This window comes from Pseudorca crassidens, chromosome 4, assembly GCF_039906515.1.
Source record: "Pseudorca crassidens isolate mPseCra1 chromosome 4, mPseCra1.hap1, whole genome shotgun sequence".
In the NCBI taxonomy this organism is placed as follows: Eukaryota; Metazoa; Chordata; class Mammalia; order Artiodactyla; family Delphinidae; genus Pseudorca; species Pseudorca crassidens.
Genome location: NC_090299.1, coordinates 86,272,640 through 86,344,728, shown reverse-complemented (window position 1 = coordinate 86,344,728; position 72,089 = coordinate 86,272,640). Strand labels below are relative to the sequence as shown.

Sequence of the window (72,089 nt, the reverse complement as noted above, 5' to 3'; positions counted from 1 at the left end):
TTTTCCATTTTGGAGAAACATACCATGGTTAGATTTCGATTGAATAGAGGTATGCCTTTATCTTCCTTTCACTGGAAAGAATGTTACTGTGAAAGAGTAGATGAGAAAGGAAGACCAGCATGATAGGTACCTCCACTATATGTTCTGAGCACAACAGTTTAAGGAAGTGTACATTTGAAAGCCGAGTATTTCTAAACCGATTTCTTAAACGTGCCTGTGTCTCATAGCCCTCAGAACATTTTCATGAGCCCTTACCGATGTACCTATCAGTTTGAAGACTGCTGCTCCATGCAATTATAATTTCACATTAAATATAAATAACTTTCCTTTACTGTCAGCCTTTTAAATGAATGCCCTCAAATACTTTGAAAGAAATTTTGTTATCACCCGAAGGACACACGTTTCCCCTGTAACCCATCTAAGGCAGTATGACTAATTTTTTCATGCATGGTCCAGAAGTGGGTTAATATTTTCCTCACTTTCTAGTGTGCTTACAAGCTTCTAATTTTTCATTCAGTGTCAAATGTCTTATCCTTTGGAACTTAACACCATTTGATATGTGACTGTCTCCCCTTCTCACTTTTGTCATCTACTAAACTCTTAATATCTTAAACTAAGTCACTGAGGATGATGACCTCTTTCTCAAAATCCTCCTCTTGCCTCCAAGTTCTATCAGGAGGTAATTCAACATTCTTACATGACTCATCCAAAATCCCAGGCATTGATTCTCTGTGGGGTCTTATTGGCATTATGAAAGTAAATTTTTTATGCTTGAGTCTGTTTTATTTACCTCGGGATACTGGGAATTCTTGACTTGCCCTTAAATGCAAATAGCAACCCCTCCGCAGTCTTGTAAATAATCAAAACCAGTTCAATGTGTTTCTACCTGCTCCCCAACAGGGAGAGTTAGGAGCATCACCCAATTAGTCAAGAGCCACAACTTCAATTCTTCCACCTCCTCATTACTATTTCCACTTCACTTCTTAATTTTTATTTATTTATATTTATTTTTGGCTGTTTTGGATCTTCATTTCTGTGCGAGGGCTTTCTCTAGTTGTGGCGAGCAGGAGCCACTCTTCATCGTGGTGCGTGGGCCTCTCACTGTCTCGGCCTCTCTTGTTGCGGAGCACAAACTCCAGATGCGCAGGCTCAGTAGTTGTGGCTCACGGGCCTGGTTGCTCCGCGGCATGTGGGATCTTCCCAGACCAGGGTTCGAACCCATGTTCCCTGCATTGGCAGGCAGATTCTCAACCACTGTGCCACCAGGGAAGCCCCACTTCACTTCTTTTTTTTAATTTTTTAAATTAATTTTTATTGGAGTATAGTTGCTTTACAATGTTGTGTTAGCTTCTGCACAGCAAAATGAATCAGCCTTATGTATACATATATCCCTTCCCTTTTGGATTTCCTTCCCATTTAGGACACTGCAGTGTATTAAGTAGAGTTTCCTGTGCTATATAGTATGTTCCCATCTGTTGTCTATACACAGTACCAATACTGTATATGTGTTTAATTTTATTTTATTGGAGTATAGTTGGTTTACTATATTGTGTTAGTTTCAAGTGTACAGCAAAGTGATTCAGTTATACATATATCTATTCTTCTTCAGATTCTTTACCCATATAAGTTATTACAGAATATTGAGTAGAGCTCCCCCTGCTATACAGTAGGTCCTTGTTGGTTATCTATTTTATATACAGTAGTGTGTGTATGTTAATCCCAAGCTCCTAATTCATCCCTCCCCCCCAACATTTCTCTTTCCACTTCACTTCTGCAACATATTCGTAAGGTTTACCTCAGCTTTAAGATAATAAATGTTGATTATCTAGAATTGTTCCACTTCTAAAAGGCTAAATTTGAATATGTTAGTTTTTTTTTTTTTTTTAATCTTAACCTCCTCAGCTTCTATAGCTCTTTCGTTTAGCTCTTTCTACAACTGCAGTTGTACGTTAAGGGGCATCTTCTTCTGTAACACCAATATTTCTCCTTCTTTCCATTAACTACTTTCTAAGTCACCTAGAATCCATTATCCATTCAGCCATTCTATTGCCAATGTTCTGAACTTCCTAGTTCCACTGTCCTTTCAAGCTAAATTGCAAAATCCCAGTTCCCAATCTGCACTGTGTAATAAAGTAGCCCCTAGCTACCTGTGTTTATTTAAAACTTAAATTTTAAGTAATAAAAATGAAGATATTAAAAACGTAGTTTCTCTGTCACTCTGGCCACATTTCAAGTGCTAAATGCCATGTGTGGCTGGAGGCCACTGTATTGGACAGCACAGAGTAGAACATTTTCATCATTGCAAAAAGTCCCTTTAGACAACCCTGGTCTGAATTTTCTATCCCAACAACTAGACTACTGAACCCTACAGAAGAAAATCATAAAATCATGCAGTTGATGCCATTGTACCTTTCTGTGCTCCAAACTTATCTGGACTGTGAATGCTGCCCACAGAAATGAATGTATTTCCTACATTCCACTCCTCTATTTCAAATGCTCTCTACCCTCTGCTTAACAAAAACCTGACTGCACCAAATCCACTCTCACTGTTCTTGCCAGCAAACCTGCAAATTCATTCACCCGTATTTTACTTTGATCCTTCCCTGCCTTTTCAGTAGAGTTAGTAACCGTCTTCCTTCTTAAAGTTGGGTCTTCAAACTCTGTTGAGTATCACAACAGGGACTTTGCTCCATTAATGTCCTCATCTGAACATTTTCAACCTTTCCATCTCGATTGGGTCCATCTAACATGTTGAAGTCTCTCCCTTTGGAAGAAATGATAATAGCAGAGCCTTTTTAATCCCATATATACTGCTAGTTCTTCTTCCAAAATTTCTTGAAATAACATCCTATACTTACTCTCTTTGTATTCTTACCTCCCACTCACTCCCTAATATACTATAATTTGCCTTCTACCTCATTATCCCTGGAAACTGACACCTCCATGGTGACTAATGACCTCCTTCTGGCCAGTCCCCAATGGATACTCCTCAGTCTGTGCCCTATTAAACTTCTCTGCAGCATTTGATATACCAATCCTCTGTTTCCAGAACACTCTTTTCAAATATCGTCTCTAATAGCACATCATCCTGGTTTTCCTCATATCCCTCTGGTTTCCTTAGATAGTTCTGCTTCCTTAACCTTCTCTTATATGTTGATATTTTCAGGAATTCCTTCCGAGCCATTGTAGCATGTATTTGTTATATGTGTGTGTGTGGGGGCGGGTACTTATCTTCTTTGGAATGATATCTCTATATTTTTATAACTTCTTATATTATGGCTCATCTTCTCAAGGTAAAAGCCTAAAACTTTACTTTTTGAGTTCCCTTTGCTACTGCAGTGAGGCATGTGACCTAGGTTCTGCCTACCTAAAGAGACTTTAGAAAGGAATTTATATATTGAGCCTTGTAATCATTTGGATATGGAAAGTAAGGCAAATAACACACGTGTGAATGTTAGTGCCTTTCTCTGAGGTGGAGAACTCTGAGGAGAGGGTCAGGAAAGCCTTAGAGGCATCTCAGATTTAGTGTGTCTAAAAGGAGCATATTACCTTCTGCGTGAGCCTTGCTCTTATTTATGTAGATCATCTCTTGATTGCTTAGTCCAGATATTTGCATACCACACTATCTCTTTCCTCAACAGCCAATATAGCATTAAATGTTTCTGAGTCTACCTACCATATGTCCCCTTTCTAGGTAAGCCACCACCATCTTACTGGAACTGTCTAGTCTCTTCACTGCTCTCACTGCCTCTGATATTGTTCCTATCCAATCTGTGTTCCACACTTTAGCCCAAGCAATCGCTCAAAAATTCAAAGCTCATCATAATATCTGTCTGATTGACATCCTTTTTTTCCACTGGCTCCTCGTTGCTTATACACTAATAGTCAATCACCTAATCTCACCTATAAATCGTTGCATGATATGAGCATTGCTGACTCCTTTGGCCGCATCTCTCACCATCTCCCACACCCATCCTTTTCTCAAGGGTACAAATTTCTTTTGGTTTCAAGAATGCATGAGACTCTTATTCCTGCATGAGACTCATTCCTGTATCCCTACACATGTTATTTCCTTCACATGGAATATTCTCATTTTATATTATTCCAGTCCATCCCTGCTCTTGCTGGCCTTTCCCTGCTTTGGCACCACTTCTCCTCCACTGTTTGTTAGATGACCCTTCTCTGACGTCTTTTGGACAGTGTTTCATTTTCATGAGATCAGTGTTGTATTTTCTCAGCACGTATTTTAATTGCCTATTTGCATTTTTGTCTTCGCTCTCAGTTGCGAATTCTTTGAGGGCAAGGATAGACATCACTGTATAATCAGCATCTTGCAGTACTTGAAATATACTTGGCCATAAATTAATAATTTTTAATTGATTGAAATTGAATTAGCTATTCATCCCTAACCTCATAGCCTTGATATAAACTTAAAGAAATGAATAGGGACACATGTGTAGACAAGAAATTTATTTGTGAATTTTTATGTCTAGTACCTAATGATTTTAAATGTTCAGGACCTGATCCACTGATGATAGAAATGTCTAGACAAATTAAATTAGTAACGCTATTTTTCAGCAAAGATAAAGTAATTCATATGATAAAGTCATATACTTAATTGTAGAATTTAACTGAAGCATTTTGCTATAATCTTTAATGATTAACAAGTTATCATTCAGGAAATTAAAAAAAAACTATTTGATATTATTTCAATCCAGATACAGAGTGCTTACCTGCCTAACTAAAGAAAGATAATTTATTGCATGACTTTTTAAAGTTTTTTACTTTGCATTTAATCATCTGAGCATATTACATAGCTCTTTGATGTCACCTAATGGTCAAAGGTGATATTTTTTCCTGAAAAGAAAAAGATTGAAATTAAAATAGATCTATTGTCCCTTCTCAAACCTATGTGGTGTGGTGGGATGAACTGGGAGATTGGGATTGACATGTATACACTAATATGTATAAAATAGATAACTAATCAGAACCTGCTGTACAAAAAATAAATAAGTTAAATTAAATTAAAAAAAGAAAACAACCTATGGGATAGAGAGGGGATTAAGTCTGCCCTGGTGTGTGTGTGTGTGTGTGTGTTCGCACGCGCGTGTGCCAGGGCGGGGGGTGCAGGGGGCACAGGTCGGGGGAGAAGGAGGAGAAGGAAAGAGGAGGTACAGTGGTACTTTGTAGTTGCCCTCAGTCCATTCATTAACATTGCTTGGCTACCACAACTTTTCCTCAGACACAAAATTGAAATATTTTTACTTTAAAATGGTCAGAAAACACCTGACCTAGAAAGCAAATCTTTGAATTTCCTTAAGGCTTGGAGTATGTCTCACAAAGGTGTTTGGAGTTATAATAAATCTTGAAGTCTAGTTTACATTTTAGCTTCAATGTTTCTTCTCTGCTGCTTCCTTCAGAAATCCTTAGGTTTTACCTCCTCCTACTGGAGACAAAGACAATATCACTTTCAACACCATTAGAAATTTAAAAAAATCAACAAATATTTTTTCTTTGAATATTTAATAGCCCTCCCCTGTAAAATCATTGAATCTGATATTTGTTTTTTGTAAAGTCTTAAATGGCTTATTAAATTCCATTACAGGCTGTAGCATTACTTAATTGCTTATTAAATTATTAAATTTCTTAATGTTGCAGTAGTATAGTATTCAATAATCATTAAAGAAATGTAATTAAAACATAATGCTTTGATTTTTTCTTTGTACTTATGGATTAAAATTATATTTTGTCAAGATTATCTCAATTTCATCTATTTTTTAATTTATTGGCAAAAAAGGTGTTCAGAGATGTCTCATCACTTTCACTCTGTAGATCACTTGTTCTCATTTCCAATATTGTTTATATGTGTGATATTTTTATCTTAGCTCTATTTTGCTTGATTTCCTCAATTTTAATCTTTATTTCAAAGAAAAAAATTATGACTTTAGTTTTCTTCTCTAAGTATTCTTTCATTTTCTACTTTTGTTTGTAATATTGAGTTCTGCATACTGTGAGTTTATTCTATTATTCTTTTTTCTAACTTTTAACTTGAATTCTTATCTCATTGTTTATTTCAGTAGTCTTTTAATTTTAGAACAGTTTTATAGTTACAGAAAAATTATGAAAAGAGTTTCTGTATACCCCACACCCAATTTTCTCTATTACATCTTATATCACTAGAGTGCATTTGTTACAATGAAAGAACTAGTGTTGACGTATTAATATTAACTAAAGTGTATACTTGATTCAGATTTCCTTATTTTTTACTGAATATCCTCTTTCTGTTCCAGTTAGTTCTCATGTCTCCTAGGCTCCTCTCGGCTGTGACAGTTTTTCTTATTTTTGAAGATCTTGATAATTTTGAGGAATAATTGTCAGATATTTTGTAGAATATCCCTCAATTTGGATTTGTCTGATATTTTTTCTATTATTAGACTGAAGTCATGGGTTTTGGACTGAGTTGTTTTTATGGAATTGATTATGCCTGAAATTGCAAATGATTTTACTTAAGCTTGTTCTTTATAGAGCTGTGTAGTGTCATATAACTGGATTTTATATATAATACATATATTCACAAATGTCTCTAATTGTGACATTGCTGAAAAATATATTATTATAATACCTTGAATGGATTGATATTAGGTCTCAGCTCTTCTATGTAATATATCTGTTGATATGGTCTTTAGAATGAGTTATACCAGTGATTCTCAAATTTAATGTGCTTCAGAATTTTATAGAGGGCTAATTAAAACATAGATTGTGGACCCCACTTTCAGAGATTATGATTCAGGGGATTTGAGGTGAGTTCTGAGAATCTGCATTTTTAAAATCTCTAGATGACATAGATGCTACCGTTCCAGGGATACCACATTTTGAGAACCATAATATGGTTAAAACTACGTGGGAAGACTCCATTGGAAATCTACGATGACCTAAAATCCTTTACCAATTAATGCACATCCTTTAAAGTATGGAGTCTTCGAATAAGAAACCGTATCTGAGGGTCATAAAGACTCATCTTCCTATTCATCTACTCCCATACCTCTCCGGGAGGAAAACTGCAAGATAACCATCTTGACGTCATGTGACTATATGTACATGGGTATATGCGTCTTAAAGTAAAAAGCTAACCACCTCTATTTTTTCAATCTTCTAGCTTTGACCAGGGGCTTCTCTCACCATTGCTCCCATGAAAACCCTCTATTAAAGGCTAACAGTGACCTCATCTCCCATCCCCCTGAACCCATAATCATATTACAAGTCAGTAAGGGTCGGACCTTTCTGCCTCCTCCCTCAAATTTCTCTATTCTACCCTAAATTGATTCCAGAGCCATTTCAAACAGCAATCTGAACATTCAACTTTTTGTTTAAAAACATAGAACTGTCCTGAATCTCCCTACTACCTGCAAGTTATTCACACACCACTTAGTTTTTTGTCTTTTTCCACAAGACTCTCCAGTCTGGTCTTTCACTATAACAAGCCAAGTTATGTGAAGTCCTCCTTATGCCCTGGTCTGTTTTTGTCACTACTCCTTTGTTTACATTGCTTTACTGCCTGGAATACTGCTTCTCCCTCATTCTACATTTAATTGGTAAGAGCCTTGGACTCTGCTACTTGGCTCAGAGCTCATCTCCTGCATGATTCCCAATTTACCAGGTAGAAGTCACCCGACCTTGTGTATAGTTTGACCTTATATGACTTACCTGCTTACAGGTTTGGGATATCTCTTCTGAAAGGAATGTGGACACCAGGTCACATTTGCAAAGTGGACTTCTTTCAGAAAATATTCATGTTTGTCCACAATTATAATCCTGTGACGCTTTGTGTTGAATGGTTTCGTTTTTCAGAAATGCCAAAATTGAAGCTGAGCTGGGAGAATCTCTTTCCTTGAACTTCCAGCCTGAATCCTGCAGCAGATTGAATTCTAGAATCAGTTACATGTCCTGGGCTGAGTCACTGTGACTCTCTCTAGTCAATCCACCTGAGGTAGAATTCCAGCATACCTTTCACCAAGATTTTAGTTAAGTTCTTTTCCCAGAACCAAGGCTGTTGGTTACAATGTTGTGCAATGGGCTCCACCCTTTACTCTGATGACCACAAGTCTGTCTGCTCTGCATTTCCTCCTTGATTACTTATCTTCCATGTCCTAGGCATGTAGACACCTGTGTCCCTGCTTATACCATGGTTTATATGATTCTTCTACATGCATTTTTATTCTTGTTTATTTCACTGTGGAAGGAACATTTCTGTGAGATGCTAAATGTCCTCATGTAGAGAGTAATTAATTTTCTACCTCGCTAACGTTAGAGGTAGTTTAACAGACCTCTGCCTTTGTCACAGAGTTCACACCATGAATTATAATTTCCTCTTCTGATTCTTTTATATCTATGTCTTATGTGGAAAGAAAGGTTAAACTTACAGAAAATGCTTACTTATCAGCAAGGAGAAAGATGAAAGTCCTTGTGGATAACTTAGTTTTTTTCTAAATATATTCATGTCTTGCTTAGCAAGATGTGGGTAAGTTTTGTTTTGTTTTTCATTTTTACTGCTTGTCACTATAATGGCTCTTTCAAAAGGTAAATATTATGTGTTTGTTTATGTTATTATTTCTTAAGCATTGCATTCTTTCATGTCTATCATTGTGGGATACTTATGAAATGAGTCTTCAAATACCTAGATATATACTCAGTTTATCTTAACTGTTTCTTACATTTTATGTTTTCTTGACCTTTGCACTGGTTTCTCTAAAAAATCCCTCCCTCTACTTTATCTTCTAGGTAGTTGATTTGATATTTTATTTTAATCTGTAAAGAATGTTTTATTTCAATGATCATGTAATCAATATCTAAAAATAATCATTGTTTCTTATACAAAACAGTCTATTTTAGAATACCTGTAACATCCTAGTGAACAATCATGGGCATATTAATTATTCATCTTTTAAAGTTTTCTTGAGTTTTCTGCATAAATCACTTTCTTCAGGTGTTAATGCTTCTTTTTGTAATTTTGATGCCTCTCTATCATGCTTTTGGTTGTCTGTTTATATTAGACCATGATACACTCTAGTGCATACCATTAGTGTGTAAAGTATATTTAATAGTATTCTTGAGGTATATTGCACAATTACCAGCTGGAGAGTAGGACAAGCATCCAGTGTGCTTTTCTATAGGGTGTGTGGATAGCTTCTGTTTGACAAAGTCAGTCCATTTTCCCTAGTGGTTCTAAGTTACCTGGGTTGCACTTCTCCATCTATACTATTTGTTCTAGAAATTTCTGTTGTCAAAACTCCCATTTTAGATAGCTACTACCCTAGTTTTTTGCTTAGGAGAAATCTCCAATGTCAGAAGTGAAAAGTTAGAACAGCTATTCTGCCACCCATTAATTAAATGCACAGCTGCTCCCACAGGCACTTCCTTCTGCCACCTTCTGCCAGCTCTGATCTTGAAGTAATTCTATTCTGCTGAGATAACTCAGTATCTTTGAAGACTCTCTCTTTTATGGGTTCTGGACCAAGATGCTGGAGTAGGAAGATCCTGAGGTCCCCTCCTCCCATAGACACACCAAAACTACAATTAAATGTAGAACAACTATCTCTAAAAATGACCTGAAGAATAGCAAAACAGATTTTCTACAAATAAGGATACAAAGAAAAGGCCATATCAAGATGGGTAGGAGAGGCAGAGATGTGTTCTAGTCAGAACCCACACTGCCCATAATGCCGGTTGTATCCCAACCCATGAAAGGAGGAATATCACAGCTGTAGGGGTACCCCTTGAGGAGCAAGGGGTCTAAGCCCCACATCCAGGTCCCCAGCCCAGGGGATTTGCACCAGGGTGATGAATCCCCATGTTTGTCTTTGAAAAACAGCAGGGCTTACATCCACATCCAGGAAAGCCAAAGGGTTGTAGGAAACCGAGAGTTTGTTCATGAAGGGCTTGCACACAAACTCACTCACTCAGCACAGATGCAGAGGCACCTGCTTGAGAAGTGCTTCAATCATAGGAGAAGGAGATTCATTGACTAATTTTAGGGCAAGTGCCAGAGGAGCAGGGATCTGGTGGAAATTTCTCTGGGATAGAAGCACTGGTGGGCATCATTTTTAAAAATTTTACTTCCACTTAGCTGGTCTGGCATTTATGAGAGTCATTTCTGTGACTCTCTATCAACTTAGCTAACACCATGCACCATACCCCTGAAGACCCACACCACTAACCCATCCATCCTGGTCATGCCCTCCAAAGTGGCTTCTGCCCCATCCCACCTGGTGGGCAGCCCTGGCTGGTACAAGTGTCCCTCCAAAAAGGTTCCTGCTTCAGGGATCCAGGCCCACTCCACCTGGTGGGCAGCCTAAGCTAGCATCAGCACCCCTCCAAAGTGGCTGGGTGCCAGGCCCACAACCCAGTGCACCTGCAATACTCATGTTCTTACAGCAGTGATGGCTTGGCCTTGCAGCCAGTCAGACTGGGGCCAGCCCCACCCACCAGTGTGCCTGCAGCAATCACAACAGGAGGTCACACACAGCCCACATAAGGGATACCCCTGGAGTACCTGGCTTTGGTGACCAGGGAGGATTACATCACTATACTCCACAGGACACCTTGTACATGCCACTTTTTCAAGACTAGAAGGCATATTATGTATTAGCTGATGTATTTAATACATAGAAAAAAAAACACACAGAGTTAGGCAACAAGAGGAGACAGAGGAATACCTCCCAAAATGAAAGAACAAGACAAAACCTCAGAAAAAGAACTAAATGAAACAGAGATAAGCAATTACCAGATTAAAAAGTTCAAAATCATAAAGATGTTCACTGAACTTGGAAGAAGAATGGATGAACTCAGTGAGAACTTTAACAAAGACATAGATAATATAAAAAAGAACCCATTAGAACTGAAGAATACAATAACTGAAATGAAAAATACACTGGGGGAATCAACAGTAGATAAGAGAATGCAGAAGAACAGATCAGTGAACTAGATCAGTGAACAGGGTAATGTGGAAATCACATTGGATAAAATAAATAAAAAAATAAATTAAAAAATGAGAATAGTTTAAGGGACCTTTGGAACAACAGCAAGCATACTAACATTCACATTATAGGGGTCCCAGAGGAGACCAGAGAGAAAGGAACAGAAAATTTATTTAAAAAAAAAAAAATTGATGGCTGAAACCTCCCTAACCTGGTGAAGGAAACCAGTATCCAAGTGCAGGAAACACAGAGAGTCCCAAACAAGATGAATCAGTTACAAAGAAATAAAACTGGAAAAAACACAAACATATGGAAGCTGAACAACATGTATCTAAACAACCAATGGTTCAATAAAGAAGAAATCAAAGAGACAAATGAAAATGGAATCACAAACTTTCTAAAATCTATGGGATGCAGCAAAAGCAGTTCTAGGCCTACCTCAGGAAACAAGAAAACTCTCAAATAAACAATCTAACCTTACACTAAAGGAATTAGAAAAAGAAGAAACAATGAACATAGTAGAAGGAAGGAAAAAAAATAAAGATCAGAACAGAAATAAATAAAACAGAGAATAACATAAATAGAAAAGATCAATAAAACTAAGAGTTAGTTCTTTGAAAAGATAAACTAAATTGATAAACATTTAGCCAGACTCATCAAGAAATAAAGAGAAGGGGCCCAAATAAATAAAATCAGAAATGAAAGGCAAGAAGTTACAACTAACACCACAGAAATGCAAAAAATTATGAGATTATTATGAATAATTATATGCCAACAAATTGGGTAACTTAGAAAAAAATGGATAAATTCCTAGAAATGTACAATCTTCCAAATCACTAGTAATGAAAGTGAATCAAAACCAAAAATCCCAACAAAAAAAATTTAGTACAAAATAGCTTTAAAGGGCTTCCCTAGTGGCGCAGTGGTTGAGAGTCTGCCTGCCAATGCGGGGGACATGGGTTCGTGACCTGGTCTGGGAAGATCCCACATGCAACGGAGTGGCTGGGCCCGTGAGCCATGGCCGCTGAGCCTGCGTGTCCAGAGCCTGTGCTCCGCAACGGGAGAGGCCACAACAGTGAGAGGCCCGCGTACCACAAAAAAAAAAAAAAAAAAATAGCTTTAAAGCATTTAAAGAAGACTTAATATCTATCCTTCTGAAACTATTGCAAAAATTTGAAAAGGAAAGATCACTTCCAAACTCATTCTATAAAGTTACAATTACTCTGATACCAAAATCAGAAAAAAAAACTAAAAAAAAAAAAAGAAAAGAAAAGAAAATTACAGGCCAATAACCCTGATGAACATAGATGCAAAAATCCTTAATAAATATTAACAAACAAAATTTAACAAATATTAAAAGGGCCATACACCATGATTAAATGGGATTTACCCCAGAGATGCAAATATGATTCAATATTTGCAAATCAACCAACATGATATACCACATTAATAAGACAAAGGATAAAAATCGTGTGATTCTAGATGCAGAAGAAGCTTTTGACAAAATTCAAAACCCTCAACAAAGTTGGTATAGAAAGAACATACCTCAACATAATAAAGACCATGTATGATAAACCCACAGCTAATAATAGTCAATGTTGAAAAGCTGGAAGCTTTTCCTCCTAAGATCAGAAACAAGACAAGAATGTCCACTCTCATTGCTTTTATTCAACATAGTATAGGAAGTCCTAATCACACCAGTCAGACAAGAGAAAGAAATAAAAGGTTTCCAAATTGGACAGAAAGAAGTAGAATTGTCACTATTTGCAGATGGCATGATACTATATATAGAAAACACTAAAGAGTTCACCAGAAAAATAAATTAGAGCTAATAAATGAATTCAATAAAGTTGCAGCATACAAAATCAATATACAGAAATCTGTTGCATTTCTTTACACTAATAACAAACTATTAGAAAGAGGAATTAAGAAAAAAATCCCATTTACAATTGCATCTAAAAGAATAAAATACCCAGGAATAGGTTTAATCCAGAAAGCAAAAGACCTATACTTTGAAAACTCTAAGACATTGATGAAAGAAATTGAAGATGACACAAATAAATGGGAAGATATACCATGCTCATAGATTGGAAGAATGTTAAAATGTCTATATTACCCAAAGCAACCTACAAATTCAGTGCAATCCTTATCAAATAACAATGGCATTTTTCACAGAACTAAAACAAATAATTATGAAATTTGCCTGAAATCACAAAAGATCTTGAATAGCCAAAGTGATCTTAAGAAAGAAGCTGGAAGGATTATTCTCCCTGATTTCAGACTACAGTACAAAGTTATAATAATCAAAACTGTATGATACTGGTAAGAAAATAGAGAGATTGGTGGAACAGTATAGAGAGCCCAGAAAAAAACCCATGCTTATACGGTCAATTAATTTTTGACAAAGGAGCCAAGAATATACAGCAAGGAAAAGACAGTTATTAATCTGTTCACGTGACAAGAAACCCCCAGCTTTGCGGTAGTTAAACTTTTTATAATGCTCAAATTCCATAAACTGAATTGTACCATAGGGAAAGATTTGAATTGTAATTGCATCATTCTCTTTATACAATCCTAAGTCTGTCCTTTTGGAGAACAGCTCACAGCACATAAAATGCCAACAAGGCATGCAGCCAGTAGATGCCTGTAGCATTACAGGAGAAGCCTCCAACGGGGAGCTGAAGTAGCCAGGCACAAGCCAAGGCCATGGTTACAGGGCGCCTACCACTTAACAGCCTGGGGTGTAGTGCAGGGCTGGCTTCTGGTGCTCCCTGCAATTTTTCCATGTCATTGATGTGCTGAAGAAAACCTTAGTCTTTCTGAATTTTGAAATCTTGCATTCTAAAAACTGCATTCTAGTTGCTTCCTGGTGATGTTAAATTGTTCTTTTATCTCCCACTTATCTTGTAGACTAGAAGTTAGATCTAAAGTTTAAATTCAAGTTTATTATTTTTTTCAATAATACTTCATACATAATTATGTATGTCAAATTGTACCACATCAGATGACTAATATTATCTGGTTCTCTCACATTTGGTGATACTATTGATATGGGTTCAGGGGATGACAGATATTCTGTTTACATAATGGTGTTGCTTTCCTCTGAAAAATCTTAGCCTTGATTTAGGCTGATTTGAGAAATATTGATTTTTCTTATTCCACCATTCATACTGCATTTATTATGAAAAATTTCCTGTAAAGACAAACTTTCCCTCATGCACTAAATCTTTAAAGACTCTGAAATCCAGTTCACACCGAAAAGACAGGATACATGCAAGCGACCAAAGCTGTTCCCCTTTCTGAAGTGCTTAGAACAATTTGGTAGAAATTGAGATCAAAGCCTAGAAGAAAACACAGGAAATTATTTGACTAAGCTACCAGTTAAAAGCCATTAATATTTTAAATCAAATGCAAATTAATTCTATCATCTTACACTGTTTATGACCAAGTTATGAATTTTAAGACAATGTGATCTTGGATTGAGTACCAGTTGGACGAGAGAAAGAGGAGTGTGTATAGGAAGTATTGAGATAGGTTTGAGCAATTTGAATCTTGGTATTTCTTGAACTAGCTTGAGATAAAACTAAAGAACCTTCTCATTTCCTTTTTTGGTAACCTTTTTCTTCTTTATGGAGCAGTGTCTTTCCATATTTCCACAAGTCCACATATAGATTTTCATATATTTCATGCCCTTATGCTGTCCTAAATTGTCTTAATTCCTATGTTTCTTTTCCTTCTTTGGAAGTGTCCTAAGCTCAGAATGTGTGTTTTCTCCACTTTTTCAGTCTCAATCTTCTCCACTAATTACTCACAGATATCTATCTACTAAATTAAGTAAAATCTCCTGAGTCAAGCAAAAAAAGCCATTCAGGGACTTCCCTGGTGGTGCAGTGGTTAAAAATCCACCTGTGTGCCACAACTACTGAGCCTGTGCTCTAGATCCCTTGAGCCACAACTACTGAAGCCCACATGCCTAGAGCCCATGCTCTGCAACAAGAGAAGCCACCACAATGAGAAGCCCGTGCACTACAATGAAGAGTAGCCCCCACTCACCGCAACTAAAGAAAGCCCACTTGTAGCAATGAACACCTAACGCAGCCAAAAATAAATAAATAAAACAAATAACTTTATTTTTAAAAAGCCATTCACAATAAGTTTCCATTTATCTCTCAAATATTATCTCCTACTTAGTATTTAGCAGCTTGTATTCTATGATTCTCTACTGATTATTGTTTTAGGAAAATGCCCTTGATGTTTTATTTCCTTGCAGAATGTTTGGTCCTGCCCAAAATGTCTGTAAGACATTTGGTCCATAAGACATTTGGTCTACTGCAAAAGGTCCTTGATATTTGGTTCTATCCAAAACATCCATGAGCATATTTGGTTCCTGCCAAATGGTTTTGGATAGGACTAAATGTCTGCTAACCTTTCATTTCTGCATTTGTTCACCCTGTTTTCTTTGGCCATAATTATTTTTCCACTCTTGTCCTGCCAAAGTTCTACTCATCTATCAAGGGCATCTCAAGTTTATTTTTTCACAATAGTTTTTGCATGTCTTATACCTATAACTCTCAGAGCTCTGTTTTATATTTCCCTTCTTGTTTTATGTTCCTTCATATAGCAAAATATTTATATAATTCACAGATATATTCATTCATTTGTTTGTCAATTATGGAATAAATTAATAAATTATACTGCTAGGGGAAGTGAAGTCGAATGTACATGGATTCTTTGTTGAACATGGAATTATTTATAAAATAGTAAGTATTCTTTTCAGAACTAAATAAAACAGACACCAAAGGCAGTCAGGCTAGAAACCACCGTCAAAGTTGTTTTGTTTTTCCTTTTAGTGTATCATGGTGCCTGACATGGCCATGAAAAAGGTTGCAGGGAGGATGATCATGGTATCTTTTTTCTGCTCTATGAGGATATCCAAGAGATGATGATAATCCTTAAAATGAGAGAAAAAAGACAGGAAACTGGGAGGAGTATTTTCCAAAAGTAATGATAGGAAATGAATTCAGTTTATACTACTTTGTGGCAGTGGGATCTGAAGCTGGAGTTGATAGGAAATTATCAAGCAAGTGGTAGCTCTTCAACTTATAGAGTCAATAGTTTGAAGATAATTAAACACACGGCAAGAAGAAAAAATATTTTAGGAATTAAACATACATTATGCCTTATACATTACAAAGTATAATCAGATGCTTAAGGGATTCAGAATTCTACAGACACGGGCCAACAGACCAAGTCCTCCAATGGACATTGAAACCAGCTGCATTTTGCTTCTTCATCATGTATTCAAAAGATTCTGTAACCAATAGGTCACTTCCCAACGCATTGAATCCAAGGTCGAAGCTGTCTTCTTTTGAGTCCTCAGGTAGAACAAAGCTTTCCATAATTTTTGTGGCCGGATGGATTCTGGTACAGACCGAATTTATACTGGAAAAGTTTCTTTGGTAGATGATAAGGAGTGAGGCAGTAAGTGTTAAAAACAGCTACTGATCCACTGTTCTACCTCCTGAGTAATTCAGTAATTATTCTTGTAAAAGTGATTTACTAAAAGGCACAGTGTAGTTTTTAGTTTATTGACTCCCTGAAAAATCAAGCTTTTATCTCTTTTTCAGTAAGGTCCAAAGCAACAGGAACTTTCATTCATTGCTAGTGAGAATGCAAAATAATATGGACACTTTGGAAAACAGCCTGCAATTTCTTACAAAACTAAACATTGCCTTACTATATGACCCAGCAGTCACGCTCCTAGAGATTTACCTAAATAAGTTAAAGATGTATAGTCTACTATCTCAACTGATGAATTCAAGTGCATTTTCCCTCTACCTAATCTCTAACCCCTTGCAACAGCAATGTTTTATTGCACAAAATCAATATGGGGCATCTAGCTAATACTGAAAGAATGTTCCTTTTTTGATAGGAGGCCACAAGAGCCTTCTACCACCACAGATATTTAACTACACTCAAACTTTCCATTGTTCTGGCTCTTCCAATTTTCAGTGAATAGGTTAAGTTGTAGTGTTGGGTCAGAGACCATGTTCTGGGCTCCCTTTCCAGGGACACATGTTTTGTCTGAATGAGCAATCATCAATAGGACTGCTCTCTGAGCAACAGTGACAAGGACAAAGACAAAGTGGCTAAGAAATGTGGTTTTCTAAATGTCCAGGAAGGAGAGGAACACCAGGTATAAGGAAGTATCTGTATAGCCTACATAATCTCTCACTCAGAATACTCAGAAAGCTCTCTGTTTGACAGCCCCCCTAGGCTTTTAGCATCCTTATCTACAAATATGCAAAATAAGTTGTTAAAATAAAATTGTATTCAATAAAAGTCAATGATGAATCATTCAGTTCTTTATTTACTAATTAAATAAATAGGTTAATACCTAATAATGTTAGACGCCTGGGTAGGTGTTTTGGGAAAAAATATATGAATAATCACAATTATTTTACTCAAAAAATATTAACATGTGAAACATATAAGTATCAAAATGAACATTATTTATGCTTTGATTCAAAAGTATTTATTGATCAACTATTATGTGCTAGGTAATTACCAGAGAAACTGCTATGACTAATATATCTTCTACTTTCATGAAGCCTATATTTTATTCTGATGGAGGGAGAGAGAAAACAGGCAAACAAGCAAACAAACATATTCTTACAAATGTGTAATATGCCATGTAGAGATAAATCCTATGAATTATCATAATGAAGAGTAAAGGACTAAAGTTTGGGGGAAGGTTGCTATTTGATATAAACTGATCTAGAAATGGCTATGAAAGTGATACTTGAGCAAAAAACTGAGTGAAAATTATACTTCGTGGAGAACAGAATAAACAATTTATAGGATATAGAGTGTTATCTCTATGCTGGAATTCTCCCCTAAAAATCAACATTTACTACCCATCTCCATGTAAATATCTATTTGATCTCTCAAAATTAATGAGTCCAAAACTGAACTCTTATCCTCCCTTTCCTGTAGCTTGTATCCAAGGGAGTGAATTCCAAATAAAACATTCTTTGACTTGCTCAGCCCCCAAACCTTGGAATCATCCTTTACTTTACTCTCTCACTTACCATTCCCAAATCCTGTAGAGTCTATGGCTACTTCTTACCAAATCCATCACTTTCATTTTCATCCAAGTCAGCATGGGCCATTGCCTGGATAGCTGCAAAAGCTCCTGCCAACTAAAGAATGTTGCTTGCCATCTGGCTCTACAAGGATTAGGTCATTAGCCACTGCGATTGCTGACCTTTAACACACCCTGAAAGGAGTTCGGGGTGGAGATTAGGAATGAGACACTCTGTGCTCTGGGAAAACTGGCAGAACAAAACTTCAGATAGTTAGGTATCTTCAGGAGAAATTCTTGAGCCCAAAATCTTGCATCTTCTCATACCTAGAGAGGTACTAAAATCATTAACAGAGACTTCTGCTCCCTGTGACTAGCAGCAGCCTTCTACAGAGATGTGGACTTGGTTTCACATACCCTCTTCATGAAAATCATGTATATATACTGACCTCCTCACTACCTCTTCAGAGAAGTTCCTCACAGCTATCTGAGAGGCTGTCTCCCAGGCTATAGTCCTCAGTAAGCCCCAAATAAAACTGAACTCACAGCTCTCACACTGTTGTGTGTGTATGTTTTTTAGTTGAAACCCCAACAATTCTTTCTGCTCTACTCTTGCCTGACCTCCAACCTCACATTTATTTTCAGTGCAGTCACCAGGGTAAATCTTTTAAAATAGAAATTAGATCTCTCAGTCCTCTGCCCAGATCTCTGTGATGAGTTCTCCCAGAACAACCAGAGATGTTACAGTAGACTGCAAACCCCTCTGTAATCTGGCTCTCCACTGCTGTTAACCTCTTATCCTCCTACTTATCCATTTTTCTCCTCCTTCCATACTAACAGCCTTATTATTCCCCAAACATACTTGGCACATTTGCACCTGCTGTGCCCTCTTTTCTGGAATGCTCTTCCCTAAAATATCTTTATGGCTCACTCACTTTCCTTATTCAGATCTCTGTTCAAATGCTACCTACTCAAAAATGAATTTCTTGATCACCATATTTAAAATAAACTACTCCTTATCCTATCATCTTGCTTTACTTATTAGAAATTAATGCTAATCATTATTTGGAATTCTATAAGTCTCATTTATTTTGTCTATTGCCTGCTTCATCTCAACAGATTGTGGGGAATTATATCTGCTCTTATCCACTGTTGTACTTTGGTGCCTACTAGGCCCTCAATAGATATGTGTGAAACGAAAAAAGGAAAAATAATGTCTTTCAATCTCTGTTCTGAAAATGGTGGGATTTAAAAAGAAAACACCAGGGAGACAGCCACCTTCAACGCTGACACAAAAGTATGACGCTCAATGAAATTGAATATCAGTGCTGTGTTAAGTTTTTAATACCTATATTTGTTCATATTATCTGAAAGTAAACATAAAATTTCTGGATCAGAGATCAGAGGTATTATTACTCACTGTCATAACTTTACTAATTCCTTTTTACCCTAATTCTTTCTCTGAAGTAATGTGATAGCCAGATGGACACGCCTGCAAGTACGAACACTGTTTTTGCATTACAGGAGTGGAACCTGAAAAATATAAATATGAGTTTATATACATGTTGCCTTCCTCTGGTCCAGAGAGAGGAAGGAAAGCTAAATTTCCCTAATTTAAACAAATTATAATTGGGAAATGAAGGAGAGGGTTTCAAGGTTCCTATCCTTTGGAATGTAAATGAATGTCTACAGAAGAGTTAGAATGTGTCAAATACCTCCAGTTTTGCAAGCCCAGGAAAGTTTCCTGGATTCCAAATGTAAACACATACCTCCCAGAGAGTAAATCTCAGTCATCTTTTAACTGCCAAGGCTTGTTTCTTAACCTAGGTCCCAGATTTCTTTGTTCAGAAAGACTTAACTATACAAAAATTAAAAAATATTTTCTCTGCAGTCCTGCCATCCAGTCACCTTTTTATCTATGCTCTTTTTCTTCTATTGAGCATTCTTATTCTTTCTTCTCAACAAGTTTTTAATTTCCCAAGTAATACACTAATACACACAATCCTACACCATCACATTTTATAAATTCAAATGATTAGAGAAAGCAAAGTCTCTCTTTTGTACCACCCAATTTCATATTCTTTTTCAGAGATTCTTCCAAATCAGTTTGCAAGCATTTTGCCTGTATATATATATATATATATATATATATATATATATATATATATATATATATATACAATCAGATGTGTATACATATATTAAGAAATATATAATTGTTCATTTTACTTTAAAGAGATGACACTTTATGAATTGTTTTTCTCCCAGTTTTTGTCACTCAAGAATGTCTTAGAGATAATTTCATATCAATATATACACATCATTATTTTTAAGTACTAAGTGATTAGATGTCTTACACCTGCTCTTCTCTCTAATTAGAATGTTATTTCTTCTCTTCCATTTTGTTCTTAAGAGAAATTTGACTCATCCTTTAAAACTTAGCTCAAATATTACCTCTTGTATGAAATATTTCCTTACCATTCAGGGTACGTTAACTTCTGTTCTGATGGCCCGAAAGGCTGGGAGGAGAAGAGGAATAACCCCTGAATTAAAGGACCTGACCCATGTGTAGGGTTCATCCCCTTGGAGGGGTATCATAAATTAAAGCACAAGGTCCAGTGGAGCGGGATGAGCTGGAGTGTAATTGTGGGCAGTATTCATATCTATGGGCGAAGAGGGTAATATTTACAAATCAGTGGGCAAGAGGAGGAAGATTTGTACTGGGGTTCTAGATATTTTCCTTTTTTGACATAGAATTTTTTTCTACTGATTAGAGTGACCAAGGAAAGCATCTGATCCTCAAGGAGACAGAATTGGGGTCTGTGTCTGGATCTCTTCCAGTTTGCCTGAAGTTCAGCATAGAATTCCAGTCCCACTAAGGGACTATGGAAGAAATGGTTTCATGTGGATTAGCACACTTTTGAAATTAATGGAAAAGGTTGTAGTAACAACATGAATAAAGAACTTTTCTGAGGAATGATCTTAAAATAAGAAAAATAATTTTAAATCCTTCTTTCCTACCAGGCTCTATCAGGTTTGGTTTAAGAACTTGAGGGAATGACGCTAGAAAAAAATGTTTTTTTCTGAAATTGATTATGGATGGGAGAGTGAAGGCACATACTCTTTCTCTATGTACTTCCTTTGTATGTTACTGTTATCTTTAATGACACGTTCTGATAGTTAAAATAGTGTGAGTTCCTTGAAGGTAAGATTTACCTATGGTTGAACTATGTGTGTTCAGTGGCTAACATAATACCTGGCACTTAGTTGATGCTAAGACATTGCTTCTCGAATTAATTTTTAAATCACTATTTGAATTGCTTCAAAAAATGAAACAAAAATTTATTTACTCTTACAGAACTTAATAAAACAGCAGAAAATTAGTAGAATTGATTATCTTTAAACTTTCGGATTATCTTTGATATTCACCGTGCTCCAGGCCAGAAATCTAAAAATGAACTAATGCTGCAGTCAGTCTAGCAGCAGATATTGATATGTGCCAGTAGAGAGCAGCATGACCCTTTACTGCTAGTAGCACAAGAATTCTTTCCAGGACAAAACTTTAGTCGGGCTTCTCTGAGCCCTCTGCTCAACTAGGCCTGATCTTGGGATTATCTTAATACTTGGAGAGTCTAGTTTTGGCAGAATCTTGCTAAGTCCATTTAGCCAGAATCCCCCATGATTAATGTCTGATCACCCTCAATATCTGCCCAAATTCCTTTATCCTCTACTATCCCCCAGGTAATATCTGATCATCCTGGCCTACCTTCAGCAAGAATCTTGTTAGGTCAGTTTAGCAAGAATAACACCTTTCCCTCTTACTAATTTTCCATTTATTTCCACCATGCCCCCTCTTATTTGCTCCTTGACTATAAATTTCCACATTTCCTTGTTGTATTCAAAACTCAGCCAAATAGCTCTCCCCTACTGCACAATTCCATTGCAATAATCCCTATACAAATTGCAGCAGTTCTGAATAAAGTCTACCTTCAATCTCTAAGAAGTGTCATGAATAATGTTTTCTTTAACACAAGCATAGTCTAAAACCTCAGAAAATTCTGAGGTTGATCAGCTGGTATAAAGTCTTCTACAGTAAGTTACTCTACTTCTTTATATAGAAATGCACTTTATAAAAAAAAATTCAAATAATGAAAAGACACAGTTTTTGCCCTCAAAGAGCTGATATTTCTACAATTAATAAGTGAAATTTTCTTTTTGCATTGACATTGCATCAATTTTGCTCAAACATTTCCCAGATAGTGAGATTTAAACAAGAACCCTGAATATCTAAAGTTTGAAAGGACTTATATTTATTTATTCATATGCCTTCTTTTTCTACAATATATTTGAGGCTATTCTAAAATAAACAAATATATACATATACGACAAAAAAAGGAAAATTAATGTGATTATTTCTAGGAAGTGTAATTGATACTTAATATTCATTTCATCTATTACAATATTTTTGGTTTTATAGTTTGTTTTTTTCTTGGTACAATGGCTGTATACGTGGGCCTCTCACTGTTGTGGCCTCTCCCGTTGCGGAGCACAGTCTCCGGACGTGCAGGCTCAGCGGCCATGGCTCACGGGCCTAGCCGCTCCACGGCACGTGGGATCTTCCCGGACCGGGGCACGAACCCATGTCCCCTGTATCGGCAGGAGGACTCTCAACCACTGCGCCACCAGGTAAGCCCCTATATATGTCTTTTTAAATTAAAATGTAAATGTGGGGAAAACACTTAAGGCATTTGGTGCCAACTTGTTCCCTTGAGTTGAGATTGGCCAAATCTGATAGTGAAGAAGTGAAAAGAAGAAGAGCAGGAAAAGTACTAACTAGTGACCACTTAGTAACCACCATCAAAGTGGTGAAAAGCTCACTCTGAAATGCAACTCCAAGAGCTTGCAATTAATAAGGGAATCACTTGATAGAAGAGATAATGAAGAAAACGATTTACAAAAGCAGCAGTAATAACAAGAACAGCAATAACAGCAACAAAGATGAAACACCCTTCCCCATAAAGCTGGATTCACATAAGACTTAAATGAAAAAAATCATGAAACCTACAGAGGGATACAAACTAAGACTTGAGTAATTGAAAGATTCTGTGATTTTATATAGACAAAAATTCATACAGTTAAGAATTCTTCCTAAGTTAGTTAATAAAACAAAAGTGATAAAAATACAGGGTTTGTTTTACAGTTTAATTAGATATGCTGATTCTAAGGAAAGTCATATAGAAAAGTCAACTCCTGTGAGGTGGCCTCTTCTCCAGCTCTCACTGGGTTCTCGTAATCTCCTTTTCCCTAGCCCCTTCAGGCCAAAGTGGTGATCGCTTTCTACTGAAGCCAGTCTCTGGGTGCCTCATTATTCCTTATTAGTTCAGGTCTCTTAATCTTGCCTGCATCTTTGGAAATAACCTCATGAAACTCATTTTAGTCAAATCCTCTTGAGTGGAATTATTCTTGCTTAGCTACAATCCAGTTTTTTGAGTGATTAGGTGGTAAAACAAAACTTGCCACCCCAAAATGTGTCACCTTGGCTTGACAGTTAGTTTGAGCTGATAGTTTTGAAGAATCAAAAGGCTCAGGAAGTCTTTCTTTTTTCCTCCCCCTTAACTGCCTAAAAGAATTTAGATAAGGGACCCTGTCCAGGAAGAGCCCTCTCACCAGAGATATCTGCAGAGAACATGGGCTACTGTGGTAGGGAAACTCAGCAGGGCCTGGAGACCAAAGTCCACTCTGTGTCCCACTGTCTCTATGGCGTAGCAAACATTTGTTTACCAAAAATTTGTTTTTCCATCTCCATGTGAATTGACTTCCTCCTCTCTGAAGCCTCAAACCCTTACCCCCTTCTTCTCTCAGATGGCACATAAGCCTCGATTGCCTAACTTGTCCTTGGGCCTCATAGTCTTATGGAAGCTCTATGCATATGCAGTTAAATTTGATTTTTCTTCTGTTAATGCTTCATGTCAATTTAAGTGTTAGTTCAGTCAGAAGAACCTAGAAGAATAAAGTTTTTTCCTTCCCCAACAATTATAAATTGACTTTTGCAATTAGAGATTTTTTCAAATGAGGGTTCAACTTGTGTTGATGAGTTTATGCTGGATGAGAAAAAACTATTGAGAGAATATTTAAATTTAGTAATAATTGAGTATGTCTTGATTTCCATTTAAATTAATTAAATACTAAAGCAGTATAGGATGCTGGTTTCATCAATAAAGTACACTCCTTACATGCATGCACAGATCATATATAAAATCTCTCCTTTTCATTTAATCTTATTCTGATCCAATTTTCAATTTTCCTTTCTAAAAATAAAAAAGGGGACTTCCCTGGTGGTCCAATGGTAGAGAATCTGCCTTACAATGCAGGGGATGTGGGTCTGATCCCTGGTCAGGGAACTGAAATCCCACATGCCGTGGGGCAGCTAAGCCCACGCGCCACAACTACTGAGCTCATGTGCCTCAACTAGAGAGCCTGAGTGCTGCAAACTACAGAGCCCATGCTCTCTGGAACCCATGTGCCACAACTACAGAGCCCACGCACCCTGGAGCCTGCACACCACAACTAGAGAGAAGCCCAAACTCTGCAAGGAAGAGCCCATGTGCCACAACCAAGACCCAATGCAGCCAAAAATAAATAAAATAAGTAAATAATAAATCTTTAAAAAATAAAAATAGAATAAATAATTGAAGAAGTTTGTGATAGAAATATACAGCTTCTGAAACTAGACACACAGTTTTCCCATGAGGGTAATCTTGGATCCTAAGGCCAGGGGTGCAGCATTCAGAAAGATACTTGAGACCAAAGAGAAAAGCTCCCAAGGTTTTATCTTTTTCTCACATCTTCTCTTTTCTTCTCTCCCTGTATGACTCTATCTACTCTTCAATTTGCAATGCAAACAGAACTTTGCTACTCTGGTGCCATAACTGAATTGTTTAAGAGCCCAACCCCAAATCCTATAGAACCTCTAGGTTTTAGATTCCCGGTCATAATCTGATTAGCCCTACCTGGGGGAATATCTAATTCCTTCTTGATCGTCTGTGACCAAAAGGGTCACTTTTACAAAATTGACTTTTGGGGTTCTAAAGCTGTAGAGTTCAGAACATCATTTTTTGCTGGAAACATATCCAAAAATGTTTATTATTTCCAGAAAAGGTGATCATCTTTTTGAATATATAATTTCATATAATCTTCCAGAAACCCTATAAGGAAGTTACTATATGAACATAATTTATAGATAAACCTCAAGAAGCGTCAATCAATTGTTCAAGGTCACAACAATTAAGTGACAGAACTGGTATTTAAATTCAGGTCTGCACCAAGTCTAGAGTCGGAGCTCTAAGCCACTCCATCAAACTCCTGTATCAAGTCTTGGCTCAATGAAATTATTCTATGAGAAAACAAAATAAGTGAGCGTAAAGTACATAGCTCTTTGACGGCCTGCCTTAATCCAAAAGTAGAATTTTAAAATATCCAGAGAAACAGATAGAATTCGCTCCTTCAAACAGCTCTCTATAAATATTGTTTTTCATAACCTGGCTTTTGATATGTGCTGGACAGCATAGAATTCAAAGTTGCTATCTCTGGCAAGCTAAACCTAATTTACTCTTTCCTACTTAAGAAAGATGTGGAGGCAAACTAGGGCCGAGGAAGCAGTATGTTCCAACAAACTAGCAGAGAGAACACTGGGCTCCTTCTGTCCCCTTGCACCTCTGCACACACTCATTTGTTCAGCCAATATTCATTTTACACATATTAAACTCATGTCTGATGTTTTGCAATTTACAAAACGTTTCCAAAGATTTTCATATTTGCCCCATTCCTTATAGTAAGAGAAGATGTGTTATTCTCTTTTATATTAAGAAATAGTAGTTAAAATAATTCCCTTGTATTGCTCAGTTCATCACAAGGAGACCAGGTAGCCTCACTATCAGGTCTATTTTCATTCACTATCTTGTTTGGTATTCTATGGAGGGCACCATGAACTTCAAGGGAAAAAATTACATTTGATTTCTCATCTCAGTGAATTTACAATTATGCTGACAACATTGAACTTTACCTGTTGTCCTCTGGAAAAGGGATTTTTGCATTATTTCCTATATGACTTTGGTAAGAGTCACAGATGCCCCCTTGTTTACCGGTAACACAGACACAGTTACCCTCCACATTTCCATTCTTGCCTTGTAAATGATTAACTGAACAAAATGTTTGTTGACTAAACTTTGGTTATGATTCTTTCCTTCCCCCAGAAGCCTGAACTTTGTCCTACCATCTGCCTGAATCAATAAACAACCCCATTTTATAAAATTTATTTTTTTTATTGAGGTAACATTGGTTTAGAACATTATATGTTTCATGTGTACAACATTATATTTCTACTTCTGTATAGACTACACTGTGCTCACCACCAAAAATTTAGTTTCCATCTATTACCATACAGTTAGCCTCTTTATCCATTTTCCCCTCTTCCCCCACCCATTCCCCTTTGGTAACCATTACTCTGTCCTCTGTATCTGTGTTCATTTTCATTTGGTTTGGTTTGTTCATTTATTTTGTGTTTTTGTTAGTTTGTTTTTTAGATTCCACATATGAATTAAATCATACAGTATTTGTCTTTCTCTGTCTGACTTATTCCACTTATCATAATATCCTTAAGATCTATCTATGTTGTTAAAAATGACAATATTTCATCTTTTTACATGGCTGAGTAGTAACAACCCCTTTTAAACAGCCCATCTGAGAATAGGCTGGCCTCAGGGTGAGACATTCTCTGATTGTCTATTCCATCACATCACCCTTCATCCCACTTCTCCATTCATGGTTCTTTCTAACCTTGTTGACTTCTCCGTATGAAAGAAAAAACCTTTTGCCTAGCTCTCCCACCCCCAGCTTTCCTAAGGTATAACCGACAAATAAAAACTGTGTACATTTAAGTTGTGTAATGTGATGATTTGATATAAGCAGGCTTTGTGAAATGATTACCATGATCAAGTTAAATAACATGTCTATCATCTCGTACGGCTAACTTTGTCTGTGTGGTGAGAACACTGAAGATGTACTCTCAGCAAATTTCAAGTATACAATAGAGTTTTTTTTTTTTGAGTATTATTAACTATAGTCACCATGCTTTACATTAGATCCCCAGAACTTATTCATCTTATGGCTGGAAGTTTGTACGCTTTAACCAATATCTCCCCATTCTCCCACCCACCAGCTCCCTGGTAACCACCTTTCTACTCTCTGCTTCTACAAGTTTGACTTCTTAGATTCCACACATAAGTGAGATCACATAATATATACCTTGCCTGACTCTTAAGATGCTTGCTGATCTATCAGTCAGAATGTTCTCCCTATTGCAGTGGTTCTTCCTCCACACACCCCCAATCCCCTGTCATCTTGAAATAGTTTAATTCTTTTAAATAAAGTTTCTTTCTATTAAGTCCAGATTTGTTTGTTTTTTTAAAACTACAATATTACAATCTATAAGGGACATTCTCCATTTCACAGTCAGAGTAAATGTTCTTTTGAAACAGTAATCTGACCTTATCCTTATCCAAGGTCAGATATTCCCATGTTCTTAGCTCTAGGTATTGTCCAATTCTCTTCATAATACCAACCCTAATTTTTAAAGCCTTTTATAGCTCTTCACTTCTAATTACATATGCCTTATGTCCTAGATAAAACAAGATATCTTTATTGTATTATAAAATCATATTTTTTCCTTAAATCTGTGCAAAGGCCCATAATACTAGATTACTTTACTGTGCTCTGTAATATTTTTCTAAAATGCAGTGTACCTCCCTTATATTAATCAGTATCATATATAGTATCATATATATCATGGCATGAATTAATTTGACCATTATTTGTTTAATCAGATTGGTTCATTTAGAAAGATACAGCTTTATTTTCTAGGATTTGCTCATTTGGCATTTATTGAAAGAACAGACAACTGCAAAATATCAGTGACTTATAATGAGAAAAATTAATTTCTTGCTCATGCCACTTAAAGGCTACAACTCAGTTATGGTGTAGTTGGGCTCTGCTGAGCTTCATTTGTCTTCTCGTTCAAAGACTGAAGATGAAGGAGGAGGTATTATCTGGTACATTATGTTCTCTTGGTGGAGGATAACAACAAGAATGACAGCCAAAACACACAAAGACATTCCAAGATTTTGCTCAGACATGGCCTATGTCATGTCCTTTCATATTCTATTGGACAAAGCAAGTTACATGGTCAATTGTAAGATTATTGTAGTAGAGAACTATACTTCACCTTCAGGTAACAGTGGCTGTGCATTTGTTTCCTAAGGCTGCCACAGTACCACAAATTAGGAGGCTTAAAACAACAGAAATTTAATTTCTCATAGTTGTGGAGGTTAGAAGTCCAAAATCAGGATGTCAGCAGAGCCATATTTCCTTTGAGACTGTAGGTAGAATCCTTCCTTGCTTCTTCCTGGGTTTGATGGTATCTGTCAGTCCTTGGTGTTCCTTGGATTGTAGATGCATAACTCCAATCTCTACCTCCATCTTCACATGGAGTTTTTCCCTTATATCTTTACACTGTCAACTATAAGGATATCATTATATTGGATTAAGGCTCCTCTTAACTAATATTCTGAGGTACCAGGGGTTAAGATTTTAACATATATTTTGAGGGGACATAATTCAACCCATAACAAGTAAAGAGGGAACTCATTCTTACAAATTATAAATCTGCCACCATTTTTCTTCTTTTCTCCCTGTTCGTAACATTTCAAGAGTATACACTATAACAGTTACCTCAGTTACATCCGAAATTGAGGAAATAGAGGAATGGATCAAGATGGAATTCTTTCTTAGAAGATGGCCAAAATAGTAGAAAGTAGACTGACTACAGAGTGGAGATCAGAGCAGAAACCTACAGTTGCAGTGGACCAGCATAGGTGCAAGCTATTTCTGTGGCTTCAGATCTTCAGGAATTGCCCCAGTTCACCAGTTCCCTGGTGTAGTTGACTATGAGATTCCTGTGAGCAAAAAGAATATGGAAATTACACCTGATTCTCTATGCACAGAGGCAGAAGCCCTTAGGTATGTTAGAATGATTATCCCTTTCAGAATTGGCTCAACTCTAGCTAGGCAATCTCATCAGAGACAGAACTATTGGGAGCTAGTGAAAAAAAAGATGAAAATAAAGTAGGAATTCAATATGCTGATTAAAGATTAGAGAATTACTGGACTTGACTAAGCAATTGGGGGATATCTAAAAATCCATCTCTTCTCACTCCCCCAAAATCTTTCTGGTTTCCACAGCTGTGGCATCTCCTCATGCCCTGAAGCCAATCCTGCTAAGAATGAGGATGCAATGAGAAGATGAAGATAGAGGTGGTGCAGGGAAGTGAGGTGTACTTAACTGCTACAGTCCTTTGCCACAGGGTTCTTTGAATGAGCTTTTGAATCAGTTGGCTTAGGTTCAAATCCCAAGTCAGCCACTTAGTGGCTGTAAATTTTTGCTACTTACCTAACCTAACTGAACTTCTTTTCTTTTGTCTTAAAATGAGAATAAAAGCACTAATTGATGTGAGGAAAAAAAGAGATAATCTATGAAAAGTACTCAGCATAGTTCCTGGGATGAAATAAGCCCTCATGAAACTTGAGATAATTTTAGCAGTTTTACAAATCAGGTGAGGAATTCTGTCTTATGATAAAACCTGCATTATATTCCATTATATCCCAGGTTTCTCACTTTTCTTCCACATCTGAATCTTTATCTCGGTACTTTAAGCTCCTCTTATATAGGATTCAGACTTGTTTTTTTCTTTCTCTCTGGGAATTAGTCCTGCTCCTGAGCTCCAGGTTTATAGCAAGACTTCTTTCATCTGCTCAGCTCTTTCTGACCCTGTTCTCCAATTCCTGACTCTTAATACCCACCTTTCTATTACCTACTACCGCATGTTCTCTGAATTCCATTGTCCTAGCACTTTCTGCCTATCTGTTCTGTGATAACGTGTTTTTTTTTTTTTGATCAAGAAATCTAACTCAAATCTGAATCATTTTAAAGATGAAGACCATGACTTCTGGAAAGGGTTTAAGATTAGCCCAGGTTTCTCTCACTCTCTCTTCACCATGATGCGTCTTTGTGTAGTTCGTTTCCAATATCACAGGTGTGTCCTCCCACCTGCATATCTCAGGACATAGTTGTAGGACATACTTCCACTGGATAAATATGAAGATAACAGATAACTGTACACAAACTGAATGGTATATAAATTCTATAAATTTTACTATGTCCTCTTCTTCTTGTCATTGTTGCTGCTGCAGACACATGAGTAAAGAAAGAGCCCAATTACTAGATACAGGCTAACATTAGACCAGTAACAGGGCTGACTTACCATAAAAGAAGTATAGTATTAATATTTTTTCAAAATAATTTTTAATTTTCCAAGAATTGGGAGTAGAATGTTCAGGAATGGTAAAATGAGGAAACTTGAACCTGCATATTGATATCATGTTTGAGAATTAGAGCCATCAAGGGGAATGGAATCAAAACAGTAAGAGGAACATATGATTTCATAATCTTCCTGGAAGCTGATACTTGCTTGAACTTAAGGTAAAAAATCCTTACAAAATAAAGAAATCCATGAACAACAGGACTATAATGTAAGGATTTTTAAAGTATTTACAAAATTACCAGTGCTGTATTTAAAGTACAGCAATATTACACTAATAATGTCATGACACATGTAGCAAAATACTATGAATTATAGTCTATTTTATATGTAGTTTATTACTTTCAAATGTACAACATCGTTAAAATAATTGGATAAGGCTAATTTGGAATTCACAGTACAATTTAGAGGCCAACAACTACTGTTTGAGCTTTAAAGGTAACTATCAAGTGGATAGCAGGTATATATCTGATAGGACTGAAAAATAAAGTACGAAATTTGATGTTGAAAAAATCTGAGTTCAAAAAGATTTTCTTGGGCTTCCCTGGTGGCGCAGTGGTTGAGAGTCCGCCTGCCGATGCAGGGGACACGGGTTTGTGCTTCTTTTACTAAGAAAAACAAAGATGTCGAGTTTTGTAAATCATTTAAAAATTTCTGGCGTTCCAAGTATCAGGCATTTCAAAGAAGCTATCTGCTCTAATGAACACTACTGAAAAGTTAGTGGTTATGTCTTTCTTTCCTGATAAGACTCTCAGGGGACTTTTCACAAGTGGGAGAAGACTGTAGTCACTTTACATTTTTAGGCTCACAGACTATCAAAAAGTGAAGCCACATAGATGCATTAAAGTGCTGTCAGACTACTGGATTTGCTCTGACATATAAAGAGCATGTAAATAGTCAATCACATCCTCACAACAAGAAAAAAAACCAAAAAAACGGGAAATCAACAATGTGTCTTAGATCCATCAGAGAAATGAGGTCACAGGGCAAACTGCAGTCCCCAAAACGGGAGAAACAGGAGAATACATAGAATGAGAGCCAATGAGAGTGAAAGCCAGTGGAGCCAGTAACTGGTAGGAACTGACGAAATGCTGGAGGCTCAGTGTGGCTTAGTTTAAGAGTTAAAAACTCCTGAGGGCCCAGTCAGAGAAAAACCCCAGGCTTTTGTGAGTTTTATTTCCAAGAGTCTCACCAGGTTATCATGTTGAAGAACAAATGGAGAAAAATTCCCTGAGTTCAGACAGTGAGAGGGGAAGAATAACAATCTAAAAAAAAAAAACAAAAAAAAAAACTAAAGGGAAAAAATCAGAATGCAAATTTCAAAAGTACCTGAAATTAAAAGGTTTTGAAAAGTGTCTATAGTCATTAGTATCTTAATATAAACAGATGAAAGTAAAAATTATAGTCATAGAGATACAGATGATAAATTGAACTTTGGATCATTTATTTAGATGTTTGATATTGGGTATATCCAGCCACATATTAAAGGAGCTCTTATCCTTCGTCCTGCCTTCTTAATTACAGTTACACAGATTTTCCAAGAGGAACATTATTTCATCAATATTAGGCTTACTTTCTACGCAAAGCTCATAATGTCTTCATGATTAATATGTACAGAGACAATGTCAATGTATTTGATTTGAGTCTGTGTTTATTTTTGAAATACATTTAGGCCTAGTTCAAATATGAGAAATCTCTTCAAACTTGAGGGTCACGGAAAAAAAAAACATAGATTTATCTACTTAATAAAGTCTTCCTGAATGTTAGAGGATATTTTGAAACCTAAATCTGCTTATAAATAAAAGTTCCATCTACGAGAAAGAATTGGAGATAAACAAAAAGAAAAATGTAGCTAAATATTCTGTCTAGTATTTGTTCTGTTGAAAGGTAATTGTCTCATTTTCTTCACCCTTCAAAATTCATTGAAAAATTTAAATATTTAAGGAAGTGTTTCCTAGAGTTCTTCTTTTCAGAATTTTAATGGATATTTTTGCTCTGTGTCTTTCTAATAAACTTTATAACCAACATGTTTTGCCGAAGGAAAACATAAAAATAAAAATAAAAAACCTAGAGTGTCCTCCACAATAAGGGCCTACTCGTTAAAGAAAAAGATCTTACCATAATCTTATCTCACGCGGCAGAAGGGAAATACTCAATTACAGCCCCCTCTGGGCTTCCTGTCTCATAAAGGGGAGGGAAAATATAACAGAGGAGACCAAAGCAAGGACACTAGAGGAAATTCAAGTATGTGACACTATAGCAAACATTAAATACAGCCTAACTCTTAGTCAGATAATATCCAAAATTCTTACGATACCAAATGCTGGTGAGGCTTTAGAGCAGTAGGAACTCTGATTCACCACTGGTGGGAGTGCAAAATGGTACAGCAACAGTGACAGTTTCTTACAAAGTTAAACATAGTCTTAATCATTCAATCTCACAATAATACTTCTACATATTTACTCACATGAGGAGCAAATTATTTCCACACAAAAACCTGCACATGAATCTTAATAGCAGCTTTATAGATACTCGTGAAAATTGGAAGCAGCCAAGAAGTCCCTCGAGAGGTGAATGGTTAAACAAATTTTGGTACCTTCAGACAATAGAATATCATTCAGCAATTAAAATAAATCAGCTATCAAGGCACCAAAAGACGTGGAGGAACTTTGAATGTACATTGTTAAGTCAAAGAAGCTGATCTAAAAAGGCTACACATGCTGTTTGACTTCAACTATATGGCATTCTGGAAAAGACAAAACTACAGATACAGTAAAAGAATCACTGATTTTCAGTTCACAGGAGGGGAATCAGGATGAATAGATATTCTTTTGTGTCGGGGGTGGGGGGTGGCGTTGAAACTATTCTGTATGACACCATAATGGTGGATGCTTGACATTAAGCATTTGTCAACACCCACAGAAATGTACAATTCAAAAAATTGAAACCTAATGTAAACTATGGACTTCATTTAATACTAATGTTTCAACAACGGTTCTTCAATTATAACGGATATACCACATTGATGTAAGATGTTAATAAATAGGAGCAAGCAAACAGGGGATAAGAGATATATCAGACCTCTCTATACTATCTGCTCTTTTTTTTTTTTTTTTTTTTTTTTCCGGTACGCGGGCTTCTCACTGTTGTGACCTCTCCCATTGTGGAGCACAGGCTCCGGACGCGCAGGCTCAGTGGCCATGGCTCACGGGCCCAGCCGCGGAGGGGCATGTGGGATCTTCGCGGACCAGGGCAAGAACCCGTGTCTCTTGCATCGGCAGGAGGACTCTCAACCACTGCGTCACCAGGGAAGCCCCTACCTGCTCATTTTTGTAAACCTAAAACTGTTCTGAAAAATAAAGTCTACTACTAATAATAACAATAAAAACCACTCCATCACACTGCCACAGTTTTTCACTATAAATATCGAAATCTTGTCATTTATAAAACAAATGTTAGGACCCCCTCAAATTAGATCTAAAAGAAGTAAGTGTGTCATACAGAAAGAAAAGACAAGAGAGTGAAAGACAAGAGAGATGGCTTGAAAGACAAGAGAGAAGGTTAAATTTGTTCATATTAGCCTTTGCTCATACCCTGACTTTTTAGATCAAAGAATATCTTGGTAAACAATGAAGGAAACATCACAGATCCTTATCATTAAATAATGATAATTTAAAAATTAAGTTAAGCTACACAATAGTGTTAAATAATACAGGCCAAATGAAATTTGTATTTTTAACAATTAAATGTTTTAACACATTTTATTCAACTCAAATAAATATAAAAAATAAAATGACCAACTACATAAGACCAAATAATATACAATCTAAAAATAAGCCCCTGGTTAAGACTGCTCTACTTTGATTTTCTATCATGAAAAATTATCATTTTTCAAAAACCACCTAACTGTTCATTTTATTTTACTTTTTGTTTGGGTTTTTTTGGTTTTATTTTTTGTTTGTTTTTTTGCCTTTTTTTATTGGAGTAAAATTGCTTTACAATATTGTGTTACTTTCTGCTGTACAATGAAGTGAATCAGCTATATGTATACCTATATCCCCTCCCTCTTGGACCTCCCTCCCACCTCCACTCCCCCATCCCACCCATCTAGGTGGTCACAGAGCACCGAGCTGAGCTACCTGTGCTATACAGCAGGTTCCCACTAGCTATCTATTTTACACATGGTAGTGTATTTATGTCGTAGGGCTGGATATTAATGCCTTTTACAATTAACAACCACAGTTCTCTTAACTCTTTTTTTTTCTTGAACACATGAGCCACTTTCATTCAGTTAATATGCATTCAATGCCCAGCCTGCTAAATGCCATGCAGTGAGCTAATTACAGAATAGCACTCTGTTTTAAATGTATACACAGACTAATAAGGGAGTTGGACAAGTAAATTTTAATTATGGCACAATGAGGCAAATGCTAAATAGGATGCGGTGCAAGGTTTCAAAGGTCACTTGGAGGGATATTCAGTCTTGCAAGAGTCAGGAAAAGCCTCTCAAAGAAAGTGCAATCAAATTAGAGTCAAGAGACAAAGGAGAACTAATCAGGCTTTGAACTAACTGGGTTGGAGGTATTGATGGGGGTATAAGGTGGGAGCAAAGGAGAATATCCTCAGCGGAAGACAGAGTAGGTGCAGAGACATGAAAAGGAAAAAAATGTGAAGGATTCATGCGTTCCAAAACCCTTGGACTTTTTTTGAATTGAAGTATAGTTGAGGTAAATATTATATAAGTACAGGTGTACAATACAGTGAGTCACAATTTTAAGGGTTATACTCCATTTATAGTTATCATGAAATATTGGCAATATTCCTGGTGTTGTACAATATATCCTTGTAGCTTATTTTATACCTAACAATTTGTAACTCTTAAGCTTCTATGCCTATCTTTCCCCTCCCTCCTTCCCTCTCCCCACTGGTAACAGCTAGTTTGTTCTCTATATCTGTGAGTCTGCTTTTTTTTTGTTATATTCACTAGTTTGTTGTATTTCTTTAGATTCCACATATAAGTGATGTCATACAGGATTTGTCTTTCTGTCTGACTTACTTTACTTAGCATAATGCACTCCAAGTCCATTTTTCTCATTCTCTTATCTAAATTCCGATGGTGCCAATGGTGCCAATGGCTAACTTTACCTGGAAATTTCACACTACATCATTGAACATGTGACTGGGAGCAGAGAGAAGTGAGATTTTAAAAATAATAATCCAGGGGCTTCCCTGGTGGCGCAGTGGTTGAGAGTCCGCCTGCCGATGCAGGAGACACGGGTTCGTGCCCCGGTGCGGGAAGATCCCACATGCCGCGGAGCGGCTGGGCCCGTGAGCCATGGCCACTGAGCCTGCGCGTCCGGAGCTTGTGCTCTGCAACGGGAGAGGTCACAACAGTGAGAGGCCGGCGTACCGCAAAAAAAAAATAATAATAATAAATAAATAAAAATAAAATAATAATAATCCAAAGGTGAGTGCCGTTTACATTCTTTCCTTAGCTGTCACCTGTTTTTGATTTTCAGGGATGCTTAAGAGTTAAAGGCAAAGATATTTAAATAGAAGGTGTTTTCCAAGTGACTTAGGACACAAGCAAGTACACACAAGCAAGTAATGCCTTCTTTGACAGGTCTCCCTAAACTAATCTAGGTCTCCTGATCCAGGGTCCTCGATGCCCTCCTGTTTCTTCTCTGTTTCTTACTCCCCTAGTAAGTTTATTCTCTCAAAGATCAAGCCCGCCTATTTGATTATTCATCAGTGAATGAGTAAGGGATGCTGTCTTCCAAGCTCTCTTATACTCTGTTGCATCATGTTTACATTTTTCTCCCTCTTCTTTGCCTTCACTTCCTCTCCCTCCTTCTCCTCAACCCACAGATGGCTATTGGCAGATAGAAATTTGATAATGAACCAAGAATGAAAAATAACAGAAGAATTTCTACATCTCTGTATGAATAAACATGACTCTGTGTGGCTCACTGCATCTGCAGGTATGTTTCCATATTTGTATTACTCCGTTGCAACACAAACTCCAGAAAGCCTAGCCCTGCAGATTAATCTCCGCCTCCTTCTCTGGCATTCAGAATAAAAGCTCACCAGAAACATTCCAAATGCACAGTAGTTCTCATCTTTTTTTGCAGCTTGAAACCTGAGTGGAGATTTGAAGAAAACTGGATTGGATCACCAAGTTTCTTTCACAGGACCGTCTGGACAGGTTTTATCTCATTATTGCTGACATTAATATTTAGATTTTAGATATAGCAAATACAGAATGCAAATTATTTATTACAAAACTGTTTTAAAAAGGAAATATAGAGATAATGAAGTTTTTAATCAATACTTTAGTCACTTAATAATGTACAACATGTAAAGCTTTATTAAATCACTTATTTATCATTAAAAATAATATCTTGTATTTATATAATGCTTTGCTGTTTAAAGAGTTTTAACATAAAACTACAGTATCCTAATTGCCTTGTACGTCCCGCATGTTGGACATGTTCTCTATTTTACTGATAAGAAAACAAAGCAACAGAGTAGAAAAGTTAGAGGGGAGACTGAATTCTAGTCAGGTGTTTACTTCTGTGAAATATATCAGAAGTCTATTACCACTAGAGGCCTTGAAAATATTACTATCACTTTTAAGTGAGAGATATCAGATACACAAGAGCAGAAATCCAAGTCCTTGGTAAGTTGTTGACAGGTAGACCATTGTCAGGATAGTACTTATCTTATCTAGGAGACTTTAGTGGAACCTAGAGAGCCCGAAGAGATTTGATCTAACAATTAAATAATTGAATTTAATGAGGATTTTTTAGCATCTATTTTGTGACACAGTGCTGAGGTTCTGGATAGAATGATGTACAAGAGGATATTCTCTACTTTCAGCCACTTTGCTCAAATCCAAGTAAGTCGAAGAAGGTGAGGCTGAAGTGAGCTCTTTGCATCTACACTCACCCTGGTATTCAGCACTTATCACTGGGTTTGGTAACAACAGAGGAACTCAGACAGAGAGTACTTGCTGAATTAAAGGCAGATTGAGAGTGGAGGAGGGGAGGATGGAGAAACACAGAAAGAAAAAGAGGAAGGAAAGAAGAAATAAAAGAGAAAGAAGAAATATTTCTTCCTTCAACTGAATTTATGAATCACAGTTTTAATAATTTTTGTTGGTGTTTCTAGATACCAGTAACCTACATACTCAGTTAGGAAATGAAATTGACAGTTTCTAACTGAAATAGGTCTTTTGAGAAAGAAAAAAGCAGCTAGAGGTGAATCTATACATTGTGATGTGAGATAATTTACTAAAAGAAGTTAGGTAAACAAAGAAAGAGATTTTATTATATGCCACCTAGTTTAACTCAGATTCAAATTGACCATGAAGGGTCAGCCAGAAGTCAGTCAACTGTTTGATAATAAATCAGCTACTCCCGATTGACTATAAGCCAATTCTTACAAACTTGGCAGAACATCAAGAAAGTTGTTCACATGAATAAACAAATCAACAGACAGGGCAAGGGATGCCTTCCTCACACAGTTTTTTCTAGTGATTATATGAACAATAGACTTCTATGCAAACCAGTAAGAAAGTTAAAGACAACTGGAAATACATGATGGGAAAACTGCAGATCTCTTCAATTTATAAATAAATAATAAATTACTAGCTATACATCAGTTAGGACAAAACAACACTCCTGATGGGCAAAATTGATCAAAATGATTAAAAGAACCAATAAACTTAAGAAATATGAAAAATTATAAAATATCTATGAAATACAGATTTTAAATAATATATATTCAATTATGAAAGATTGCAACAATTAAATTTCCAATACTGATGATGCAGTGAGAAAATAGGCAATTTCATATACCGCGCAAATGTGCACACTCCTTTAGTGATTTGTTAAAGACAATTGCCAATTTCTTAAGTGTGTATACCTTTTACTTTGGCAATTCCATCATCACTGCAAAGATAAGTGTGAAAAGACATATGCTCGAAGAAATTTGTTGCAGTACCATTTATATTGGAAAAAAGGAACAACAGGGATTCCCAACAATAAAGAGTTGTATCATCTATGTTACATCCATACTATGGATTGCTATGTGTTATTTATAAGAATAAAAACAGAATTTATGTACCAGCAGCAAAATATGTTCACATCATACAGTTCAGTATAAAAATAGATTACAAATGAATGTAAAATAGAATACAAATTAAACTACATTCATAAGTGTATAGATTTTATATATACTTAAATATTTAGAAACATAAAAACAGCATTATTAGGAATGATCATGTCTTATGTGTAGAATAAAGAGAGCACTTTCATTTTCTCTATATCACTTAATGTTTTCAACGTGTCAAAAATAAGGATATTTATATGTGCATGTTTACATGGATGCATGAATGTGTGCGAATTTATCCTTCTTTGTGTAAAATGGATATGGTTCAATCCTCAAAGAGTCTCCTGCAGGACAAACTTAACCTAATCTATAATGATGTCTGCTTTTTCATAGAACCTTATGACATATGCATAACGTTTTAAAATAAAACTTTTCATGTCTGGCAAAAAGTGTCTAATAAATAACATCCATTTTCTTTCCTAGGGTGGTTGTAGAAAAAAAATAGGCACTTCTTACAGTGAGGCCAGCTGGAAGGCTATTTTCATATTCAGTCAGTAGTTGTTGAGCTTCCTAACTAGGGCAGTGACCATGAAGATAGAAAAAAGAAGAAAATAATGGAGATGGAATCAATGGGTTTGAGTGCCTGGTGCTAGTGGGGGAGAGATGGGAGGTAACATCTGAAAGTTTTCATCTCCACTGTTTAGCCTGAAATGTAGTAGGGGAAACACTACCAGAAGGAGCTTTCAGTGTAAGTCAGTGGTCTAAATACTTGGTTTGATTTGTAGGTCACATCTTTCTAAAATTTTACCATCAGTTATTTCTTCCTTTGGGTTAATGCATTTGTTACAATATCTGCTAATTTCACTTCCTCTTTAGAGTGTACTTCTCATAGTTTGGGATGCTCTGTATTAAAGGAAACACATTAGGTGACTAAAAGAACTACTGCCTCCAAGAGGCTCCTGTTATGGTATGAACTTTCTGAAAAAGGCACTAAAAGCCACAGCAGTCACAAATGTATAGGGGTATAACAACTTATCTGGCAGTTTTTTGGGCAAGGGTGGATATTAGCTGTAATGCTAATATCAAAGAAGGACAACATTTGTTGAGATACTATATCACAAACTCAGAACGGGGTAAGTTTGGGGAGTAAACATGTAGTGAAAGAAGTTGAAAGCCAATAAAGGAAAGTGTGCTTAATTAAAAATTTTAAGGCTAACTCTGAACATGAAATGATTTAACATGGGATCAGGAGAGGAACTGTCAATGATAACCATGTTGTTTAACCTTATAATTGTCACACAAGTCACTCAATGGGAGTGTCGAATTCTTTACTGATCAAGTGAGAGAGAAAAGTATAAGTAATGCTAGGGGTCACACAGGAATCTTCTCTACCCTCAAGAATCCGTCTTAGACGTATCCATTACAGTGTCATTAATTTCATCTTCTTTTTAATACACTCAACAAGCATTTGATTTTTTTTTCATTAAATGAAACATATTCAGGAACTAAGGAAGCTCTGACTTTGATATTTGGCAATAGCTATCAAATGTGACCATCAATCTTTATTGTTACTTAATGTATACAGAATTAATCAAAGTGATTATTTGCCAAAGTATTGTTGTATTTTCTCAATCTCTTAGCTTTTTTATATGCCCCATCAATTTTGACAGAGAAATCGAAGGCTCTGTTGAATGTATCACCCATTTTGTACATAGTTTTGAAACATCTTACTTTATTGTGCTTTGTACTTATTCTTTCATATGTTAGACTTATTAATAGGATTAGAAACTCTTAAAACACCAAGGCTATGTTATATCCTTCTTTAATATGCATTTACCCCATATGCTCAACAGCTAAGAAATGCTAGACACCCAAGAGAAACTCAATGTACAGGGCTATTATTAATGTTAAAACATTTTAAAGTACATACAAAGTGGAAAGCATACCTTTTTTTCTTTCAGTGTACCACTCTATGATGAATTCTTCCAAACCTGCCTATTTAGATTACTTTGGCAGAATCCATGGAATTCTACTGTATAAAGAATTTATCCAATATTGGCATGATGTGGAGGCATTTGAGGCAAGGCCAGATGACCTTGTCATTGTCACCTATCCCAAATCTGGTAAGTCTCTTTGTTAGGTCAAAGTTTTTCCCTTTTCACCTAGAAATGACAAACCCACCTTGACTGGTAAATATTGAGCCATTCACCCCTCCCACACTCATTCTCTATATTAAATAAGGACAGATATAGCAGTTTTGGTATAGACATACAAAAAGTGGCATACGATAGCTCTATTCTAAGACCACAATCTGTACCTATAATTTGAGCAGCACATTGACAAATGGGTATTGTTGGCCACTTTAGAAAATCACATAATATAGATGGATGAATATGGAACCATAACTAAAATTTAAAACTACCCACTGTGTTTACCTTATTTCATTATTGTCATTGTTGTATAGACAAAGTATAAGCAATTTTCACAGATTTTTTAAAACTTAACACTTTTTCAGCTAACCAGCTCCTCTTTATAAAGTCCATCTCTGAAACTCTATTTGCAAGCAACGTCTTTTTTCCTGAAATTAGCTTGTTAGTCATAACTCTGGAGTCTTACAATCCTAGATCTTTAGAAATTAGAAAGATCCAGTACAGACTTCTTCTCTATCTTCTCTATCTCTATCTTCTCTAACTGTTCCAATTAACACAAGTATGTCAAACGTTAAATATGTCTTTGACTACTCTGACTGTAAAGAGCTCCTGCATTTCTCTTTCTTGTCTAGATCTATGTCAGCACAAAACCAGTCACATGAAGAGGACACCTGAGAGCTACTCCAGAGTCAATTTCTCTTACTTCTGCATCTCCCATATTCAGTCAATCAATGTGTTTTGCCCTTTTAGTCTCTTAGATATGCCTCACAGTCAGTCTCTTACAGGTCTCTTGTCACCTTTCTTATTGACCCCTCACTCCATTGTTTTATTTACTTTGGCTCTAGAGGAATTCTTCCAAAATATAACCATGATAATCTTGCTTTCTTGCTTAATGTATGCTAATGCCTTTGAAAAACTTTTAGAAAACAACTTGAACTCTAGTATGAACTACAAGGCTTTTTAGGCTCAGTGTCTGGTTGCTGCTGTAAGCTCATCTCCACACATCCCTTCAGGTAGCCTCTGATTTAGTCTTTATAATCTACATCCAATTTGTTTCCTTGCCTCTTTACTATTTGTAAGTATCTGGCCTTTGATTAAGAAAAACAAACAAACAGATTTTCTGTCTGGTAGACCACTTTCCTACCTTACAAAACTTGTGAATTTATGCCAATTGTTTGTTAAAGCTAAGCTCAATTATCATGGTATCTTGAAGGCATTTCTTGTGGAAACATCACGGCAGCAGCAGAAGCACACAAAGTTCCTCCTTTAAAGTCCTTTGAATCCCTGTGACCATCTGTATTACAACATCTTAAGGAAAAAGAAGTGTTGTAATTTTTGAGCATTCTTTCTGACTTTTCAGAGGGGCTTTGAACATCACAGGACAAGGACCAGATTTATTCTTTTCTATATACTCTGTAGTAGGACTCAACCTGAGGCATAGAAGCTATCTAGAAAATTTGTGGATGAAAGCATGGTTACTTTTTAGATGTAAAAATTTAGTTCCAAGACTGTTATCAGATTGTACAATGTCACAATTCATCATCGACACATTCAGATTTCTACCACAGGTGTATCTTATTACAATGTTCTTTATTTATTGATGCTATGTTAAGATCCTATAAGATTAAATTTTAGAGGACATATTTCTTGAGTCCTGTGGTTATTCTGGCATCTTTCAAATACTATTGCATTGGTAACTTCCTACTTTATCCAACTATAAATCTATCACTCCCTGCATCATCAGCTATGCATCATCAGTGGGAGACTCAGATTTGTTTAATTTTTTCAGGCACAACATGGGTTAGTGAAATTGTATACATGATTTATACAGAGGGTGATGTGGAAAAGTGCAAAGAAGATGCCATTTTTAATCGAATTCCTTACCTGGAATGCAGAACCGAAAAGGTGATGAATGGTAATGCTTAAGTTAATTTTAAAAGCTATATACACATATTTTAAGTGTGGATGTAAATGGTGCAAGGAAAGAGACTATAAGCAAAAGTGGCAATTAGTATTATGTCTTCTACATAAGAAAGAATGTAAATTTAATTTTAAATCTTGACAGAGTTTATGGTATAGCATATGCCTGGAATAGAGAGAATAGGATAGCTCTGACATGCTTTCAGCAGAGCCTAGTAATATGTGAGCATTTATCTCTTTATGGGATGTATGCAACAGTACTTTAAATGCCAGGAAGATATCCATAAAATTTTCAAGGATATATGCAAAAATATTTTTATCACAGATTCTTTTAATATTATGAAAAATTAGAAACAATATATATGTTAATCAACAAAAGAAGAGTTAAAAGTGATATGAAATCATTAAACATGTTACAATGACATATATTTCTTGACATTGAAGTGTTACTATAATATATCGACAAAAATGCAATTAGGGGACTTCCTTGTCTGTCCAGTGGTTAAGACTTCACCTTCCAATGCAGAGGGTGCGGGTTTGATCCCTGGTCAGGGAGCTAAGATCCCACATGCTTCACGGCCAAAAAAAACAAAACATAAAACAGAAGCAATATTATAACAAATTAAATAAAGACTTACAAAAATGGTCCACATGAAAAAAATCTTAAAAGAAAAGAAAAATGCGATCAGAAGATATTAAATATTTCATCTGTGTGTGTGGTATTTGTATGGCTGTGAGTCTGGGCGTATAGACATCTTTGTATGGAAGGATGCTTACCAAAACGTTAATAATGATTTTTTTCAAAGGTGAAATTTTATTTGATCTATTTTTTCTCTATAATTTTCTCTACCTAAACTTTTCTAACTTTTGTTTTTTTAAAAAATTAGGAGTAAAACAATTAAAACAGATGGCATCTCCTAGAATAGTGAAGTCTCATCTGCCACCTGAGCTTCTTCCAGCCTCATTTTGGGAAAAGAACTGTAAGGTAACCAGAGTAAAGTGTTCTTAGAACACCGAACTCAAAGAATTTTACAATGATAAAGTTATGTAACATCCTAACTGTGTCTTATACACACTTGTTTACTTATTCCTTCATTGAATCTATAGACATTTTTAAAATGTGGATCATAGTCAGTATAGTCAAAGAGTTGAGATTTCAGTTCTAACTCCAGAGGTAATTCTGAGAAAAACAAGTAAACTATCTAAGCTTCAGTTTCCTCATCTATAAAAGAGAGATAATAATTGCATTCCGCATAGAGTTGTTATAAGGATTAACTAAAATAATTCTTGTAAAGTGCTTAACATAGTACCTAGCATGTTATAAATAATATATGGTAGCTACTTTTGTATTTGCTGTTATTAGTAATTACATTCAATATACTCTTTTTGAAAACTATTGTGCTTGGCATTGTGAGGCAGGCAAATGAACTAGACAAGGACAAACCAGACAAAAATAACATAATAATTATTTACTGAGTGCCTATCCTGAGCCAGCAATATGACAATTAATAAGATGCATGCAATCCTTGTCTTCATGGGCACATGGTCCACAGGGGGAAAGTGACAAATAAAGAAACAATACATAAGGTACTATAAGTCAAGTAAGAGAAGAATTCTAGCCCAGACATTGAGGGCAGAGAAGTTATCCAGGAGCAAGTAACATCTCAGTTGATATATGAAGGATGTATAGGAATTAGTCTATATAATCCCAGAGGCAACCCAAGGTGGGATGTGAAACCAGTTCAATTTAGCTGGAAAGCTGAGTGTCCATACTGGCTGGATGAGTGAAGGGAGATAAGCTGGGTTTGTTTATAACAGATATGGAAGCCAATTTAGAAAGTTTGGGTTCCACTTTGATGATAATGAGGAGTTACAGCCATATTAAGCTGCTGATTTATATGATCAATTTTGCTTTTTAGAAAGAATAATACATGGAATCCTAAAGTACAGGCAAAACATTGTCTTAAAACACTGAAGCCATTTCTCAAGACCTTACTAGCTTTATTAGGACACACTATGACCCATACTAAACATATAAGATATTAAAGTACTATGTGTAGTCATTATTGACAAAAAGGGGATCTATCTGAGTCATGAAACATTTCCATTTTGTACACTGACGTAACAGGGCATATATGACATTTTCTGGAGATCCATGGTGCAAAATTTTGAAGATTCCAATGGTTTTTGTTTGTTTGTTTGTTTGTTTTTATCATAGGCAATCTTAGAAAGATCACATACATGCTGCTGAAATCATTCCATACACAAGAGCTCTCTCTTTAATAAACATTATTCATGTATCTTTTGGGAAACATGTGATTACTATTTTTTCAAGAGATTTGGCCAAGTTACTTTTTTTCTTTTGAGAATGGGATGAAGCCTTGATGTTACCCCTTTATTTATTTATTTTTAAAAATTAAAAAAGTATATTTTTTATAAATTTATTTATCTTTGGCTGTGTTGGGTCTTCATTTCTGTGCGCAGGCTTTCTCTAGTTGCAGCGAGCGGGGACTACTTTTCATTGCAGTGCACAGGCTTCTCATTGCAGTGGATTCTCTTGTTGCAGAGCATGGGCTCTAGGCTCGCAGGCTTCAGTAGTTGTGGCATGTAGGCTCAGTAGCTATGGCACATGGGCTTAGTTGTTCCATGGCATGCGGGATCTTCCCAGACGAGGGCTTCAGCCCATGTCCCCTGCATTGGCAGGTGGATTCTTAACCACCGTGCCACCAGGGAATTCCCCCCCTTTACTTTTAAATGAAAATACATACTGTACCTTTATAATAGCCTCAGTCTTCACAAAACTGCTGATCACCTCAGAGATCATCAAAGACTAGGAGACAACTGGATGGATTCACATCCTGAGTACTTCCAGGGTGATTCACTGGTAGACAAGAAGAGAAGTGGATTGAGACTCTTAGTAAAAGTGTGTTTGGAGTGTTGGACTAGAAACTTTAAGTGATAAAAAAGAAGAAAGTAAAAAAAAAAAAAGGGAACAGGCTAATAGATAAAAGAAACAATTGAGGCCAATAAACTTGAGAACTTGGAGTTGTTGCAGAAGAGGTATATTCCTGATAAGAAAGAAAGAATAAAGAAACAGGACTGTCTTGGAAGAAAACATGGTGCTCAAGGACAAGCCTTCAGAAACTTTAGGGTACTGACAAGTTTCAAGATTTGGCTAAAAATATTGTTAGTTGAAGTAAAATAGAGGTAATGATCAATGACCACATGAACCTAGAGAATCAGATGGTTCATGCATACAGACACTAAAATTATACAGTGTGGTGAAAAGTTTTGGTATGGAGAGTAACACTATAAGGCAGGTGTTCAAATCTTCAGTTAAAACAAGGGAATGACCACAAGCTTAAAAATGTCACAGCTGGTTGAAGTATGAATTATTATAGGATCAGGGGGTTTTCAAGTGTAGGAATTTTAAGATAGATTATGATCCCAAGTGAATTTTGGGCAAACTAGAAACTTTGACTTGAGAGAAGTGAGTGGAAAGACCTAGATTTACCTCGAAGGCAGGAAGAGCATGTGCAGTGAAAAGTTAGGGAAGAGAATAGGATCTTCCAAAAAAGAGATAAGACAAACTGATGGAAGTTTAAGGAAAGAGGAATTGCTTTAACTTCCCACCTTCCCCCGCCCCACATCCTGGAGAATAAAAACTTTTATGGAGGACTTGGAGCAAAGGTTTAAATATGGATAGTATTTTTTTATTTAATTTAATTAATTTATTTATACAGCAGGTTCTTATTAGTTGTCTATTTTATACATATTAGTATATATAAGTCAATCCCAATCTCCCAATTCATCCCACCACCACCCGCACCCTGCTTACCCCTCTTGGTGTCTATATGTTTATTCTCTACATCTGTGTCTCTATTTCTGCCTTGCAAACCGGTTCATCTGTACCATTTTTCAAGATTCCACATATATGCATTAATATAGGATATTTGTTTCTCTCTTTCTGACATACTTCACTCTGTATGACAGTCTATAGGTCCATCCATGTCTCTACAAATGACCCAATTTCGTTCCTTTTTATGGCTGAGTAATATTCCATTGTACCACATCTTTTTCCATTCATCTGTTGATGGGCATTTAGGTTGTTTCCATGACCTGTCTAATGCAAATAGTGCTGCAATGAACATTGGGGTGCATGTGTCTCTTTGAATTATGGTTTTCTCTGGGTATACGCCCAGTAGTGGGATTGCTGGGTCATATGGTAATTCTACTTTTAGTATTTTAAGGAACGTCCATGCTGCTCTCCATAGTGGCTGCATCAATTTATATTCCCACCAACGGTGCAAGAGGGTTCCCTTTTCTCCACACCCTCTCCAGCAATTATTGCTTGTAGATTTTCTGATGATGCCATTCTAACCAGTGTGAGGTAATACCTCACTGTAGTTTTGATTTACATTTATCTAATAATTAGTGATGTTGAGCAGCTTTTCATGTGCCTTTTGGCCATCTGTATGTCTTCTTTGGAGAAATGTCTATTTAGGCCTTCTGCCCATTTTTTGATTGGGTTTTTGTTTTTTTTAATATTGAGCTGAATGAGCTGTTTATATATATTGGAGATTAATCCTTTGTCCATTGATTCATTTGCAAATACTTTCTTCCATTCAGAGGATTGTCTTTTTGTCTTGTTTATAGTTTCCTTTGCTGCACAAAAGCTTTTAAGTTTCATTAGGTCCCATTTGTTTATTTTTGTTTTTATTTCCATTACTCTAGGAGATGGGTCAAAAAAGATCTTGCTGTGATTTATGTCAAAGAGTGTTCTTCCTATGTTTTCCTCTAAGAGTTTTATAGTGTCCAGGCTTACATTTAGGTCTTTAATCCATTTTGTTTTATTTATTTAGTTTATTTGTGTATGGTGTTAGGGAGTGCTCTAATTTCATTCTTTTACATGTAGCTGTCCAGTTTTCCCAGCACCACTTATTGAAGAGACTGTCTTTTCTCCATTGTATATCCTTGCTTCTTTTGTCATAGATTAGTTGACCATAGGTGCATGGGTTTATCTCTGTGCTTTCTATCCTGTTCCACTGATCTATATTTCTGTTTTTGTGCCAGTACCATATTGTCCTGATTAGTGTAGCTTTGTAGTATAGTCTGAACTCAGGGATCTGCTTCCTCCGGCTCCGTTTTTTTTCCCTCAAGACTACTTTGGCTATATGGGGTCCTTTGTGTCTCCATACAAATTTTAAGATTTTTTGTTCTAGTTCTGTAAAAAATGCCATTGGTAATTTGATAGGAATTGCATTGAATCTGTAGATTGCTTTGGGTAGTATAGCTATTTTCACAATATTGATTCTTCCAATCCAAGAACATACTATATCTCTCCATCTGTTTGTGTCATCTTTGATTTCTTTCATCAGTTTCTTATAGTTTTCTGAGCACAGATCTTTTGCCTCCTTAGGTAGGTGTATTCCTAGGTATTTTATTCTTTTTGTTGCAATGGTGAATGATATTATTTTCTTGATTTCTCTTTCTGATCTTTCATTGTTAGTGTGTAGGAATGCAAGAGATTTCTGTGCATTAATTTTTTTTTTTTTTTGGTATGCGGGCCTCTCACTGCTGTGGCCTCTCCTGTTGCAGAGCACAGGCTCCAGAGGCGCAGGCTCAGCTTCCATGGCTCATGGGCCTTACCGCTCCATGGCATGTGGGGTCTTCCCGGACCGGAGCATGAACCCGTGTCCCCTGCATCGGCAGGCGGACTCTCAACCACTGCACCACCAGTGAAGCCCTGTGCATTAATTTTGTATCCTGCTACTTTACCAAATTAATTGATTAGCTCTAGTAGTTTTCTGGTGGCATCTTTAGGATTCTAAATGTGTAATATCATGTCATCTGCAAACAGTGACAATTTTACTTCTTCTATTCCAATTTGTATTCCTTTTATTTCTTTTCCTTCTCTGATTGCCATGGCTAGGACTTCCAAAACTATGTTGAATAATGGTGGCAAGAGTGGATATCCTTGTCTTGTTCCTGATCTTAGAGGAAATGCTTTCAGTTTTTCACCATTGTGTATGATGTTTGCTATGTGTTTGCCATATATGGCCTTTGTTTTGTTGAGGTAGTTTCCCTCTATGCCCATTTTCTGGAGAGTTTTTTTTTTTATCATAAATTGGTGTTGAATTTTGTCAAAAGCTTTGTCTGCATCTATTGATATGATCATATGGTTTTTATTCTCCAGCTTGTTAATATGATGTATCACATTGATTGATTTGTGTATATTGAAGTATCCTTGCCTCCCTGGGATAAATCCCACTTGATCGTGGTATATGATCCTTTTAATGTATTGTTGGATTCTGTTTGCTAGTATATTGTTGAGGATTTTTGCCTCTATATTCATCAGTGTTATTGGTCTGTAATTTTCTTTTTTTTGTAATATCTTTGTCTGGTTTTGGTATCAGCGTGATGGTGGCCTCATAGAATGAGCTTGGGAATGTCCCTTCCTCTGAAATTTGTTGGAAGACTTTGAGAAGGATGGGTATTAGCTGTTCTCTAAATCTTTGATAGAATTCACCCATGAAGCCATCTGGTCCTGGACTTTTGTTTGTTGGAAGATTTAAAATCACATTTTCAATTTCATTACTTGTGCCTGTTCTGTTCATATTTTCTATTTCTTCCTGGTTCAGTCTTGGAAGGCTATACTTTTCTAAGAATTTGTCCATTTCTTCCAGGTTGTCCATTTTATTGGCATAGAGTTCCTTGCAGTAGTCTCATGATGCTTTGTATTTCTGTGGTGTCCATTGTAACTTCTCCTTTTTCATTTCTAATTTTATTGATTTGAGTCCTCTCCCTCTTTTCTTTGATGAGTCTGGCTAAAGTTTTATCAATCTTGTTTATGTTCTCAAAGAACCACGTTTTAGTTTTATTGATTTTTGCTATTGTTTTCTTTGTTTCTATTTCATTTATTTTTGCTTTGATTTTTATGATTTCTTTCCTTCTACTAACTTTGGGTTTTGTTTGTTTTCTTTCTCTAGTTACTTTAGGTGTAAGGTTACATTGTGTTTTGAGATTTTTCTTGTTTCTTGATGTAGGAATGTATTGCTATAAACTTCCTTCTTAGAACTGCTTTTGCTGCATCCCATACATTTTGGATTGTCGTGTTTCTATTGTCATTTGTCTCTAGGTATTTTTTGATTTCCTCTTTGATTACTTCAGTGATCTCTTGGTTATTTAGTAACGTATTGCTTAGCTTCCACGTGTTTGTGTTTTTTATGTTTTTTTCCATGTAATTGATTCCTAATCTCATTGCACTGTGGTTGGAAAAGATGCTTGATGTGATTTCAATTTTCTTAAATTTATCAAGGCTTGATTTGTGCCCCAAGATGTTATCTATCCTGGAGAATGTTCCATGTGCACTTGAGAAGAAAGTGTAATCAGCTGTTTTTGAATGGAATGTCCTATAAATATCAATTTAATCTATCTGGTCTATTGTGTCATTTAAAGCTTGTGTTTCCTTATTAATTTTCTGTCTGGATGATCTGTCCATGGGTGAAAGTGAGGCATTAAAGTCCCCCACTATTGTTGTGTTACTGTCAATTTCCTCTTTTATAGCTGTTAGCATTTGCCTTTTGTATTGAGGTGCTCCTTTGTTTGGGTGCATAAATATTTTCAATTGTTATATCTTCTTCTTGGATCGATAACTTGATCATTATGTAGTGTCCTTTCTTGTCTCTTGTAACATTCTTTATTTTAGAGTCCATTTTATCTGATATGAGTATTGCTACTCCAGCTCTCTTTTGATTTCCATTTGCATGGAATATCTTTTTCCATTCCCTCACTTTCAGTCTGTATGTGTCCCTAGATATGAATTGGGTCTCTTGTAGAAAGCATATAGATGGGTCTTGTTTTTGCATCCATTTAGTGAGCCTGTGTCTTTTGGTTGGAGCACTTAATCCATTCATATTTACGGTAATTATCAATATGTATGTTCCTATTACCATTTTCTTAATTGTTTTGGGTTTGTTTTGTAGGTCCTTTTATTCTCTTGTGTTTTCCACTTAGAGAAGTTCCTTTAGCATTTGTTGTAGAGTTGTTTTGGTGGTGCTTAATTCTCTTAGTTTTTGCTTGTCTGTAAAGCTTTTGATTTCTCCATCAAATTTTAATGAGATGCTTGCCAGGTAGAGTAATCTTGGTTGTAGGTTCTTCTGTTTCATCACTTTAAGTATATCATGTCACTCCCTTCTGATTTGTAGCGTTTCTGCTAAGAAATCAGCTGTTAACCTTATTGTAGTTCCCTTGTATGTTATTTGTCATTTTTCCCCTAATGTTTTTATAATTTTTCTTTGTCTTTAATTTTTGTTGATTTGATTACTATGTGTCTCTGCATGTTTCTCCATGGGTTTATCTTGCCTGGGACTCTCTGCACTTACTGGACTTGGGTGGCTATTTCTTTTCCCATGTTAGGGAAGTTTTCGACTATAACCTCTTCAAGAATTTTCTTGGATCGTTTCTCTCACTCTTCTCCTTCTGAGACCCCTATAATTCGAATGTTGGTGCATTTAATGTTGTCCCAGAGGTCTCTTAGGCTGTCTTCATTTATTTTCATTCTTTTTTCTTTATTCTGTTCCGCAGCAGTGAATTCCACCATTCTGTCTTCCAGGTCACTTATCCGTTCTTCTGCCTCAGTTATTTTGTTATTGATTCCTTCTAGTGTATTTTTCATTTCAGTTATTGTATTGTTCTTCTCTGTTTGTTTGTTCTTTAATTCTTCTAGGTGTTTGTTCTTTAATTCTTCTAGGTCTTGGTTAAACATTTCTTGTATATTCTCAATATTTGCCTCCATTCTTTTTCCATGGTCCTGGCTCATCTTCACTATCATTATTCTGAATTCTTTTTCTGTAAAGTTGCCTATTTCCACTTCATTTAGTTGTTTATCTGGGGTTTTATCTTGTTCTTTAATCTGGTACATAGTCCTCTGCCTTTTCATTTTGTCTGTGTTTCTGTGAATGTAGTTTTCTTTCCACAGGCTCAGGATTGCTGTTTTTCTTGCTTTTGCTGTCTGCCCTCTGGTAGATGAGGCTATCTAAGAGGGTTGTGCAAGCTTCCTGATGGGAGGGACTGGTGGTAGAGCCGGGTGTTGCTCTGGTGGGCAGAGCTCAGTAAAACTTTAATCCATTTGTCTGCTGATCGGTGGGGCTGGGTTGCCTCCCTGTTGGTTGTGAGGCCTGAGGTGACCCAGGACTGAAGCCTACAGGTCCTTTGGTGGGGCTAATGGTGTACTTCAGGAAGGCTCATGCCAAGGAGTACTTCTGTTGCCAGTGTCCTTGTACCTACAGTGAGCCACAGATGCCCCCCACCTCTGCAGGAGACCCTCCAACACTAGCAGGTAGGTCTGGTTCAGTCTCCTGTGGGGTCAGTGCTCCTTCCCCCTGAGTCTTGATGTGCACACTACTTTGTGTGTGCCCTTCAAGAGTGGAGTCTTTGTTTCCCCCAGTTCTGTTTAAGTCTTGCAATCAAATCCCACTAGCCTTCAAAGTCTGATTCTCTGGGAATTCCTCCTCCTTTTGCCAGACCCCCAGGTTGGGAAGCCTGACGTGGGGCTCAGGACCTTCACTCCAGTGGGTGGACTTCTATGGTATAATTTTTCTCCAGTTTGTGAGTCACCCACCCCCCATTTATGGGATTTGATCTTATTATGATTGCTCCCCTCCAACCATCACATTTCAGCTTCTTTGTCTTTTGAGGTGGGGTATCTTTCTTTGTCTTTCTGTCTTCCTGTCAATGATTGTGCAGCAGTTAGTTGTGATTCTGGTGCTCTTGGAAGAGAGAGTAAGAACACATCTTTGTACTCCTCCATCTTAAACCAATCCATGGATAGTATTTTGAGATGCAGAGAATATTCAAGACAGAGGGAAAAGCATGAATAAAAAAAGGGATGAAAATTATGAAGTAAAGTGTTGGAAATAGTGGCAAAGAGTTCCATTCAGCTAATAGGCAAAAAGGACTAGGGAGAGTTTTAAGTAAGGTTGGAAAAGTTCAATATGGCTAATGATAGCTTTGATGAGAAAAGAAAGTTCGCTTTATTTACTGTAGCATTTGGAGCGTTTTATAGTGGGACCTTAAAAATGAAAACCATACTTCTTAGAGTAAACAAAAAGATTTCTTTAAAATTGTTTGAAAATGTATTAACTTTAGTAAGACAGGTTATGAGCCTAATCATATCCAGGAAAGAGTGGAGAGTCAAGAGCAGCCATTCCCAATGGCATTTCTCAGGTGCCTGAAGGAGGAAATGGAAGACCAGAGAGATGAAGTTTACTTTTGCAGCTCTTTTCTGGCAGCACTGAGTGTCTGACCTAGAAAAGACTGTAACGATCTGATGTAACTCATTTGTTTAGTAGATAGAAAATGTAGGTCCAAAATGATTGGTGCTTTGCACAAGATGGTAGAAATTAGTGCCAGAACCAGCGTCTAAAACCAAGGCTTCCTGTCTGTTCATTTATTGATGTTTCCTTGCTATATAAAATAGAAACTAAACAAGGTGTGAGTGAAGATTATATTTTTTCACTGACAGCAACATGCACTTAAAAAGAACCTCATAAACATGATTTTTTCTTCAAGATTGCAAGCAAGAAAATAACAGGACTTTTTTTTTTTTATTGCTATAAGGAATAGTGGTGTAGCATAAAGGCCAGAAGACTTTTTACTCTCATTGGGTACATTTATTCTCAACCATGTATTCTGACTAAGCTTCAGTTTAGTTTCTGCACTTATAAATTGGGGATAATAATCTGCCTCATCCATTTTATATCAATGGAATTTGAGACACTCAAATGAAATATGTGAAATAAAAATGAATATGGCACAAAAATGAAAAGTGAGAGCTAACATTGAACAACAATGCAAAAGATGCTGTCACTTTAGATTATTTAAGGAGTTTTCTTCTTTATAATTTTATATATTTTATATATTTCTACAATAAATATGTGTTATGTTTATAGTTGAAAACATAAACATTTCCTTTTTAAATCTTGGTGAGACTATATTTGAAAAATATTAGCTGATTTAATATCTAATTTCATCTTCTTAGATCATCTATGTTTGCCGGAATGCCAAGGATGTGGTTGTTTCTTATTACTATTTCTTTTTAATGGTGACTGCTAATCCAGATCCTGGTTCTTTTCAAGATTTTGTGGAAAAATTCATGGATGGAGAAGGTATGAACAGTTTCTTTTTCTGAATTCTTTCAAGGTAAATGATACAAGACAAATGGCATCTCTGGGCAAAAATTTTTGTTGTCCGTTCTGGTCTGTTATCCTTCCTAGTCCTTAATTAAAACACAGAAATTCTAGAAGGCCTTGAACTTTAGAACAAGCATAGAGTTTCCAGATGCGGATGGAAAATTGCAGAACCTGGATACTCTAGTTTGGTGCCTACAAATAAGTATACAGATGTATGTGTGTCCAATTCTCTCTTATCTCTTTTTATTACAGAAGCACTTCACAGTGTGTTATTTCAACTTCATTGAACAAGAGGGGAAAAAGACAGAGGAGAGAAAATGTTCATTTGTTTCTAAGAAAAATTTCAGATACTACATGGGGCCAGAATTCACAAAGAAGTCTGAATATCTACAAAGTTCTTACTCATTCTAACTACTGTGCAGTCTGAATAATTCAACTAGATTTCTCAGAACAGTGTAAGAGTTACCTGAGCAGAAATTCTGGGAAATTTTGTCTTTTTATTTAACTCCCAACTAAAGCAACTTGAGTATTCAAATTTGAGAAATAAAGGGTTCAGGAGAATCTAGTATTAACTAAAGAAGGCCATTCTAATCCTGTAGTAATAATTGTAAGGAAAAAAGATAATAACACCATTTTTATATCCACAAAATTTAATATTGACTCAATGAAAATGTGGTATATGTGCATTATGCTTATCTCTACATTTGGAAAATTTTATGCTAAAGCATCATGAATAAAATACATGCCTCAAGATTATCAAACAGGTGTTATAAGGCAGAGAAAGATAATGTGCCTCTGCAAAATGAACGAATAAGATCACTATAAAAATCATTATATGACTTTTTCTGTAAAGAAATAAATGTAACAAAACAGAAACAGACCTACCCACATATACAGAAAACAAACTAGTGTTTACCACAGGGGAGGGGGATAGGGAGGGGCAAAATAGATGAAGGGGATTATGAGGTACAAGCTGCTAGTTATAAAATAAATAAGTCACAGGGAAGTAATGGGCAACATAGGGAATATAGTCAATATTTTATTATAACTTTACGGTGTATAATCTATTAAAATATTGAATCACTATGTTGTACAACCACTATAATATTGTAAGCCAACTATACTAAATAAATAAATAAATAAATAAATAAATTGTCGGTAGAGTCAAAGAACAGAAGAGGTATGTAACGATTTAATGCAAAGCAGAGTACTTTGACTCACACATCATTATATTATCATGTCAGCTTTTTACTGGGTAAAATACTTGGATATATGTGAGAGAAGATGAGGGAAGAGAAAGGAAGAAACCGTATATGGTCATACCACATCATCTCCAAAATCTTCTAATTTTTTAGAGTGAGAATGATACTAAGCGTCCCTAAGAGGGCACCTCTTACCATTTAAACTGTGAGTGGTGTAACAAAAATTATATAGCTGCTAGCTTCAGTTACCAAAGCTAGTTTTTTGTTTGTTTGTTTGTTTTTGCAGTACGCAGGCCTCTCACTGTTGTGGCCTCTCCCGTTGCGGAGCACAGGCTCCGGACGCGCAGGCTCAGCAGCCATGGCTCACGGGCCCAGCCGCTCCGCGGCATGTGGGATCTTCCCGGATCGGGACACGAACTCGTGTCCCCTGCATCGGCAGGCGGACTCGCAACCATTGCGCCACCAGGGAAGCCCCAAAGCTAGTTTTTAAATGGTACATATGAGACCTGGACTGAATTCTGATCATAATAATGTTGATAATTCCACTACTCAACTCATTTCACTAACAACCTGATTTCACAAACACACACACACACACACACACACACACACACACACACACCATTTTCAAAAATGCTTTCATAAGCTCTGAATCAAATGGATGGAGTCTTCCTTCACTTTTCCTCTGAGTCATAAACCATGTCATAATAATGAAAGTTGGGAATATGTTTCTGTATATAGTTTATTCAACATACTGTGCTGCTTTTGCTGCAGAGAAATTTGCTTCAGATGTGCAGCTGATCTCTAGTTTTCATTCCATGATCATTTATTTATATTTCTTTGTCTGAAGACTCATTTTCAAGCTATATAAAGATGATGCTATGTCCTCACATTATTTTTCTCTCTAATTTTAGTTCCTTATGGTTCCTGGTATGAACACACAAAATCTTGGTGGGAAAAGAGAGAGAATCCACAAGTGCTATTTCTTTTCTATGAAGACATGAAGGAGGTGAGAAACTCAAAACATATGGCAACTTAGTAATTCTCAAAATGTTAGAATTTGACACCATGGTAAATACAAAATTCTGCCTTTAAACAAATGATGCAGCCAACTCCAAAAGTTAAAATAATCCAGATACTTTAGCACAGATTTGAAGCTAGTAAATAAAAACCTTCTGTAAGTGAATACATATAAACCCAAGTCTCAAAAATTTACCAAAGATAAAAGAAGGAATTTGAGTTCATAAAACAAAACAACAACAACATGCACACACATATGCACACAAGGAATCACAATGGGCAAGAAGAGTTAACTGGTCTCCAAATCCATAGAGGTAGGAATTATCAGACAAGGACCATAAAATAACTATGCTGAACATATTTAAAGAAACAAAAGAAGAAATTAAAAATTTTACAAAGAAACAAGAGATTACTAAAATTGATAAAGCAGATTTTGAAAACCCCCCAGCAAAATAGAATTTCTAAAATAAATTTTAAAAACTAAAATTAGAAAATTAAAACATAGTTTAAATAACAGATAAGACATGGCTAAATAGTGAATTATTAATGTAGAAGATGATGCTGAGGAAAGTCCACAGGATGTACCACAGTGAGATAAACAGAATACTTCAGAAGAGGTAATGAATATATAAGATAGATTAACAAGGTCTCACATATATCAACTCAAACTTCCAGAAGAAGAGAGTAAAGAGAATGCTGGAACAACAATATGAAAAAAGAGTGAGGACATCACAATTTCTTCATAATCTGTTTTTTTTCCAGCTTTTTTAATAATCAGGGTAATTCAAAATAAAAATTACTAGGATGCCTTTTCACATCCACCAGATTGACAGCAATTAAAAAGTCTGACAATAATAAATACCAGTCAGGATGTATGTTAGTGAGAAGTAACACATTTCTGTTAAGAGTATAAAAATATACAAACACTATGGAAACAACGTGTTACCTAGGGAGGGCAAACATGCACATAATTTAAGACTCAGGAATTCCACTAGTAGATATATGCTCTTGAGAAACACTGACTTGTGTGTAGTAGTTTATATATACAGCAACCTTCATAGCAGCATTCCCCATGACCATAAAAATTGGAAACAACCCAAATATACATATATTCAGGAATCAATACACGATATATACTATTATTCTACAATTAAATATTATATTGCAATGAAAAGGAATACATTTCAAATGTGCACATCAATTGGGTAAAACCAAACCATACGTTGTCTAGGGTTACATACATGAGCCTCAAATCTACAGAGTAAAGCACAGGATTGATTAGGTCAATTTCAGGATAGCAAGTTTGTTGTTGTTTGTGGAAATTGGAATGGAGAATGAAAAGAATGAAGTTGGAAACTTGCAAATGGAAAAACTCAACCAATTATGAATGTCTTATTGCATACATTCGGTAGTAGGTAAGGGTGCTATATTGATTTTTATTCTTTAAAGCACATATGTGCACATATCAAATAATTTTAAAATGAAAGACAAATTACTGGGTCTTTTTATTAAAGGGTAAGAAATATCTTCTTTATTTATTTATTTATTTATTCTTTATTAGTACCAAGAAAGCAATTGATATCCATGTCTTATCCACATCTTTGCACAATTATTAAGATTCATGTGGCAGTAATTCTAGAGTTGTTTTGATGAGGACAAATTTAAAATAAAATCATAAGTATTATTTTAGAAACTGAATTATTACTTCTTGATAGAATTTAACACAGAACAAATTGGAATGAGAAGCAGCCATGGTCTATAGTTTATTTTATTACTTAAATTTGTGTTCTGTAACGAGAATATTGAAGACAGTAAATTTAAAAGGCACACGAAAAAAATGTATTAGTTAATCCAACCATTTCACCCTTCCAAATTGTTCATGTCCATTTACTCCCTATTTTGGTCAAAAATGGCCGTGTTTATGTTTCTTCTCTATTTGAGTGAATGAGGAACAGAAGAATAAATGTTTTCTCTTGTTTCTACAACATATCAAGTAGAAAGAGAAAAAGACAGTAACATTGTTATGTAGAGATACTACCTTTTTTTGTGGAAAACAAGTAAATAAAAAACGTGAGAATACGTATATGGTACAATGGATTTATATAGGGATTTATGGGAGCAAAAATAGAGTTATCTAACTCAAATTGGAATAGTCGAGGAAATTATCCCAAAGAAGGTGATACTTAAGCTGAAGTTTGACAGGCAAGCTGTAATTTGTAGAACAGAGAATTAGAGAACAGCATTCTGTGTAAAGGGAAATATACACCAGAATAAGCATTATAGTTGGTTTTGAGAATCGTTGCATTGAATGATTAAGCCGAATAATAGGGTATGCTATAGAAGTGACTAGAGATGGGGATGTTTGTAGCTATGGTTCATGAAAATCTGATATTGTTCCATGTTGAGTATTTGACTTTTTACACCCTTTCTTAATCTTTCTGGTTCCTTTGCTTCTCACTAGTTACATCAATAAATTAAAAGAAAATTGAAAGCTGTCTGCATATTTTCAACCTCAAACTTGATCTGTCAAAGGGGACTGTAGTCTTTAAGAGTGTATATTATATTCATAGATAGTATTTATTGAGCATGTATTATGCATAAATGACTAAAATAAATATTTTATAAACAGCATCTCATTTAGTGTTCTAAAAATCTTTGAAGTTTCTTTTATGTTCATTTTATGAATGAGGAAAATTATGCTTAGAGAAGTTAAAAAATACCACTTCCCCAAGAAATGTTTTTGCTCACTAGAATCCTAATTCCAATATCAGTGGGGGGAAGAGGAGGGAAGAAAAGTTTTCTGTGTCCTTTTTTATCCACAAAGTAATGTATTCAATTTTAGTAACTGAGTCTTCAAAATATTTTTTTCTTCTTAGAATATCAGAAAAGAGGTGATGAAATTGATAGAATTTCTGGGAAGGAAGGCATCAGACGAGCTTGTGGACAAGATTATAAAACACACTTCATTCCAGGAGATGAAGAACAATCCATCTACCAATTACACAATGCTACCGGATGAAGTCATGAACCAAAAAGTATCTCCCTTCATGAGAAAGGGTGAGATAGTCATGTTATTTGCCTCCATTGCTGTAGGAAATCATAAGTTGAAATAGTTATAGGCAAACATCTATTAAGGTCTATTCATGCCTGTGGACCCTGCTTGTTTTCTTCAGAGATGTTTCACATTTGAGTGACCAGTTCTGCAGAAGCATAAAATATTAGTACTACTACTAATAAATTACTATTACTTGTTGATTACTTTGTATATGCAGCAAATTATATTAAGAATGACCAGCAGCCACCCAGCCTCAGTACTAGCACTAATACCACACTCTACTAGCTATTACTTATTAAGTCTTTGTGCCTTGGTGCTGCATCACATACATCATATAAATTGTAAATTCTAATTTTTTTAAAATTCTAATGCAAGAGTTAAGAGAAAATTCTATTATAATCTAATTTTGAGATGAAGAAACAAGCTTAGAACAATTAGTCAGCTTTTCCTTAACCAAGTGGAAGGCATTTTTCAAGACTAAATGGCAAATTTCCAAACTTATCAAATTGTATACTTTAAATATGTACAGTTCTCTGTATATAAATTATACCTCAATAAAGTTGTTTTAAAAAAGACTAAGTTTCAAAACACTTAGTGGTGAATACAGCTTGGCTTAGCAAAAATATCAAAATACAATGAAGTGACATCTATTGGGAGGAGGCATGGTGGTCTTGATGAGATATAGTCAGTTTATAAATCCAAAGGCATGTAGGATATGCAGAGTATTGGGACATCCAGTCTTACTGATATGTGAAGCAGAAACAGAACAGAGAAAATCTTGCTCTTGGAACCAAATTGTCATTGAGAGGGTCAGGGATTTTTTAAACAATTGGAGTAACAAACCTGCCACTGGGTGAAAATAGGGCACACATGAAAGAGAGTTAACATGCAGAGTATATTTAAATTATTGAATCCTCAGATTATCTCAGTTTCTTTTCCCATAATGTCCTCATATATTTTTAAGATAAAACAACAAACTTAAAATAATGGCCATGTTTGTAAAGGGCTTTGTACTGTTATACCTTCAGACCCCACATGATTCTCAAGACACATTTTCTATCTTCTGCTTTTTGGGTCTTGTCATTGGGAAAGTTTAGATCTCCTTGAGCTAACGGGGCAATTGAACAATTGATTAATTTAAAATACAAGGTGACTTCCTACTGTCAGGGGAGGGTTGGATGTGATGAAAAGCAAAAAGAGGAGCCTGCTAGGCTATTGTAACACACAGGTGGGAAACGCTGAGGAGCTTCTCTGTAGCTGGCAGCAGAAATGGAGAGAAGGCAATGGCTATGAAGAAAGTCTGAATATAAATAAAGAATTAGATATTGTGGTTGAAGAATAACTGTTAAGTTTATGCAGTGGATACCTGCTGTTGCCATTAACCAGGTTATGGAAAAGGTCACCAATAAAATACAATTTTGTAGGGAAGGAAATGAATTTATTTTTAAACTGGGTGAATTTGAGATACTCGTATGGAATGAAAGTGGTCATATCAGGTAGGCACTTGGATATGAAGACGTAAGTCTGCATTTTAATATTATCAGCATGAAGATGATATTTAATATCTTGGGAGTAGGTAAAACATGGATCTCAGGAGCCCCAGCATTTCAGAGGAAATTGGAGAAGAAAAATTAAGTGAAGTATTGATAGCATAACGGGGAAGGTCAGAGAAATAAATTTGCTGTTTGTTTTGTTTTGTTTTGTTTTAACAATCAGGACAAATCCTTGCTTGCACTCTCAAATATATAGTATTTATGGTATATATTTTATTTCTATAATTAAGGATTACAAGAATAAAATTTGATTAGTGTTAATGAAAGTGATGAATATTAGAAAATTTCATTATTCTGGCTGGAAGACATAATATTTACTGTTTTTTTTCTCTTTTGTTACAGGGATTGCAGGAGACTGGAAGAATTACTTTACAGTAGCCCTCAATGAGAAATTTGACATGCACTATGAGCAGCAAATGAAGGGGTCTACACTGAAGTTACGAACCGAGATCTAGGAAGGGTTTTCTTGACACATCTGAGATTAAAGTGTTCTTCTCATCATTCCTTACCTCTTTTATTTTAGACTGGTAGAGAGCGAGTCATGTGAAAGATCATGATCAGGTTCACATGATTATTGAGATCTTCATATAAAAAAGCAAGAAAGATTTTTTTCCCTGCTGTTATCTTTAAAATAAGAAAGATTTTTTTCCCTGCTGTTATCTTTAAAATGTTTTTCCTTTTCTTTCTTTATTACAAATTATTACACAAATCTATAACCTATGAGAATGATGTAGGAACACACAAATTTTTGAAGTTGTTAAAGCCTCATCAAAAATAACCAAACATTCCAAGTTCTTTAACTTTGTTGTTACTTTTTTCCATTCGTTAGTACATTTAGTATATATATATATATATATATATATATATACATTTATATACATATATGCATAAATATATATATTTACATGGAATTTGAAAACCTTGACAGAAAGAACTAAAGAATAAATAAATATGAGGGTATAAATAGATCTGTTATTTCCTTCCTGATATTTTCTTTCACTTTCTGCAAAATGACTTAATTTGGAATTTACCTTAGTTTAATGTAAATTTGGGGCATAACAGAACTGATTTCCAGACCTTTATAAATAATCCCAACGAGTGTTATTTATGCTTGAATGTCTTTAGCTAATTTGATATAGTTATGCTTTAGTATTATTTCTGTCATATACACAAGATAATAAAATTAAGCTCTGTAAAGTTTTAAAGAACGTGATATATGCCAGTAAAATAAAATACAAACAAAAGTAAAAGAAGAATTATTTTTTTTTATTTAAACAATGTTGTTTTGGCTTATGTCTCCTATTTTTCTCTATTCTCTTGATCATTTTTTTCTATAGCATGTTTCTTTTAACAGTCAGTGCTTCCTTTCTCTAAATCAGAAGACACACAAGATCTTAAAAAATTCACTATGGGTCTTTAGTAGAATAGAATGTCATTACTTCCTAAACTCAAAGATCAAATCTAGGGAGAAAGTGATATATGTTTTCTTATTCTTTGGGGGAAAGGCTAGGAACTTCTCAGCCCCCTATTTAATAATTATGATTTTCAGAATAAAAGCTATTTTTTAGTGTAATATTTCTATGCATTATACAAAAATTGAAGAGTCTTGAAAACTTTTAAGATTTTGTTTGGGTTGAGGTGGTAATTAGAATCTCAGTCTCTGGAGGGAACAGCTGTTACATACATACACACATGAATATACCTATACACACATTCAGACTCATTCATTATCATTATTCTTTCTCTGAACCATCTGAGATAAAGACATAATCACCCTTAAATATGCCAGTGTCTATTTCCCCCAAATAAAGCACTTTCCTGTATAATCACAACTATCCAAATCAGGAAATCAATATTGACACAGTACTACCGTCCAATCCATATATTGCAATCACATCCATCCCAACTGCTTCATCAAAGGCTTTTTGTTTTTTCCTTCTGGTCCCGGATCCAATTTGAGATAACATGTTGCATTTTATTATCATAATTCAGATTTCCTTCAGTCTCAACAGCTGCTCAGTATTTTCTGTGTTTCATGACCTTTGCAGTTTTAGAATATAGACTTTTAATTTTGCACAGTATCTTCCAATCTTGCCCATCTCAACTCTCAGGACATACAGAAAAATTGTGGCTCTCTCAGCACATCACATCAGAGGGCATGCAATACCAGCCTGTTGCACACTGGTGTTGTCAAACTTGATCATTTGGTTAAATTGGTGTCTGCCCTTTTTCTCTAACATAATGTCAGCTTTTCTATCTTTGTGATTGATTAGTATTTTGTGGGGAGATAATCTAAGGCTATAATTCACTCCCTTGCATTTGGCATCCATTGATTATTTAGCCTAAATCTTTCACCACTAAAATGATTGCAAATTCTGTCAATAGTTTCTATTTCTATCATTCTTAATTTATTGCATGGCATTATATTATAAGAAAAGAATTTTTCTTTCCCCTCATTTATTTATTCATATCAATATGAACTCATGACTTCCCATTTAATTCAAAAGTTATTATATGTCATATCAAAATTTATTTGATACTCAAATTATCTCAGTTCTGGCCAGTGGGAGTCCCTTCAAACTGGCTCTGTGCCTTCTTGACATTCCCTTTTCATCTTTTGAGAACTTATTATCTGACTTATGTATTTTCCTTGCATCGGCCTTGGAACAAGCTATTTTTTCCAAGGAATTTGAGTTAATTTAGTGGAAGATACCATTTAGAAATCAAGATTTGAGTATTTTGTGTGCTCATTGTTTCTAGACTGTCATTGCTTCTGAGTCACCTTAGTGCACAGCTATGTCACTCTTCATTTCTCAATATCTTTCTCTATAGATAGATAGACATATAGATACATAGGGGTAAATGAATAGATAAATCTATATATATATATGTAATTTGAATCAAAGTATATATACTATGAAAAATACAAGTTTACATCTACACCTATAACTTCAATAATACTATACAATCTTTTCATTTTCCAAATTTCTAAATTATTTCCCATTATCTTTAATGTACTTATTTTTTGCTTAATCACACCCCTCTTTCCCCATAGTAACCAACCTCATGCTAATGCTACTATCTGCTCTTGCCTGCCACCTACTTGACCCCTAGATTCACTGCCACTTTTTCCTCACCCAGGCATGCTGTTGCCCGCTAGACCCCAGTAACTCTTTAGCCCTTAGTAATGTTACCACTTTCAAGGAAAAGAAATATGAAGAAAAGAAATATGAATTTGAACTTATGTGGTCTTCAGGATTCAATTGAAAACAACAGTGGTTATACAAGGCCTCTCCCCTATCTTTTTCTGGGGCCTAGAATCCAACTTTTATCTTCCTAAACCGATAGGGCTGTCAAAAGCTATGCTCAGCTTCTCTGCCACCTTTCAGGAAATCAGAAGTCTTTATGGGATTAGCAGGGTTCGATTCTCTAGATTTCTGTTTCTTCTGGATTTATGGAACAGTATTTTCATTATTTCACCAAAGTAAAATAAGCCCCAAAGAAGCAGAAGGAAAGAAATGATAAAAATTTAAATCATAAATAAGTGAAATTGAATACAGAAAAAAAATAGAGAAAATTAATAAACTAAAAACTAGTTCTTAAAAAAAAGTCAATAAAATTGACAATCCTCTAGCAAGAGTGGGAAAGATTAAAGGATACAAGATGTAAATCATCAATATCAGGAATGGAAAGAAGAGATGTTACCATAGATTACATAGCCAATAAAAAGATAATAAGAAAATACTATAAACAATTTTATGCACATAAATTTGACAACTTAGAAAAAGATGAACCAATTACTTAAAAACTACAAGCTATCAAAACTCAGACCAGATGAAATATATAACCTGAATAGTCCTGTAACTATTAAAAATTGAATTTTAATTAAAATACTCTTGAAAAAGAAATAGCCATTCCTACGTCACTTCAGTGCAGAATTTTACCAAACATTTAAAGAAGAGTTAAGACCAATTTTACACAATCTCTTCTAGGATACAAAAAAGAAAAGAATGCTTTCCAACTCATAAAACCAATATTATCCTGATACTAAAACCAGACAAACATAGTACAAAAAAGAAAACCATAGGTCAATATCCATAATGAACTTAAACACAAAAATCCTCAACAAAAGTACTAGTGAACTGAATCTAGCAATATATATATTAACAAAACACACAATATGACCAATTGAAATTCATATTAGATATGTAAGGAGTTTTCAACATTTGAAAATCAATCTATATAGATCACCATATTAATAAGCTAAAGAAGAGTTATCATATGACCATATGAATTGATGTAGGAAAATCATTTTATAGAATTCATTGAAAAAAACTCTCAGCAATTTGAGAATAGAGGAAAACTATATCAACTTGATACAGACTATCTGTAAAAGGCCTACAGCTAATATCACACTCAATTGTGAAAAGACTGAATCCTTTCATCTTAAAATCAGGAACAAGGCAAGAATACCTGTTCTCATCATTCTTATTAAACCTGGTAGTAGAAGCTCTGGCCACTGTAATAAGGCAAAAATAAATAAATAAATAAATAAATAGCACACAGATTGCAAAGGAAGAAAGAGAGCTACCATGTCATGAGTATACTCAGCAACCTTGTGGACATTCCTTCATGACAAAGAAATTAGGTCATTTGTCAATAACTGGAATGGAACTAAGCCTTCCTGTCAACAGCCATGCAAGTCAAAGAACTTAAAACTGAATTCTCCAATCCTAGTCAAGCCATTGGATGACTGGAACCCCAACCAACAATTTGACTATAACCTTGTGAGAGACCCAGAGCCAGAACTATCTTGCTAAGTCATTCCCATATTCCAAACCCTTAGAAACTGCGTAAGATAATAAATGTTTGTTGCTTTATGCTACTAGATTTTAGTGTATGTAATTTGTTACACTATAGTATATAACGAATCCAATGTAGAACTGGATATCGCAGATACTAAGTGTACCTCTCCAGACAATGCTAATCAATTACAAAGAGAGAAAGGTGACATTAAGATGCACATAACCTATCAGACTCCAACTTGATCAATAATCAAAGATAACATTTATTTTGTCTCTCTCCAATCTAAATACAGTTAAACCCCATGAAGGCAGGGACTATGTTTTATTCACTGATCAATACAAAGCCTTGTGTACGGTGACTTGTGTACAGTATATATTCATGAATATTAGATGAATGAATGAATGAATGTCTACCCAGGTACATATGTACATCTCTGTTATTAAAAAGAGTTTAAAAAATAAATTCCTTACTTATACCAGTGAAAATGTCATTTTTCTCATTTATATCAACTCTTGAAACCATCGAACATTAATTTTAACTGAATTATATAGTACTTTTGTTCAAATCTCTAAATATTAAGACCAAAGTTGTCTATAAAGGGAAAGATTAATTGTACATATTTTAGAACAACTACTTATAGGAAAAATGTTAAACCAGTCTCCAACTTAGCAACTATTTTAGGGAAGGTCTGTGAGAAGCAATTATGTTAGCCAGCTTTACTAAAAAAAACAAAACAATCTGAAATCTCTCATTACCTACAATAACAGAGGGCTAGTCCTAGTTCATATTACCTTTATACTGCCATGCATTTCCAGGATTTAGACAGGCTGAGACTCTGATACATGTTTTTCATTCTGGGACCCAAGCTGAAGAAGCAGCCCCCTTGGGGTACATGTTCATTCTCAAGTTAGACACAGTAAAGAACAAGAGATCCGTTGTAAAATGCAATGCCTCTTAAAGCATCATTGGCGTGTTCTCACTTCTGCTCACAATTAATTGGGCAAAGATATCATGGCCAAGTCCAAAGTTATTGGGCAGGAAAGTATATACTCCTTTCCCAGCAAAGTGGAGGACAGTGAATATTTGCCAAGGTTAACATCAACTTCCACAATCTTCTCTTACCTTTTTATAACCTTCATAATCAGAACTGTTGCTATCTATCTGATATTCTACAGGAAGAATTGCATTATCAAGAGTTCAAGCACTTTGTAGTTTCATTCTTAACCCCCTGCCATCCCTAAAATTCAGTTATTTATTTTCCTGTTAAGAAAATGCTGAATTTATCACACAGTACTCACATTAAGGCCTCTGAGTCTCCCAATATTTGGCCCAAAGTGTAAGAACCATTTGTGACTCTTGGGCCACAGTGAAAACATCAAATTGATCCACACCTTAAAGATCATCCTTGTTGCTTATCTATTTTATACATACTAATTTGTAACTCTTAAAACCATACCTCTATCTTCTTCCTTATCCCCACTGGTAACCACTAGTTTGTTCTCTATATCACATTGCACAGTACTGAGAAATATAGCCATTGTTTTGTAATAACTTTCAATGGAGTATAATCTATAAAAATATTGAATCACTATGTTGTACAACTAAAACTAATATAATATTGTAAGTCAACTATACTTCAATTTTTAAAAAAAGAGAAAGCAAATTAAACAAGGGAGGTATTAGCTGGGCTAAGCTCACGTTAGTCAACTTGCCATGAGATGATCATCTCTGTGGCAATCTATCCAGTGTAAAAAAAAAAAAAAATCATCCATAGTACATAATGACAAATCTAGTGATTTGAAATAAAATCTAGTGATGAGAAGCTAGAGATCTATGCTTTGAGATAATCTTACCCTTAGGTTCAGCCTTATCAAATCTAGGATAGTGTTGATAAAATCCACTGATATGATACTCTCTCTCAAAAACTCACAGTCTTATGCTATGAATAATTCATCTTTAAGTATGTATTTTCATTTATTTCAATCTTGATTTCTATACACACACACATATGATCTGCAAACTTATAAGATTTATTTAGTTAGTTATTTTGTTTTTTTTTAACATCTCTATTGGAGTATAACTGCTTTACAATGGTGTGTTAGTTTCTGCTTTATAACAAAGTGAATCTGTTATACACATATATATGTTCCTAGGGAGATGCAAACTTATAAGATTTATTCCTAGAGAGAATATTTAGTTACAAAATGTATCCATACAGAAAAATATTTAACACATTTTTTCACCAATCAAATTGACAATGCTTTTTAGGAAAATAATAATTATAGTTTTGTTAGGGTTTTCCCTCTGAAAAATGGGACAAGTTTGCCATGCTGTATATCTTTAGTTCACCCCTCCAGATTCATTCCCCACTTTTTTTTCATCCTGTTCTGTGCACTGGAGGCTGATGCATATGGATTACATCAACAGGATTCTGGGCCCTCTGGTTTCTATTTGCCCGGAGATCTGAGGGAATAAAGATGGTGAAGTCAAGTTGATTAATTCCTGACTCTTTCCCATGAAGTCAAATTAATTGAGCTGCATACTTCAATCAAATTAACTGGAAAAGTCTTACTAAAATGGAGAAGGACCCTGCAGGGGTTTGCTTCATATATTTTGGGGACTTTGTTGTCTTATGTGTATATATTTATAATTTTTTTATTACAAATTCAACTTCACTACTAGTAATTAGTATGTTCAGATGAGTTCGCTCCAACACTGTTGGTGGGAATGTAAATTGGTGCAGACACTGTGGAAAATGGTATGGAAGTTCTTTAAAAATACTAAAAATAGAGCTACCATATGATCCAGCAATCCAATTCCTGGGTATGTATACAGAAAATACAAAAACTCTACTTCAAAAAGATACATGCAATCCCAATGTTCATAGCAGCACTGTTTTCAATAACCAAGAAATGGAAACAATCCAAGTGCCCATCAACAGATGATTGGCTTAAGAAGATTTGGTATGTATACAATGGAATATTTCTCAGCCATAAAGAAGAATGAAATATTGCCATTTGCAGCAACATGGATGGACCCAGAGAATATTATACTTAGTGAAGTAACTTAGATAGAGAAGACAAATATTATATGACATCACTTATATGTGGAACCTAAAAGATAGTACAAATGAATCTATATACAAAACAGAAATAGACTCACAGACATAGAAAACAAATTTATGGTTACCAAAGGGGACAGGGAGGGGGAAGAGGGATGAATTAAGAATATTTATAAGAATAGAGTAGGATAATTAAATAGTTTAGAAATCACACTAACATATTAAAGAAAGGGAATTTTAAGGGGGTTTGGGAGACTTGTAATTTAATGACCACTCAAGAAAAGAATCCAGTAACCTAGAAACAATTTACATTACCTTGCAGGAACACCAGGTGCAACCAATCACCAGACACACTCAAACCACAAATCCTGATAAATAGGTAAGGGGTCTGAATCTTCTTACATGGTAAGTCAGGGAGTTAATAGTCCTTGAAGAGTAGCATTTCTGTATATAGCCAAGACAGGAATATAGGTGAAAGGGGGAAAAAAAAAAAAAAACTAGGTGAAAGGGGACATTATACTGAAACCTGAGATGAATTACTATATATCAGTATAGGTTACCACCCTTCAGCTAAATATGCATATGACTTAAATAGCACCATGACAGTCTTGGTTAAACCTTATAAGGTCAAAGGAGGAGCTAATGATGTAAGCCTTGATGTCTGCCAAAGAATAAGGAAGGAGATGGTCTTCTCCCCCTCCCCATTTTTCTTTTGTTTATAAAAATAAAGTCCTCTCAGACCTAAGGGCAGAGCCTTCTCGCCTGCAGGCTAGTATTTCTCACATGCGTCCTGAATGCTAATAAACTCTATCTTTGCCTGCCACTTTGCCTCTCGCTAGAATCTTTCTGTGCTGAGACAAAAGAACCTGAGCTTCCACAAGTCCTGACACCAGATGAGCAGTTTCAATTAAAAAAAACAATGAGTTTGAGTCCTCTCCTAATTCAGTGATCATGGGTTCAAGTCCCAATCTGAGTTTTGGTTGGTTTCGAGTCCCACCAGAGAAGGAGTGCGGTTTCAGTATGAGATTAACAGATACAAACTACTATACATAAAATAGATAAACAACAAGGATTTACTGTATAGCACAGGGAACTATATTCAATATCTTATAATAACCTACAATGGAAAATAATCTGAAAAAATACATATGTATATAAAACTGAATCACTTCGCTGTACACCTGAAACAAACACAATATTGTAAATCAACTATATACTTCAATTAAAAAAAAAGATATTTGGATTTGTTAAACGGACATCTTGTATCACATTAAAGAGAGAAATTATGCTGTGAAACTATACATATTTTTAGAGGTTTTAAGATCTGTTCATAAGTTTGCCAATCAAAAAATGCTAATATAACAAACAGTTCTTTGTTTGCATTAGAGATTAAAGTTTTTAAAGGTTAAAAATTGTAATACATATATAATTAGGAAAGCTGCTAAAAATAATAGTATTTCAATATTTGAAAAAGGTAAGATATATGTTGTCTGCAAAAATACAATCTAAAAAGTGGAAATATTTTTGTTAAGAGAAAAAGAGAGTAATTTTGTCCTAGAGCTGGTTGTTTCTAAATGCGAAAGAAAATAAGGGAAAAACTAAATATTAGTTTTCCCTCATGTTCAGTAATATTACCACAATTCCCTTGTTTTCATTATGACACATTTTTCCTTGGCTATATCTAGTGATCCTAATGCCTGAATCCCTACACTGCCATTTTTCTAGACTATAAATCCCCAGTCTCCTGCAATGAGAGAAATGGGGCAGACATGGGGCATGCTGAGAACCTGAGGATCATTTTCTGGTTACAAGGCATGTAGACAGGCAAACTAGGAATGCTTTTCCCTTGCTTTTCAGACTAAACTGTAAAAGCATCTAATTGCCTCTAGTTGTTCTGCCTTTCTGTAACTCTGTAGCAGCTTGACATTCAAGTTGTTTCTTGTTTTCTTCCCTGAATCACAGGACAGAAAATATCTTAATCTAGATTTTCTCCAAGGGATTCAAATAAAATATTTGTATAGGATGTTCACAGAATATGACAATAAAAAATATTTACATCTTCATATTTTGTTGAATGAGAGGTTTCAACTTCAAATTCCATTATTGTACAGATCTAAAAATTCAAAGATTTTAAAAACTTTGTCCTTTGTCAGTATCATGATTTCAGTATCTAGAGACAAAAAGGAACCAAGTAATAGAAAATATTTTGGTCATATGGAAAATGACAAGAGTTTCAAACAAGTTTTTTTTCTATTTTGAATCAGGTGTTTTTACCACAGTCACCACTATTACTAGGTGGCTAAGAAAGGTGATATAGAGACCTGCCTCTAGATGGTACAGGCCTTATCTAATATGCACACTATGCTCCACATTTTCTTGGCTGCATTTCCTTTTCCCTTTGATCCTACACAGGGAGCATGCTCTTGCTTGTTGAATTTATGCTGGCACTTCTAGAGGTAAGGATAAATCACGTTTAAGTGAGGGTTTTGGGTTTTCGTGTTTTTGTTTTTGTTTTTTTTTTGCGGTACGCGGGCCTCTCACCGCTGCAGCCTCTCCCGTTGCAGAGCACAGGCTCCGGACGCGCAGGCCCAGCGGCCATGGCCCACGGGCCCAGCCGCTCCGCAGCACGTGGGATCTTCGCGGGCCAGGGCACGAACTCGTGTCCCCTGCATCGGCAGGCGGACTCTCAACCACTGCGCCACCAGGGCAGCCCTAAGTGAGGGTTTTTAATAGAAGCCCTGAAGCCATGAAAGAGCATCTGTATTTTACTTGGTCTTTATTGTTGAAATCAGAAGCAAAAGTCAAAGCAAAAGTAAAGGGCCTTCACTTACTGCACATAATCATCTGAGAGCAGTTAATTACAGTTGCTAAACTTAGTAGATTTCCATGGGCTCTTTGTTTCATTTTATTTACCACCACAAGAGACAACAAAAAAGCCTGGTAAGCTTTTAATGCTTAAAATAACAACAGACGTTTTTACAGTTTAGTCATCAACTTCATACAGTTCTATAGACTTCCTTTTTTTGCCTTCCTAATGCATAGGATGGATTATCTCAGTTGACTGAAACAACATATAGAGTGAAAGCTTCCATTAACCAATTGCAGTAGAAACAAAATCTGGACCTTCAGGTTTTTTTGTTTGTTTATTTTTTTGCGGTACGCGGGCCTCTCACTGTTGTGGCCTCTCCCGTTGCGGAGCACAGGCTCCAGACGCTCAGGCTCAGCGGCCATGGCTCACGAGACCAGCCCCTCCGCGGCCTGTGGAATCTTCCCGGAGCGGGGCACGAACCCGTGTTCCCTACATCGGCAGGCAGACTCTCAACCACTGCGCCACGAGGGAAGCCCTGGCCCTGATTCTTAACTTGAGGATATTCATTTAAAGCTCCCAGGAGGGGCTTCCCTGGGAGGCCCGCGTACGGCAAAGAAAAAAAAGAGTTCTCAGGAGTTTAAAGGTAAGTTAAATTTGACTGTACTTATTCTAATAATACTTTTCAGTTTTTTAAGAGTCATAATGTTGCTTTAGAATATTA

General features: G+C 35.7%; 1 protein-coding gene across 2 annotated transcripts; it reads left to right on the top strand.

Annotated features, from left to right (window-relative positions):
* Nucleotides 1-36,343: 36,343 nt before the first annotated feature.
* On the top strand, nt 36,344-61,931 carry SULT1E1 (sulfotransferase family 1E member 1). 2 transcript variants are annotated; one of them, XM_067734701.1, is made up of 9 exons: nt 36,344-36,469; nt 36,620-36,693; nt 40,562-40,723; nt 42,540-42,665; nt 43,558-43,655; nt 53,712-53,838; nt 55,979-56,073; nt 58,961-59,141; nt 61,035-61,931. In XM_067734701.1, the coding sequence occupies exons 3-9, from the start codon at nt 40,573-40,575 to the stop codon at nt 61,145-61,147; spliced, it is 891 nt and encodes a 296-aa protein (XP_067590802.1). In that variant the 5' UTR covers nt 36,344-36,469; nt 36,620-36,693; nt 40,562-40,572; the 3' UTR covers nt 61,148-61,931. The 2 variants fall into 2 exon arrangements, with proteins under 2 accessions (XP_067590802.1, XP_067590801.1); XM_067734700.1 differs by lacking the exon at nt 36,344-36,469 and having other exon boundaries at nt 36,566-36,693.
* Nucleotides 61,932-72,089: the final 10,158 nt, after the last annotated feature.

Coding starts and splice junctions, on each gene's coding strand:
- SULT1E1 (XM_067734701.1), top strand. CDS start 40,573: ATGATGAATTCTTCCAAACCTGCCTATTTAGATTACTTTGGCAGAATC. Junction 42,666..43,557: donor AACCGAAAAGGTGATGAATG/GTAATGCTTAAG, acceptor TTAAAAAATTAG/GAGTAAAACAATTAAAACAG. Junction 43,656..53,711: donor TTTGGGAAAAGAACTGTAAG/GTAACCAGAGTA, acceptor TCATCTTCTTAG/ATCATCTATGTTTGCCGGAA.